This window comes from Chelonoidis abingdonii, chromosome 1 (genome assembly GCF_003597395.2).
Source record: "Chelonoidis abingdonii isolate Lonesome George chromosome 1, CheloAbing_2.0, whole genome shotgun sequence".
In the NCBI taxonomy this organism is placed as follows: domain Eukaryota; kingdom Metazoa; phylum Chordata; order Testudines; family Testudinidae; genus Chelonoidis; species Chelonoidis abingdonii.
Genome location: NC_133769.1, coordinates 169,889,644 through 169,945,276, shown reverse-complemented (window position 1 = coordinate 169,945,276; position 55,633 = coordinate 169,889,644). Strand labels below are relative to the sequence as shown.

The window sequence follows — 55,633 nt, the reverse complement described above, 5'->3', positions numbered from 1 at the left end:
TTTACTGGTCACTATATTTGGAGATCTTCACACACCACAGAAAAAAAAAACCCTGCTTAAATGAATATAAAAAGACAAATCCAATAGGCACAAGCATTGTTTTTATAGAGTTATCCTAATTAAGAAAAAAATGAACTACAGGTATTTCAAATGACCTTTTAAGTCTTGCACACCATAATGCCAGTTGATAAGGGCTAAGAATCTACTATTGACTGCACACAGCACCATAGAAAGTATAGAGTTGTGAATATACCACATACAATGTGTTAATGACTGGCATTTTCCAACAGCATTGCCAAGCATATGAATCAGCCTACATCTTTATTAGTTAGTGCTGTTGCGTATTGTGGTATTGTTCCATAGTCTTCCAAGTTCTTTTCCTTGGTGTTGTGAGCAAATGTTCATTTGGGAGACAGGCTGCATTTTGTTTGCTTTTGTTATAAAGCTCTATTGTAAGGCAGCGGTTCCAGAGAGGGAGTTGGATCTCTGATTAGAGTCAGTTTTTGGGGAGAATTGCTCCCTGGGAACTGGCATTTGATTGTTGGGGCTGAGATTCCTGACGGAGGAATTGCTGCATGCTTCTGACCACCTCTGCTTCCATAACTGGTATATATGTGTATACAAAACAGGTTACCACTTGCAATTAATCAGATTCCATGTCATAGATTTTTTCTTCACAGGAAACCAACCTGTTAAAGCTCTCCAAATTCTGCTAATGCTTGGGCCAAAACAGTAATTTCTGGCATCAAAAAACAGGGCAAACAGTATTATATTTAAGATTAGCTTTAAAACAATAGTCCTTGTTAATTATGAAGGCAGGCTTTGTGCATGTGGCAGACCTCCTATATCTATTCAGCATTCTGTTGATGTTACTGGTGCTCCACAGGGGCTCACCTGTAGAGTCACTCCGCGCGTCTCGCGCCGCCCTAAAAGGCAGGCCAGTTAAGAACTGTGAATCAAAATATGGAAGGAGATTTGTATGACCACAGCCCTCAATGTGTCAGTGGGGTTCTGCACGGGAGGTCAAGCGCCATCTGCAAAGATCTTCAGTGGATGACTGAGGGCCCAATGGATAAACTAGAACTTCCTTATGAGAATTTGATAATTTTTGAAAGATAACTAAGCACAATGTAAGATAGTAGGTTTTTTAAAGGATATCACAAGCACCTCACTAAAACTGGTATAATTTCAATCTGAACAGATGGTCATGGTGGAGAGAGAGCTAATGACATTCAATCATTTTTTTAAAATATGAGCCTAGCTTTTCCTGTGCGTTCAGTTACATAATAGAAAGACAAACAGAATTTCTCTGTCTACACTGCAGTCCTGATCCTGCAAGTTATGTGGTATGTCTACACTATGAAATTAAATCGATTTTATAGAGTCAATTTTATAGGAAAGCGATTTCTATTACAGTGGATTGCTGTCATGTCCCCATTAAGCGCATTAAGTCGGCGGAGTGTGACCTTCACTACCGTGGCTAGCATTGACTTACGAATGATGCACAGTGGGTAGCTATCACAGATTCCCGCACTCTCCAGCCCCCATTGGAATTCATTTAAGCTCCCATGCCTGACAGGCAAAATATTGTCGGGGTAGTTTTGGGTAGCATGTGGTTGAGTCACCCCCCCTCCGTGAAAGCAACGGCTTGTCCAATCGTTTACTCACCTTTGTTTCCTAGTTACCATTGCAGCGCCATACCAAGCAAGCATGAGGCCCCACTCAGCTCACCGTCTACACTTTAAAAGCTCACTGGCACCTTGCTTGACTAGGCAGACCTCAGCGCAACCAACCATTCCCATTGTTAGTTGCCTTCCTTGCTGTGTGCTCCATAATATCTGTTTGAGAGTAAGGGGGAGATGGTTTTATGGCGGGTGAGAGGTTGAGGGCAAATTCACCTGGGGTCAATCTTTGAGCAAGCCGGAACCCAGGGCAATTAGGAGAGCACAGCAAGCGCACTGCACATCGAGAGAGGCTTTTGAAAACCAGTTTTCATAAGAAACTAGTCAAGAGCTAACGGGTTTGACACTTGTTATGTTTCCTTGATGAAACCCATCGTCCTCTGTTCGATTTTAATTCCCTGTAAGCCAACCACCCTCAATCCTTCCAAAAATAAAGGTAACTATTGTTTGAAATCGTGCATTTCTATTCTTTATTAAGGTTAAAAAATGAGATAAAGGACAAAGCTAGGCCCGCGGTGAAGGGGGGAGGAGGGAAGACATGCCACATTGTTTATCGTAGCCACACTAAAAAATCAACACTGTTTGAATGACAAGACCTTCTATTGCTTGGGCCATCCTCTGGCGAGTGAGAGTGCTGGTGGCCGGTGGAGCTTCCCTCCGCCACCACGTTCTTGGGCATCTCCGGGTGAGGAGGTTCAATGGAACATGGGAAGGAGGATTACAGATACAAATCTGTCATAAACAGATGGTTAAGGTTAATTCGCCTCTTTCACCTGATAAAGGGTTAAAAGTTCACCTAGCCTAGCTAACACACTGACCAGAGGAACAATGGGGGAACAAGATGTTTCAAAAGGAGGGAGGGAAGGTTTTGCTTTGTTTAGGTTTCAGTTTCAGCCGGAGTGAAAAAGATCAAGAAACACAGCCTCTTATTCAGAGTAGTAATTTTAGAAAGGAATAAACAGGTTTATGTTTATTTCTTTAAACCTGTGTTAATGCATTAGAGGATAGAATCAAATTGGGTATTTGGATATTTTTTTGTGTAACTTAAATTTGTGCCCAGGAACAGTCCTCTGTGTTTTGAATCTGGGGTTGTCTGTGAGAGTAGTATTGCTATTCTCCCAGAGGGTTTTATTTTTACCTTCTGTTCTTTATTTAAAAGCTTTTTGCTTAATACCTGATTTGATTTTTTTTTGTTTTTAGATCCAACGGGATTGGATCGTGGACTCACAGACGAGTTGGTTGGGGAAAGATGGGGAGATGGTTAATTTCTCCTTGCTTTAAGATTCCCAAAAAAAAAGGTTTGGATCTGTGTTCACCAGGAAATTGTGAAGGAGTCCCTCAAGCTACCAGGTGAGGGGAAGTTTTGGGGGGAAAAGGGAGTGATCCAGACACTGAAAATTCTGGATGGTGGCAGCGATACCAGATCTAAGCTAGTAATTAAGCTTAGAAGTGTCCATGCAGGTCCCCACATCTGTACTCTAAAGTTCATAGTGGCGAAGGAACCTTGACACGGTTATACAGTGGATGCAGTGGGGGGTCTGTGCTCTTGTTGGCTTTCCTGCGGCTCCAACAGACACTTCATCATGTCCGTTTGCTCCCCTATTAGCCTCAGCATAGCATCCTGCCTCTGCTTTTTGCACTCACTTAATTCTTTCCTGGCCTCTGCCACTGAATGTCTCCATGCATTAAGCTGTGCCCTATCAGTGCGGGAGGACTGCATGAGCTCAGAAAACATGTCATCACGAGTGCATTTTTTTCACCTTCTAATCCGCAATAACCTCAGGGACGGAGATGATAGGAGTAGAAATGTTTCTACGCTCTATGATTCTGGGAGGACTGCATAGTCATTTGTGCTGCTGAGTGCTGAGTTCGCCAGGCTGACAGGAAATTAAATTCAAAAGTTTCCAGAGCTTTTCCTGTGTACCTGGCTAGTGCATCAGAGTTCAAAGTGCTGTCCAGAGTGGTCACATTGGAGCACTCTGGGATAGCTCCCGGAGGCCAGTACTGTCGACTTGTGTCCACACTACCCCAGATCCGACCCAGCAAAGTCGATTTTAGCACTACTCCCCTCTCCAGGGCGGAGTACAGAAGTCAATTTTAAGAGTCCTTTAAGTCGACATAACGGGGTTGGTTGTGTGGATGCATTCATTTTAAAATCGACCTAATGCAGCTAAATTTGACCTAACCCCGTAGTGTAGACCAGGCCTTGAGTATGTGCAAATTTGCTCACAATTCCATGCAAAGGAATCATACTCACTTAAGTAACATTATACACATGTTGTTCTTAACAGTCAAACTGTCCTGCATGTTTATGCTTCTTGCCAGTATCCTGAAACATACAAGTACTGTACTGAATGTAGAAACTGCTAGCACCAACTACTTGTAAAAACATAGAATGGAAAATAATGGCTAATTTGGATAATGCCGAATAAAGTGTGATGGGGAATAGAGGGAGTATTTCAGACTCAAAAATTCTACGTAACTGAGGTGAGTAATTCTTTTGATACATAAGCAGCATATCTTTTCTCCCCCCACCCCCACCCATGGTCAAGGTGGAGGAGTAAATGTTATTTCTGGGTTAGTAAACAGTCACGCTAACTTTACAGGTTTGTAATCATTATTGCTCCACTGCTGAATTTAATTCTTCCAAGTGCAGATATTTGCACATATGTGATTTATAGCAGTGGGTCTCAAAGCCGCTTGTTCAGTGAAAGCCCCTGGCAGGCCAGGCCAGTTTGTTTACCTGCCGTGTCCACAAATTAGGCCGATTGCAGCTCCCACTGCCTGCGATTCGCCACTTCAAGCCAACGGGGGCTGCAGGAAGCCACATGAGCTGAGGAATGTGCTGGCCGCCCTTCCTGCAGCCCCCATTGGCCTGGAGTGGCAAACCGAAGCCAGTGGGAGCTGTGATCGGTTGAACCTGTGGACACGACAGGTAAACAAACCAGTCTGGCCCACCAGGGGCTTTACCTGAACAAGTGGCGGACCGTCTTTGAAAACCACTGATTTATGGTATAATTTTAACTCATGCTGTGTTATGGATAAATATGCCAACTCTGGATTAATACTTGTACTGTCCAGTCAAACTGGCTTGAGGGGCTTGGTAGTTCAACAGATAAGAAATTATGAAAACTTTAGGGCTAAATACACTTGTGTGACACTGCTAAATAGCCAAGAGTTATGTGATCTTTTGGATGTTTGTCACTGCAGGCTTAATTGTTCTCTTGGGTTTTTTGTCTGCATTTGCCTGAAATTCTAGTTAAGAAAACCTCCTTAATGCTGTCTCTCTGGAATTTTAGGATAGTCTCTTGGGAACTGTGGTTATTTTGTGGCAACAGCTTTATGTCTCACCTGGAAAACATGCTTATAACTCTCAGCAAAATAACTTTTGACGATCTCCCATGGATGCAATGGTAAATGGTGCCTTTATATTCTACTGTAGATGGATAGTGCACTTAGTATCAGTATTGTTCCCAAGGTTGATAGGAAGCATGTATTAAACACATGAAATGGGGTCATTTTATTTCTCTATTTTAATACTGCATTATGATCTCCCCTCCACCTATTTTAGTTTGAGCTCCCAGATTTTACTGAGTCTTGCTGCCCTGCCCCCCACGCACACACACTTTTCAGCTGCCACAATTCTGTTGTTGAGAAAGTTAAAGCAGGCACTTAGTCATCCTCTTGACCTACTCCTTCTAACCCTCTTGAAAGCAGCATCGTTGGTCACGAAAAGCTGCTGGAGCAGCAGCTGCTGAGTTGTGGAGGAGGTGGTGGAAACAACTGCCTTTCTACCCTGTAGTTCTTCCCTGGGTGCCTCTAACTTTCATTCTGACTTCTTGTTACTAAATTGAGAATTTTCTAAAAGTCTCATTACTGGCCCTGCCACCTGGAAAGTGCTGCTGAATATAACTGCCGGGTCCAAGAGCTCATGGTGGGACATTCTCTTCCTGCACCCACCATGAAAATGGATGTAATTTAGTGAAAGCTGTGCCAGCTTAGGTCAAATGCTTGGCATCAAATATGCAGATATGGCCAGTCAATATGCCTTCAGGGAGCACTACCTCAGTGAAGAAACTCTGCACTCCATTTCACACACGCCTGGATAAGCAATACAAGACCTCACAGACTCATTGGTTAGCCAACGTTTGAGATGTATATAAACGCTATTTAGTGAGGACCATACAGCTGCCACCTCACACTTGGGCCTTCTCCAGCCTGGAGAGGAAATTAATACACATATGAGAGTCGACCTTTCTCCATGCAGCAGAAGGTTGTCGTATGTGCATGCAAGCCCTTGAATCACAATGATGTGAACCTTTCATTAACAGCTCTCAGAGCAATGCAATATCCATGTTTGTTTCTTGTTGGTTATTGCTAGGGAGATAGCTTCCAAATGATAGACATTTTATGCAAGTTAGATCCTGCAAATGTGCTGAGCTCTCTGCCCCAAGCCAGAAAAACACTTAAGCACATGCTTAAATCCTATTGACTTCAATGGGACTTAGCATGTGCTCAAGGGCTTTTTTGTCTCAGGTCCAGAGACATCAGCACCTTTGCAGGATCCAGACTTTTAAAAGGGAACAATTATATTCACTGTGCAGTGAACTGAGTGGCCACCCCTCTCCATTTACTAATGTCCAACTGGGTTGAGGGTGTCGGAGAAAAACTCAGTTCTCCCTTTTTGTTTGGCTGCAGCAAAATCAAATACTTTATTATTTCTCCAGCAATTGCAGTAGAGGGAGGGAGTGCCCTAGGACACAGGGTCGCCCCAGTCCCGGACAGGTCTCTCAACAGGTAAACAATTACAGCAGCATTTATACCTTTGTTACAGACAATAACAAGCAATAATACAGACAATAATAAGCAACAGCTGCATTTTGTTTATACATAGGCCATCCTGCTATCTTATTTTCCTCACTTCTAGAAGACGCCAATCTACATATTTGGTTATCAGTGCAAGGTCGTGACAACTTCTCACACAGTTCTTTCCCCACTTGCCTCATACCATCCTTGTTTCTACAAGTCTTGCATCATTAGGGTTTACAGCTGGCCTAACTCTTGTTAACTGCTGGCCTGACTCTTGCTAACAGATTGACATGCATTAAGATCCCCTACAAATCCTTGTCAATTCTTTCCCTACTTCCACAAGGGAGAGGGAAGAAATCACACAAAATCATGTAAGAAATTAAAAATGCTGCAGGCCACATTCATTTCGTGTAATTTATATCGATTCAGTTTCATGATTTCCTTTTGTGAGGTAAATAATTTAACAAAAGCAAAGATGCATGGAAGGTTGTTAGCTTTGGGGCTAAAATGATGGAGTCTCTTAATGCAAGACATCTGAGACATATATTAGTGAGTGACTTGCCAGATGTCTGCTTATCACATTAACTACATGTTTCCCATATGACTGCATGCATTTCTCTTAATGTTCATGTAAGTACATTTTAGTAAAACAGGATAAGATGTGCAAAACACCTGTGCAAGTAATGCAAATACAATGCATAAAATAATGGCATTTTTCTCTGTCCATACATTGAATATGTGCATTATCCTAAACACTGTTATGTCGATGTGTATCTGACTATCCAAAGTTTGTGATGCTTCAATACACATCACACATGCTCAGACTTAAAACTTAAAGAACACAAGTGAAAGTTCCTATGCATAGGGTCAGAGGTCCCGCGAACAATTAACTCCCTATGTAGCTGCCAAATATGTAGCTACCCACACAGGTTCAAGACTTTGGATTAATGAGGCAAAGATCCTGCCGTGAAAGCAATTAGGGAGCTACGAACGTGCCCTATAAGAATGGCTCACTCAAGGATGATGAGGAGTGAACTGAGAGTAGTAAGAAACGGATTATTCCAAGAGCTTTGGAGAAATCAAAATGTCACACCACATTTGAAGAGTCTGGATTTTATGGTAGCATAAGAACCCTTTTACTCTTCTTGCAAAATCCTGTAGGTGGTGTTAATGTTAAAAACTGTTAAACTCAAACTCATGCCTAAAGCAGGGGTTCTCAAACTGGTGGCTGGGACCCCTCCTGGGATTGCGAGCTGTCAGCCTCCACCCTAAACCCTGCTTTGCATCCAGCATTTATAATGGTGTGAAATATATAAAAAAGTATTTTTAATTTATATGGGGGCAGGAGTGTCACACTCAGAGTTTGCCGTGTGAAAGGAGTCACCAGTACAAAAGTTTGAGAACTACTGGCCTAAAGAGTCTTGGGTGAACACTCTCTCTGGAAGACTTTGTTCTTTAAGGCATTTTGGCTTACTGCCAGTTTACACTTCCTGTCATAGCATTACTTCCGCCTTATAGGAACTGTAAATAAATATGGACATTAATTTAAGTTAGCTGTTAGCTCAGGAACTAGTAACACCTTGTGGTGTCAGAATGTGAGGAGGGGGAAAGAAGGCAGCAAAATCCATAAGTTGACTCATTCACCCTTATTCCTGGCATACTTAAAATATCCTCTCTTTTTTAGAGCTGGTTGGTGGGGGGTCACACAGTTAAAAACAAAGGCTAGTTATGCTTGTTGAGTAGAATGGTGTGTGGATGTTGTAAAATAATATTATAGTTAGCCAAAATTTGTTTTGATGAGAAGTCAACTATATGACATTTGGTTCTAGGACATTCAAGACTAAGAGGTTAGTCTTGGTGCTTTAAGCACTACTGGAAGGTGCTGAGATACTAGGTGGCGAGACTGGTATGAGAGCCTTTAAAAAGCACAATACAATACCACTCTAAAAAGAATTAGTAGAGTTGATAAGAAAGCCAGTTCAGAAAGTAAAACATTAGATTGTAAGCTCTTTGGAGAACTGGGCAGGAAATGGTTTTCCCAGCTCATTTCAATACAAGTAAAATTTCCAGTGGCAGAACAAACTCTTTGGGTATTCGTTTGATTATTTACTAATTGGGTAACCAAATAACAATAAGGGTTTCTTTCATGTAACACAGTACAAATTTCAGGAATAGCCATCATATCTACTTCACTATGGAAATCATCAATTTCAATTACAGATTCTTGTGGTTCATTTGTAGTGATATCATAGATTTCTATTTCCACTGATCCATTTATTTTCCACTCAGTTGTTCACTTATATGGGATATCCTGAACTTTAAAAATATTTTTCCTTTTTTTCCCCAAACATTCTTTTAATAAATCACTAAAGTGTGAAGGCCTTGGCCATTAGTTTTATCAAATATATGCATTGTCTGTATTTGGATGTATTGCAGGGGTAATAGTGTAATGGAGGAGATGGCAGAGGCACTGGCAACAAAGTGCCTTTGGTACTTGTCATTTAAAATCCAATTAGAGAGAGCAATACACGCTGACAGATTTATCCAAAACACAGGGCACAGCCTGTAGAATAAACCCCAAAATCCAATCAATACCACATTCCCAAGAAGGGTCCCACAAATTTCTTCCTGTGAGTGTATAATTCTGTGTTTCTTCACCAGGATCGGTTCTTAATGTCCCTTCTAGTCAGGAATTCCTGGACTTTGGCAATTTCAGTGGAATGAGTGTTCCTTCTTCTTTCCCGAAACAGTCGTGGTTCGGCATCCTACAGAGGAGAGGTTACCAGCGCATCACCCTGTAATGGTTTCAATTCTTCTAGAAAAATCCAAAGGCACCGTAGGTCTGTCAGCGGACAAGGGAGAGGTTACTAGCACTTCACCTTGTCCTTTTTCCCTGCTGTCCACAAGGCACAGAAGGAGAAATAGGCTAATCATCAGTAGGAGAATTCTCCCGAGGTGAAGGGGTCTTTTTGCAGTGAGAATCATTGATCCAAGCAGTCAGTCTTCGGCACTTCACAGAGGTGTTGGTAATCAGCAGGACTTAATAAGGGCCTTTCCACCATGGAGCCAAAGCAGTCTTTCATTGGTGGACCTTTACATAGATCCAGTCTCCTGGTTCCAAGAAGTGGCAGGGCTGCTAGGATCTTTGGGTAGCGCTTCTTTACCTGTGAGAAAAGAAACCTAACACATTTCATTAGTGCCTGGCAGTGTTTTGCAGATCTCATAGCTGCTTGGGCACATTCAAGCCCCCCCCTTTTCTTGGTTGTCAGCCATGTCTTAGCTGTGAGCAGTGTCCTTGAATGGGGCCAGTGTCTTATCTTTAGACTGAACATGCTAGCTATTTTTTTTTTTCAGTTAATTCATTCTGTTCTTTTCCTTCTTCCCTTCTTGGCTTCTTTTAACCTACAAAGGAAACTTCCACTCTTCACTCATACACCTTTTCCCAACCATGAACACATAAACATTGCCATTATACAGTACATTAGTCTTATTATTTCATGTATGCCACATATACCCTTCCATTAAAATAACTTTATTACAGAGCTTTGGAGCAACAAGCCAGGACAAGCACACCCACTTTGAGGAGTTCACTCAGTACAACCTCTGGTGTCCAATAGCTTCCCACCCTCCCCAGCCCTCTGGCTAGAAATCTGAGGTAGCCAGAAGGAATCCCATGTACAATATGGGGAGTGGGTTAACTTTTCATGTCCTTGCTTCCAAAGACTGTTTGTAGGCAAATTTTAACAACAATTTTTTAATTAACAATCTGGCCAATGAAGTTTCTTTTTCTTACTTAAGCAAATGTTTAGACTTTAGTATATCACATTTTCCTGATTTATCCAAACACTTTGTATTCCAAAGTTGAATAAAACAAGTATCTGCATTTAACCCTTCTGTTTGATTTTAACTAGACTATCCTATGAAAATATTAAACACAACAATTTTTGGCCACGAGACAAACACCACAAGACAGGACATAGAACACAAAACATAATTCCTATTGTGCCAGTAAATGCATGATACGTTGAATGCTGTTCAGCTGGCATCAGTTTTCTCTGATTATCTGAAAGACAAAAAAAACAGAGATCTACCCCTTCTGGGCAGTCAATCATCACTTAAAATATACAAATACCCTTGTTGATTTCAGGCAAAACAGAGGAATTACCCCATATTTTCTTGTATTTGTTTCATAGGCAGCCCAGGTTTTCAGTGGCTTCTACCTTATCAGTTAGATAATTTGCATTAATACAGATGCTTTCTGGCTTGCTTCTGGATCCAAAGCTATCCACAGCTTAAAGATTCTTACCTTAAAAGGGACATAATTAACTTTACCAGAATTTTGATGGCTTTTTACTACTAACTCCTGCTTTCAAACACTGAAAGAAAAGCACTTCTTATAGTGCCCCTTACAGCCTAATAGGATTTCAATTACATAGCACTGTATACATTCTTTAGCTAATTCAACTAAATTGTTCATAGCCATATAATTGCAATCAAATAATTTCTTTGCCTGAATTTATTTACAAACATTTTAAAGACACCAAGAACTTTCCTCTTTAGCATTTTTACAAAGTTCAGCTGTTGTTTCCTCCAGCAACTACAGAGTTAACTTCTCACTTCTCCCTTAAATCACTTGCTTGTCTCCCTACAGCCACTTTTATCAGCTCAAATCACCATTTCAAGTATTGTCCTGGGTATTTGAAATCCCCATGCTTATACTTACTTACTCCTTCCTTTCACTATGCCCTCAAAATTTTCCAACCTGTTTTCCAATCTCTCTGTTGCCTGCCCGCTTGGGCCCGATCCTGCTTTTCTTGCTGAACCGTCCCTTCCATGGGCACCAGCTTGTTCCACTACAAGTTTAGCTAGGAGGGTGAGCTTCTTAACTAGCCCCCACCCTTCCTCGTATCTTCACTTAAACATTCTTACTCACAAGACTACCCGAGTCCTCCCTCATGAGGCTTGCTACCTGGGCAGAAATGCATGGCCCATTGGCATTTAACTATTCAATTTCCTCTTGTAGCAAACACAGTGCTGTTATGGCATATGCTGAGCACAAATGGTTAAACTTTGACAAGTCCCTGAAGGACCGGTACTTGCTTAGCCAGGGCTTCCTTTTCTACCTGGAAGTCCTGTCTCAAGGCCTGCAACTTGTCCTGGGCATAGGTTTGAGTTGCTGCCTGGTTCATGATCTATGCTCTTAATTGCTCAGTTCTAGTTATCAAGTGCACATCTCTTCCCTTTTCTCCAACTTCTCTATTGCCCAGTCCTGCTACAACTGGGGTAGATCCACCTGCCATCCTTCCCGGTCAACCAGGGTGGAGACAGGGATGCTAAACCTCTCTCCAGTTCTTAGACTTACTGTGGCTGAGAATGGGCACTCCTTTAATCATGCAATCCTCAACATATAACATCAACAATACCAAGCAAAGCAAACATAAAAATAACAAGGGTAAAACAAATAGACGGTGTAAATTCTGCAGGGTTCCCCCCTTCTCAATTGCTCACCAGACTGTGACAAATTTCTGTTACCAATCTATCCCTCATGTCAGGCTGACACTGCAGGACATTGGGGAAGATAAAGAAAACACACCATATGACTGAATTTTAAAGCTTCATTAATAAAATAATAAAACAACAATGGAGAGTGTTGGGAACGCTCCCACATCACTCAGAAAAACATTAATGCCCCAAGCCCTAAGCCATTTTCATACTCACACATGTCCAGACTGGCCACATCTGTGTATAATGTTCAGAGAAGGGGGAGAGGTGGACGGGAGATTATCCTGTATACAGCTTGTCCAGAATTTCCAACATGCTTCTGCTCTTGGGAGGGCTGTTCTTTTACACCCTGGAATCTCCTGCGGTGTCTCTTTCAGAGATTCCAGTCCAGGTCGGCTGCCTGTGGCTTCTTCAGTATCACCAAGCCACACCGGCTCCAGGGTCACAAAGGCACTCTGTTGGATCTCACTGGACAGTTAAGCTTTGCAAATGTAATCTCAGTTTTCTAACTTGTATTGCCTTTTGTTTGCCTCTGTCTATATTTTTTTTTCACAGCCAGCTGGGGCCGACAGCAGTTTTTCTTTGTACTTAGCATAGTCTGCATTGATTCTTGACCTTGAGCGCAGAGCAACTTTCTCTTTATCTCTGGGCCAAGCTGAATTTCAAATTAACCCATTCCTTTCCTCAACAGACAAATTGCTCACACTGTCAGAGGCTTTTTGGTGATTAAAAGCTCCTTTTAGATGTATGATCTTATCTAGATTGAAGGTACCTTCTAGTGGGCATTGTTTAGATGGGTTTTCACACGTGTAAAGATTCCAATTGTCTAAATACCTGCAGGTTGTTGGACCATAATGTACCTACATGAATTAAGATGGGGTACCCTAAGGGGGTGAGGTCGAATGCTTAGACTGTCCCCTACCCATTTTCCAATCACATACACACAAGGGGGATGCCCTGTCTGCACTAGCGGCACATAAACTACGGGTCTCTCCCTACATGGTACTCACACAGGAGAGGCTAACGAGGATGGCCACGACCCTCCTACATCTCCCTTCAGCAAAAAGCGTCGGCTAGTCTCAGGGAGATGGCGCCGTTTACTCTGATTGCGTCCAGTGAAATGATCAGACTGTCAGTAGCCCACAAGGAAAGGAAAGGGGAAGGGAAGATGGGTTCACACTCCCCTAGACCCAGGTACCTTCCTCGCTGGATGATGCCAGGCCGAGTCAGCCCACTGTGGGTCGGATCTTCTAAAGATCCTGTAGTTACCGGGCTTGCATTAGAGTAGTCCTGGTCACGAGCTTTCACTTCACAGAGTACTCTGGGCGTCTTCCGGTAACAGTCACTCACACTGGTGTACACGCACACACACACACACCCCAAGGCCTTTATTTCCAAATACCACGATGCATCTGTACCTTATGTCCAGACCCAATACCATGAGGCGGTATGACAACCCCTCTTGAGGCGGTAAAAACCCCTCAGCACCGGTGCATACCTAATGCATTTCCCTATGCATTACCTTGTTGGCCAACCAAGCAGTTCCCCAGTACTGCTATAAACTAACCTTGTTGGGGCCTTTCCCCAATACCACTCTGCATCTGATCTTGCTGCACAGTCAATAAGTTCAGATGGTGTGAGCTCAACAGAGACAGAAGGCCCCGCGGACAGTCCTCCGACGACACCCCAATAGAGATTTCAAAAGGCCTCATACTTCTCTTGTGGCGCCATGGGGTTCGAAGGGGAATGATCCGTAGCAGCTGCCTGTGTCTCAGTAGGCGTTGCCACCCCAGACGAGCCCCCAAATTTTCGGAGAAAAATTCAGTTCTCACTTTTTGTTTGGCTGCAGCAAAATCAAATATTTTATTATTTCTCCAGCAATTGCAGTAGAGGGAGGGAGTGCCCTAGGACACAGGGTCGCCCCAGTCCCGGACAGGTCTCTCAACAGGTAAACAATTACAGCAGCATTTATACCTTTGTTACAGACAATAACAAGCAATAATACAGACAATAATAAGCAACAGCTGCATTTTGTTTATACATAGGCCATCCTGCTATCTTATTTTCCTCACTTCTAGAAGACGCCAATCTACATATTTGGTTATCAGTGCAAGGTCGTGACAACTTCTCACACAGTTCTTTCCCCACTTGCCTCATACCATCCTTGTTTCTACAAGTCTTGCATCATTAGGGTTTACAGCTGGCCTAACTCTTGTTAACTGCTGGCCTGACTCTTGCTAACAGATTGACATGCATTAAGATCCCCTACAAATCCTTGTCAATTCTTTCCCTACTTCCACAAGGGAGAGGGAAGAAATCACACAAAATCATGTAAGAAATTAAAAATGCTGCAGGCCACATTCATTTCGTGTAATTTATATCGATTCAGTTTCATGATTTCCTTTTGTGAGGTAAATAATTTAACAAAAGCAAAGATGCATGGAAGGTTGTTAGCTTTGGGGCTAAAATGATGGAGTCTCTTAATGCAAGACATCTGAGACATATATTAGTGAGTGACTTGCCAGATGTCTGCTTATCACATTAACTACATGTTTCCCATATGACTGCATGCATTTCTCTTAATGTTCATGTAAGTACATTTTAGTAAAACAGGATAAGATGTGCAAAACACCTGTGCAAGTAATGCAAATACAATGCATAAAATAATGGCATTTTTCTCTGTCCATACATTGAATATGTGCATTATCCTAAACACTGTTATGTCGATGTGTATCTGACTATCCAAAGTTTGTGATGCTTCAATACACATCACACATGCTCAGACTTAAAACTTAAAGAACACAAGTGAAAGTTCCTATGCATAGGGTCAGAGGTCCCGCGAACAATTAACTCCCTATGTAGCTGCCAAATATGTAGCTACCCACACAGGTTCAAGACTTTGGATTAATGAGGCAAAGATCCTGCCGTGAAAGCAATTAGGGAGCTACGAACGTGCCCTATAAGAATGGCTCACTCAAGGATGATGAGGAGTGAACTGAGAGTAGTAAGAAACGGATTATTCCAAGAGCTTTGGAGAAATCAAAATGTCACACCACATTTGAAGAGTCTGGATTTTATGGTAGCATAAGAACCCTTTTACTCTTCTTGCAAAATCCTGTAGGTGGTGTTAATGTTAAAAACTGTTAAACTCAAACTCATGCCTAAAGCAGGGGTTCTCAAACTGGTGGCTGGGACCCCTCCTGGGATTGCGAGCTGTCAGCCTCCACCCTAAACCCTGCTTTGCATCCAGCATTTATAATGGTGTGAAATATATAAAAAAGTATTTTTAATTTATATGGGGGCAGGAGTGTCACACTCAGAGTTTGCCGTGTGAAAGGAGTCACCAGTACAAAAGTTTGAGAACTACTGGCCTAAAGAGTCTTGGGTGAACACTCTCTCTGGAAGACTTTGTTCTTTAAGGCATTTTGGCTTACTGCCAGTTTACACTTCCTGTCATAGCATTACTTCCGCCTTATAGGAACTGTAAATAAATATGGACATTAATTTAAGTTAGCTGTTAGCTCAGGAACTAGTAACACCTTGTGGTGTCAGAATGTGAGGAGGGGGAAAGAAGGCAGCAAAATCCATAAGTTGACTCATTCACCCTTATTCCTGGCATACTTAAAATATCCTCTCTTTTTTAGAGCTGGTTGGTGGGGGGTCACACAGTTAAAAACAAAGGCTAGTTATGCTTGTTGAGTAGAATGGTGTGTGGATGTTGTAAAATAATATTATAGTTAGCCAAAATTTGTTTTGATGAGAAGTCAACTATATGACATTTGGTTCTAGGACATTCAAGACTAAGAGGTTAGTCTTGGTGCTTTAAGCACTACTGGAAGGTGCTGAGATACTAGGTGGCGAGACTGGTATGAGAGCCTTTAAAAAGCACAATACAATACCACTCTAAAAAGAATTAGTAGAGTTGATAAGAAAGCCAGTTCAGAAAGTAAAACATTAGATTGTAAGCTCTTTGGAGAACTGGGCAGGAAATGGTTTTCCCAGCTCACAAAAGTGTGAGATTTCAACAAGTGTTCTGTCTTGCATAGGGATGAAACAAAGACCTTTTGTCATTTTTCATGAAAAGCTAAAGAGCGCAAGCAGGAATTTGAATCTAGGTCTCCCACATCCTGTGTGAGCGCCCTAAACCCCAGGCTAGTGGCTATTCTCTATCTGGACAGTTGGAGCCATTCCACTTTGTATAAATAAATATTCATTTAAATAGGGACTGGAACCTGATCACTCACATCCCATGTGAGTGCGTCACTACTAGGCTATAGAGTCTCTCAAGCCCAATGAATATTAAATTTATACATAGCTGAACAGCTTCAACAGATAACATAAAGCGAGAGAGAGAGAGAGAGTTACTCCAAAATAGCCTATAACCTGGAGATGAGGGCACTCATCTGGGATGGGGGAAGACCTGGTATTGAGTCCCTGCTCTGAATCAGGCAGAACAGGGAAGGTGTGTCTCCCTTCAGAAATTCCATCCTGGACCTGAGAAGCCTTCCTGACAAACGTTTCATCAAAACTGACCCTTTCCCAGACAAGTTTCAGTTTTGACAAATCAGCATTTTCCAGCAAAAGAGACCCTTTATCATTCCAGTCGGGACCATCTTTTTGTTCTGTGTTTGTACAGTGGGGTCCTGACCCATGACTAGGCGTTATTGTGATATGAATGAAATGAGTAAAATAAGAACAAAACTGAAATGTTTGCCAGAGCACAAGATTAACAGAACATGGTAGAAACTTAACACGTACCAACACATTACTTTTAAAGGTAAACTGAGCGGTTTGGCTGTCAGTCACAACTCCATCAGTTTCTCTTTTTTCAAGCACTGCAAGGAATGCAAGGCCAGATCTGGATTTCAAACAATGCCATCAGCTTCAGCAAGGGAAACAAGCTGATCTTGCTCGCAACACTGATGCACATATCATCTCTACTTCTTACTCTCCATTAGCAGTGTTAGGGAGCAATGGTTGCTGGATCGTGGCAAGGGTTTACTCCAGCTAAAGTGACATTTTTATTTAGGGGGAAAATCTCTTTTAGTTGGTTCTCTCTCTCCTTAGGGTGAGTTTAATTAAACTGTTAAATGTCCAACACTAAGTGAGGACGATGAAATCTCTCTGAGTGGAGGAATGAATCAAAACCTGTTAGTCACAGAAGAGCAGGCCAGCAAGAGTTTAGTGGCTGAAAAGCCCAGGCAGATTATTTAAAGCTGCTCCTTCCCTTGTTAATCAACTCAGCTGCCTTGACAGCAAAGCATGAAATAAGGTCTGTGCCAAAAAGCCTAAGCAAAAGGAAGCACCCTCACATATACTACAGCAGCAGTGACAGCATGAGACTTACAGAGTGAACATGAAGGCACTTCTAAGGAATGAACGCAAAGAGCAGAAGAATTTCTTCGCTAATAAGTAGTAAGGGCCAGATTCCAATATCCTTACTAGCATTACTCCAAGGATGAGAGCATCAGAATCTGGCCCAATGTACCACCTAAAAAAGGAAAGCTAGTCTGCTGACATCTCAACCCCACCTAGGGTGACCAGACAGCAAGTGTGAAAAATTGGGACAGAGGGTGGAGGGTAATAGGCACCTATGTAAGAAAATGCCCCAAATATCTAGACTGTCCCTATAAAATCGGGACATCTGGCCACCCTAACCCCACCTGACAAATTAAAACTGTGAAAGCAAAAAAAGAAAAGTAAAACAACAGCACCAATTGTTTTAAGTTATCAAAGCATTGCAACGCAGTATACTTAGTGTTCTTCTCTAGTACTACAGTTAGGTGGTTATAAACCAATCCACACCCTACTAAAAGTATCATGATCTTCACTTTATGTTGTTGTGAGTAGGCAGCACAAGGTTATGACATACAAGCCTTTCCGCTCAAGGTGAGTGGTTTGAGTCCAGCCCTGGCTGGTAGCAATTCAAAGTAATCTCTACCTGATGGTCTATGTGAAGTGAGTGGTCCATGAGGAACTAGACAAGTGTCTACATCACAACAGGCATTAATGGGCACATTTGAGTCATGTAGATTGAACTACTCTAGTGGAGGACCCTGTAGGCTAGGGCCTGATGCACAATGTCAGAGGGAAGTTCACCCTGCTTTGGCTGGTGCTGAGTTGATCAATCTGGCATATTTCATGAGCACTAAGTTCACATACAAACACAGATGTCACACTGAGATGGATTATTATAAGGAATAATCCACAGAACCTCTGTCAAAAAAGAATTTGGACTCATGTTTCAGGACTCATTGTAATGCATTCGTTTTACATTAGATTGAAGCACTACAAGAAAGTTATTAAAAAACAGGCCTTTTGCTAGTAGTTCTCATATGTTGCAGATCAAAGGTATGTTTGGGAATCCTAGCCTATGAATCCAGTGATGTATGGAATGATTCCTCTTTCTTAATCAGTCATATAAAGAGAAATATAATGTTGATTCGGCGAAAAGCCTGGTAAACGGTGCTAAGCCACAGAAAAATATTCTATCACCCACACTTCTGAGCGCTTACTTTTCTCTGTTTCATTACATTTGTTCTATTTTAAAGTGCAGAAGACCTTCTAGCATTGGAGTAATGGGAAAACCATATTTACAAACAGGTTTGTGAATTCTTATTCAATATTCAGTTTGGTCTCATTTCTACCCCTCTGTACCTGTTTTTCCAGGAGTATACAGGTGACTGTTCACTGAAATACTGAGATGCTGCTCGGTTGTACAAGTACTGAAGTCATGTAAAAGGAGTGTATTTGTGGATTAGCAAGAGGATGTGCCAGTCTCCCATTAAAGAAGTTATAGCTATACCTAGTCAAGGAAGGGAAATGATCTCATGCGCTTTAAATTACCAAATTCAGAAGAGTGAATGACCACAAAACTCATTTCAGAAATAATACAGTCTCACCACTTCACACAGAGCAAAAAACCGCTAAGTACATTGAATACATTTATTCTTATGGATCATTCACCCAGGCCTCATTGAGAATTAAAGTGAAAGGAAATCCATCATTTAGAGTAATCATAGCAGCTAATGTGAAAAAGTTGTCCTAACAGATGATTTTCAGTACCCTTTTAAAAATATTTGTTCTCTAATCATGCATGCAGCATTTTACAAGTGTTCATTCAGCCATAAATAGCTTGTGAGACAGATCTAATTAAATCCACAAAACAGCAGGCGGGATGATTAGATGAATCAGGAAATGAGTAAAGGAAACACAAATCATTCCATCTCTTGGCCACTTGTCTGAATCTAATCCATGTTAGATGGCAACAACTTTCTATCTCTATGGACTCAGACCCACACCTACCAGATGATTGTCCTATTCACATCACAGAAAACTTACCAGCAGTCTTGACAAAGAAAGACCAAGACTTGGTTGTATCTTCATACTACTGGCGTCTGAAATTTTAGATGCCATTGTTCCAGCAAATAACTCTAGGAAATAAAAGCAGCACAGTACACTTGCCAATGCCATGTGTGTTATCCTCTTACGCACACAATCCGTCTCATATCAGAGCCTGCCCTTCCATGTTTGGCTACCATTTTCCAGTTGGCTTATGATCAGTGACATCTCTGGCCCTCAATGTCTGATTATCTTCTGAGTCAGAACTCTGCAATATTACCAGCTTTCACACAGATACTCATGAAGAGAAAAGTCTCAGCTTGTAAGAACTTGCAGATTTCATCTCAAGCATTATGTCCCCAAGTAGCTATTTTTGTGTTGTGAACAGGACAATATTTTACAGTGGGCAAATTACAAATCTGTCCAAAGGAAAAGTTACCATTTTGCAATAAAAAGTTGCAATGTAATTCCTCCACACAAGCACACTCAAACACTGAGAAACCTGTAAAAAAAAAATCAGGATAAAGATGCTAAATTATTTCATTCTTCACAAGACTTGTGAAAACACTGTGGGGGTTCTGAGCCTTTTTGTCATAGCTGTGACTTCTTACAGTTTGCAGATTGTATCCATAACAACCAAATTTAGAAGATATCTGCAAAATTGTAATAATTGACAGCTCTGACAAAAAGGCAGCTATTAGAGACATTAATCTAAAACACACTGGATTTCTAGACTCTACTAATGCAATGCTAAGTAATGCTGCCAAGTGAAGTTTGAATTTGCTTCTGTGGAAGAGAAGCCTTAAAAGTTCTGAATAAACCACATCAGCATCACGGCGAATCCCAAAATGACGTGGCCTTCTTGCAGATCACCCAGATTGATTTTCGGCAAGGTGCTTAAGGTGGTCTGGTTGCATTTTCAGTTTATGTCTATCACTGCCAATCTAGTTGGGCCACCGAAACTTTTGACACTCACATGATCATTGGCCACATAGCAGCATTCCTTAGTACACATGCTTTGGTTGGTCTTCTGTCCTAATAATATGTCCATACTAAGAAAGCCACCAAATCTGCACAAGTGCTGAATAAACAATAATGTGACTCAGTTTTGATGATGTAACATCACTAAGAAGAGCATACTTTGTACTATGGGCTATGGTCACTTCAGCCTTTAAATATCTGTCATGTGTGGTTGTGAACGAAAGCAGCCTCTATTCATAATTTGTGATAATCTTTGTACAAAACATGCCTTGTGAGGTATCAACTGAAGACTAATAACTTGCTGGTCAATACCATCAAAGTAAAATGTATGTAGCAACATTATATGTAAAATTATGGATTTCCCCATGTATGATGTCACTAGCACATGTTCAAATGCAGACCTCTGCCTAGGCAAAAGTTGTTAGACAGGTCTATCGTAGACAAAGGAATGTATGTTTACCTCAATTTACATATAACTAGTAAACAGAGTCCTTAAGACAGCATGGGGGAGAAGGGGACAGAGATGGCAGCAAATAGAACAATTTGCATTTCAACAAACATCTGTCTTTCCCTACTTATGGACAGGACCGGCGCTAGAGTTTTCGCCGCCCCACGCGCCGCTCCTGCGGCTCCGGTGGACCTGCTGCAGCCATTTCTGCGGAAGGTCCGTTGGTCCGCAGCTCCGGTGGAGCTGCCGCAGCCGTGCCTGCGGGAAGTCCACCGGAGCCAAGCGGGACCAGCGGACCGTCCGCAGGCACGCCTGTGGCTGCTCCACCAGAGCCGCGGACCAACGGACCCTCTGCAGGCATGACTGCGGTAGGTCCACTGGAGCCTCCTGCAGCTGCCCCGAGCAAAATGCCGCCCCCCAAAAATCCTGGCGCCCTAGGCGATTGCCTAGTTCACCTCAATGGAAGCGCCGGTCCTGCTTATGGAGCTTCCTTCACCACCAGACTCCATGTCACCTTTCTCACAGTTTGACTAAACTTTACTTGGAGGAGGTTATTCTTCAAAAGAATCAATTTTAAAGATTCAGTGGACTATAAAAGAAAGGGGCAGAGAACCCCAAGTTCTCTTTCACCCAAGAAGACACCTTTGGGCCTCTGGAAGAGATCTTAACCGAGAAGGGGGGTCAGCCATCATGTTGCTGGAAGACTGGGGGGGGGGGGGTGGAAGCTATCTTGAACAAAAGCTTTGAATCAAACCTTGCTAGATTACATTTTAGATGTGTGTTTTCACTTTTATTTGCTCATAACCATTTCTGACTTTCTATCTGATGTCTGAACTCAACTTAAAACCCTATCTTCTTTTGTTAAGAAACTTGTTTTACTATAAATCTAAACCAACAGTGCTGTGTTTGTACTAAAGTGAACGCCATCTTCAGTTAATGTGGCAAACTGGTGGATTTTCTCTTCTTAAAAGGAGACAACAGATCTTATTACGCCTCTGAACATTGCAGGTGAGGGCTGGACATATCAGAGTACACAGATCTGGGAAGTTTGGGACCAGCTGAGTGTTGGAGTCTCCTGCTAACAATAACCATCAAATTGTGTCTGTGATAACTGCTGGCAGATTGCTGGATACAAAGTGATTGAATCAGAGTTATGCAGCATACAGAGCATGAGGTGCATGCTGGTTACAAGTATGACCCAGGCAGGGAGCCACAAGTAGCAGAAGTATTTTAGGGAACTGGGAGTTATAGTACAAGCAGTGATATAATCTCTCACTGGTATGAATTGCACTCCAGAATGTAACAGTGATGCACTGCTTTGTCAGCATAGTTCACCCTTTCATGACACTTTGGAACAATTTCCAAGAGCCGTTTTCCTGGGAGGAAAGAAAGAGATATATAATTAGCAACAGCCAGCAAAATGGGAATAATGCCAGATTTTCCACATTTATGGTTCTATACAACAATGGGGATTATAAACACCACTTACACTCTTCAGTCTAATCAAATCTGTTTGTACAGTAGGTCTTCTTGTGACAATAGATGGGCAAAGTGTATTCTGAGTTACTTTGATCAGTGATTTGATGCAGAGTGTAGCTGGATCAGTTGTCAATACTTTCTGTGTCAGAGGCACTGATACTTCTCTCTCCCTGAGAGATCTAAAGAAATTCTGTGGCTAGCACGTATAGACTCAGCATCATAACAAACATGGTCTCTTTTGAGCATGACATGTTGCCTTCCTGTGCAGTTGGAAGCAGGGTCAGCCCTAAAACTTGTGGGGCCTCAAGGAAAAGACCCAAGGCTCCTGGAAAGGTGGTAGGAATCAGGCTCCGGTTCATCTTCCCTGCCAGTCCTGCTGTTAGAGCTGAGGCAGACATTAAAGGGCCTGGAAGTGAGTTGTTTACTCCCCTTCTGGCAGGGAAACTAGAGCTGGCCTAGTGACTGAGAAGCTGGCTCCAGAAAGAGCAGGACCTTGTTGACACAAGACAATTGTACCCAGCTGGAAACTGTTTTAGTTAAGTCAGCGCAACCCTCTCACGTGGATGTTTAGTTTCATTGATGCAGCTGAAGCAGTTCAGTAATCAATTTAAGCCAACTCAGTATAAGGCACTGTAGGCTGCTGGGTTGTTTCTCTCAGTCCAGGAAAGACCAGTACCACCCTCAGAGTCTGGATTATTCCATTTCCCTCAGGTGTACAGTTTTTCATTTGAACACAACACAACAAAACAGTTCAACATAAATCTCACAGATAAACCCAGACATTTCCCCAGACCTGGATCTTCTGTGGAGACCAGAGACCTTTCCCCATGCATGTTTCTCACTCTGCTCCAGAACAAGTCATAGGATCCACCCTATTTCCTATAGCTTTGTCTAACTGCACTCTCTCATGCCATTATTGGGATCTTCTGACCCTTTCCCAGCTGGGTCTGATATCTGAACAGGGCTGGCTGGCTCCAGGCCCCCTGGCCTTAAAGGGGCAGATCACCCTGTTACAGGCACTTTTAAACTGGTTCAAAGAGTGTCCAAACCAGGGAGTAGCATCAATTCGACTAGAACACTTTCAAAACTAATTTAGTTAAATAAGTACAACTTGAGAATGTAGACAAAGTTGGTTCTGGCTACAGGGTTAATTGCCCTCTTTCCTTCCTACCCCTTGCTGTCTCATTGTCAGTGCATGGAGGATTTAGAGTATGCAGAAACAGGAAGGAGTTATTGACATCAGTGTGAATGAGTAGCTGTCAGGAGAGTTAAAGATATTACACACACTCTCTCTCTGCCAACTTACTCACATCAATATACATACTTCTTCCCATAAACTGGCTGTGTGTGTAGGTGGCAGGACTATGACCTATACAGTCAAGGTGTTTTGTATTAAAATGACTGTTCCACAGCCCCCTGTCACACACAGTAGTTGGTCTAATTATATAGATTCAAGGAGTGGCTTATCGGAATGGAATCCAGAAGCCAAACATTTTGAGGTTTGCCCTCCCCCATTAATTTGTTCATTTACACTTAGTTTTGGCAGAATTAGATTTTTATATAATTATCAACAGATAATATTGATGTTCATTTTTAAGCATTTCTTAAGATTTGTATCCATTTAAATTTTCACAGTAGACAATGGGTGGGGGGGAGAGAGAATTATTTCATGGCAGTAGATGCAGATTGAAAAAGTTAAATCTTTATTACCATCAAAATACAAATTGTCAACATCACATGTCAAAATATACAAAGCAAATAGCCTTAAAATCAAACTCTAAAAAGTTCTCAGACAGCTTTTTTCTTACTTTGCCTGTATTATTAATGATGGAAATATTATTTCATCGGTTTGTGTGCATACAGTGAAATCAACATTTACTGACATTTAATGATAAAAATCTAATCCTTCCAAGCATATGTATAGTAAACTTCCACAGCTAGACTCTGACTTGTGGAACAAGTCTGAGCAGGGGTCATGCCTTCCAAACAGAATGGGAATGAAAGCGGGGGGGAGAGGGAGATATATAGCCTAAGGATGAGCACAGAACATGTTCGTCTGAAAGCTGTACACTCAGCCAGAAATGATAGCGGTCATATTAATTTCCACATCAGGTAAGGAAATATTTCATCACTAATCCAAATGTGTGATCTTCAAACAATACCTGCCTGGCATATACAGAAATAGTCAGCCCTATAGTTAGTACTAGACAGAAAGCAATTTAATTTGTGTTAAAGAAACTGTGCAGAATGCATGCATGTGATTCAAGTGTTGAGGACAATGCACGGCCAAAGTAGCAGAGCTGGCATGGAGGAGAAACTTCCTGAATATTTCTGTCTAAAACAAACAAAAGAGAATTTCCAGGAACTCATGAGTCATTTAACCTTATGCCTAGCTGAATGGCTAGAGAGGGAAGAAGCTATCCTGAACTAGCGAGACAAGGTTTCAAACAAACAAGAAACTGCAGTGATTAGGTTAAGGGAAGAGCGGGGGAGTAGGGGGGACCGCTATGCAGCTACTCCAGTGGTGCCAAAAAGCAGCCCCATTGCCGGGTGCTGTGGTATGGATTGTCTTGCATGGGCTTTCTCTACCTCCAAGGAATTTCACCTTGTATGCAAAAAATATATTGACAACTGTAGTGGAGCAGTCGAGCCTAGTGGTCAGGCAGCAGCTCCACTGTCCAGCTTGCTCAGACTACAGGGAATCTGACTAGTCACATGCTGCAGGTCTCAATCCTCCTTTCCCTCCTCTTAGGGTTCTGTCATGGCAGGTGTAATAGAGCAAGGAAGGGGAACCCAGGCCCACCCACTCCACTGGGTCCCTCCCAAACCAAGGCCCAAGAGGGGCATTATAGTGTCCGGACACTCATTGGTTCACCCCAAGTTATATTCCCCACTGCCTTGCTTCTTACCAGGCTGTGGCTCCTCCATTTGGGGCATGGCCCCAGACCTAGGAATAGGCGCTTAGTCAGCCAGTGAGACAATATCCTTTTTTCACACTCTCTTGTGAGTTCTCAGCTCCCAAAGAGAGGGAAGGAATCTAGATCGCTGCTTCCAGAGTAGCATTAACAGTGCTGTAGCCACTCCGCTCACTGCTCTTGCTTCAGTTTCACTTTCTGATGGAACCTGTAGCTCCTTCCCATGCTACCAGTGCCATTTTAAACTAAGCCTTTACCTGAAGCATGTCCTGCAGCTACTATGAGATGGGGCCTCCTGTGACATTTCCCAGGGTACAATGTGGACTCCTAAACATCTGTGTGCCCACAATACTCCAGCCTGGGATGCCTTTTACACTGCCTTGGTATGAGCGCAACCACTCCTGGCCAGTTTGCACACAGCCTGTAGCATGCAAAATCACTCCCAGCTATAATACATGAATGTTCTGGCCCGCCATTCATGAATTATGTACAGGGCAACACCAACAAATTCCTAGTCCCAGACCTATCTCCAGAAATGTGCATCTCGTACTGCCCAGCAGCCTCCTGGACAATACAAGCTCATGGAAAGTCCATTATCTCATCAACGGAAAATGATAGGCACGGACCCTGTTATCTCAACGGGAGGTTCCTAAACACTTTAAACCAAACATAATAAATGTGTTTTATCTAAACCAGCGTAACTATAGAAAGATAGATTTTAAGTGATTATTAGTAATGAGACATAGAAGTCAGAACTGTTTACAAAGAAAATAAAAAGATAAATCACAAACTAACACTTAACTTAACAAGCTAAGTGAACTTAAAAGCAAAAAGGTTTTTCCTCACCAAAAGCTTACAGCAGTCTGGCTGGATTGCTTGAGCCAGGACCTCCCCCACAGTTAAATGATGCTTCCTTTGTCTTTCAAACATTGTAGCTGCCGTGAGTAGAGATGAGGGGAGAGAATTGATTTGGGAGCCTCTGCTTCTCATTCTTATATCCTTCTCCCCTCTTTAAGGATTATCTCCAGCTGCATTTCTGGAGACAGCCAGTCTATTTACACAGAAACCCCCAACTGTGTCTTTGCCAATATGTAAAGTTCTAGCTTACACCCTTCTTCCTTCCAGAGAATGACCATTTAGTTAGGTGATAGTTTATGATAGTCCATTTGATTGTGCTGATACCTATCAGGGGCATCAATGTGTCTTTTGTCTCTGAAGAACTGGGCCTGCTTTTCTAACTCTGGAACATGTTACAGAAATGTTATACAGCAAGAATCCTATAATGTTACATGGAATGTTGCCACACATTTTACCAGGATAATAATGTTCAGCAAATTATGAGTTTTCAAATTACATCTCACAAGACATACTTCGTACAAAATGTATCATAGTTTTGTAAAAATGGTGGAGATGGGGTACAGTCTGTCACACCTCACTAACCCAGTACTGCTGTATGCCTTGCCTTGGTATAGTGTGGGGTCTGTAAACCCCATCACAATATCTGACAACCTGCTTAACTGTTCTAGCTTAGTCATATCAGAGCTCAGTGATTTCTCACATCCGTATCTTGCCTGGGTTGGTGCAAGACAAAACATGAAGCCAAAAAAAAAAAAAAAAAAGTTTACAAATGGAGTTTAAATACCAGTGACCTTACTTTGTTAGAAAATATTTGTGTTTGGGCAAAAGACTTAAAATATTTTTTAATTGGTAAGCCATTCAATTGGGACTTGTTAATTCTATATGATTTACTTATTTTTTTTAAGATAAATGGATTCTGAAGCACACATTATCCCTAGTTTCAAAGTGCCCACAAACAAGCTTTTCATGTGGGGTTATTTTATTTTTGGACTCTTAAATCTATGATTGCAAACACATGTATGCATGATTTTCTCCCCTCCTTCTTCCTGCAGAAGAAAATATATATAAACAAATTAAGGTTGACAGTTTCTTTAAAACACCCACACATGGCAATAGAAGTTTTATTTCAGAACCCACTGAGTGCTGTGCTTCCAATCTGTAAAACATTGAGTTCTGATGTGTTGGGGAGGAGTAAAGGACAGCTGTGTGTCAGCATCAATCTGGTCGGAGGGAACACAAACCCAGTTCTTTATGCTTTGATCTGATGTGGTGATAAACAGCAAAATGACTCAAAACACAGGGCTTTTTGTCGATGCAGCTTAAAAAAAAATTACAACCTGCCTGAATGCTGACACCTTAGCTGGTGCAAACACTTGCTAAATATATCACTGTACTGTCCATGCATCCTGTTTCTCTAGTTCTACTTGCCTTCACACTCTCCAGTGCAGGAAGATAGTGTTTATGTGTAAGGGTACGTCCAGACTACCCGCCGTATCGGTGGGTAGCGATCAATTTATCGGGGATTGATATATCGCATCTCGTCTAGACGCGATAAATCGATCCCCAAACGTGCTCCCCGTCAACCCCGGAACTCCACCAGAGTGAGCAGCGGTAGAGGAGTCGACGGGGGAGCCGCAGCCATCAATCCCACTCTGTGAGGATGGGAGGTAAGTCGGAATAAGATACGTCAACTTCAGCTACGCTATTCCCGTAGCTGAAGTTGCGTACCTTACATCAACACCCCCACTAGTGTAGACCAGTCTGTAAGACTCCAGCTATGCCCCAGTAGCAGAAATAAAAAAAAAAAATAGATCTTAGTGGAGGCCTGATTTTGATCTCACTTATACCAGTGTAAATTAAGAGAAGCCACTGACGTCAATGGAGTTCCACCAATGTGGTACCAGAGTGAGATTAGAATCAGACCATGAGCATTCCACGATGTAACCTAAGCTCACTAAAGTTTGTTGACTGTTGACTTCAACATGCTTTGGATCAAGTCCCATATATAGAAATGCAATGGTTCAAACTGGCTACTAGCTAAGTGCCTGAAGGCCATGGTTAACATATTCTTAAATGAATAAAAAAAAACAAATGACACAACCACCATGTAATAAGCTGCACTTTTATTATTACATGTACAGTATTTACAAGGCACCCTTCACTGCAGTATCTCGCTGCACTTTACATAGGGATAGAAAATGTTCAAAACAACCATATTACCCAAATCTGGAGTTCCTACATGAAGATATGTGAACTGAACCAGAATAGAATACTTCACAATCCCCTCCAACAACCAGAGGCAAGGGGCCAATTAGTGACACAAGTGATAAAGATTCTACAGGACACTTAACGGAAAGCCTGAACAAAGAGCTTCAGCTGTTTTACAATATGTTCTAAGAGCGCTCAAATTCAAATGTATTACAAATGGAGGGGATACAAAAAGGTGAGAACTAATCATGGGAAATGTCCTGCTATCAGCTCCGATGAGCTACACCTTTGGGAGAGACAATCAGAGATTCCATTGAGGGGCAAGGAGGGAGTCCTCTTATAACCAGACTATCAAAGGCTCTGCAGAGTGTAAACTGTACCTTGAATTTTACTTTGCAGTTCCTGAATCCCAGGACTGCAAAACATTCACATTTATCAACTATGTCTCACAGCACCTGTTTCAAGCAGTAACTTATTACTGAAGCTACTATACAGAGATAGAAACTGAGGCACAGTGGTGAAGGGCAACCTTTTTCAAGGAGTCCATTAATAATTAGAACCTTTGGTTTTTGAGTGCCCAACTTGAGCAACCTTAGGCTTCATTTTCAGAGACGCTGAGCACCTTCAATGCCAATCTTCAGTTGAAATCAATGAAACTGTGAATTCTCAGCACTTCTGAAAATCTGGTCCATGGTGTCTCAAAAGCTAGGTGCACACACACACAGAAATCTGGGTTACTCAAAGCTAATGGACACTTTTAAAAATATTAATATTAATATTTCACCGAGATAATACACTGAGTCAGTGGCATAGCTGGAAATGGAACCCATAAGTCCTGACTTCCCATTGTCTCTATTCACTAGTATATTTGTACCTTCTTTGATAGACTGTGGGAATTGCTTGTCATTTAAGTTCACGAGCCCTATAAGAATGCAGCGGATCTTCAGCCAGCACACAATTTGACTTGATAGACTGCATTTGATCTTTGGGCCATAGTTTGGTACAAATATGCCCTTTTTAGCCTATGAAATCATCTTGGATGTATTTTTAATTTTTTGTATAACGTACCCATTGGTTTAGCTTTTTCACTTCTATCAATCTATCCATCCACCCATTTATATCGTATACATACACTATGCTAATAAGCACAGTAGAAATGCATGAGGTAGGTAGGCACATAATGATGGGGGCTTCCATAGGCTAAGTAAAAACACTGCTGCAGACTGTACAAATGTAGGATTGGCAATATTATTAATACTTCTAAAATGTGCACTCATAGACCTTCTATTTAATAAACATTTTTACCAGATCATGAGCTGCAAACACTATCTGCACTAATAACAACTACACATTCAGTATACTGGGGGAAATGATTGAGGTTCTATTTGTTTTGGACGGATGGTCAGACCCTTTTTAACTATGCACTCTAAACTAAGGCTGAATGTATTATAAGGAGAGAATTGTGCATGGTGAATACTCCCTAGACTATTTCTGTGAACAAATTATTCCCACCCTAATTAACCCCTCTGACTGCACTATATGCTCTAGAAAAGGGCAAGAGACAAAGCTACAGAAGGCCTGGTCTCAGAAGTGCAAGCAATGCATTGCCTATTCCCTGACAAAAAACGGAGTACATGTACTAAAATCAGAAGCACACAAATTAATGCCACACTGTACACTGGCCATTTCCACAGGCTAGGACCCCCTGCAAAATGTATTAAAAATTAATATTTACCTTGAAAACCAATATATCACACATCTGCACACACAGTGTTTGAATAGTAAATAGTTAACAAGGGCCCTCTGTCTATCCTTATTCCTTTTTGTTTTAAAGGGAAAATCTATTTCCTTCAGTGCCCATTCTCTTCTCTCTTATTTCCATTTAAGCCTCAGGCCTCTGTGCTTAAAAAACATAGGGTAGTTTCCTGAAGAAGCAAGAGCCACTACATTGCTACTAAGAGGAAACATTTAGCCAGTAGGGTGAGTAAATTAGCCGCCGGCAAATTCCATGTACAATTCTCCTTTTATCAACTGCAATAATGCTGGAGGTGGGGTGGCTTAGTTGTAGCCCAGGGGGCCTGATTCTGGGTCTAGATAGCTGGTGAAGAATTCCTCTACTTGGGGGGAAACTCTCTACTGGCATGAAGTTGGGGGAAGCTGCCCCTGTGTCAGCCATCCCCTCCATCTCTGACAGAGCTATGTGTTGGGGAATGGTTGGGGCACACTGTGGCTGGAAGAAGTTTTGCTCCACTGCACTAATCCTCCACTATTATAAGAATCCCTTAGGGATGCCAGTGATATAAGCTTGAGCAGCTTCTAGGCAGCTCTAACTCATGCTGGGGCCAGCCTGTGCAGGTTATGTTAAAGAGAGCATAGAAACTTCTAGGTCCATGTTAGGGCACTGGTTCAGGACTGACTCAGAAGAGGAAGGGTGCTATGCACTGAGACATCCACCAGCTCGTGCTTCATGGGTTTTCCTTGGTGGCCTTCCATCCAAAGCCTAATAAAGTTTAACCAGACCTAATGCATGACAGCTAGTAAAAATCACAAGCCATGGTAGTATAGCTTCAGTGGTAACAAGTGTTAAATGACATAACTGAATAATATGGTATGGTAGCATTCCTGGAGTTACCCCTGTTTCCACTGCAGTCACCTTTTAGCTACAGTGAAATCTCACACTGTATTTCAAGCAATTGGGTCTGGTTCTTCATTACATTAAATTTTTGTAATGTCATTTACACTGGTAAGTGGTGGTAAAAACACTAGAGAATTCCAATCTTTTCCATAGTTACTTACAGCAATGGTAGCATGTTACATTTGCTTTGCACATATGTGAATGGCTATGCAAGGCTGTGGAGAATCAGACCCCCATGTCTCTCCAGTTTATTTACTTAAGGCTTGTTTACATGAACAATTGGACTGCTGCAAGCTGGGGTGAGAGACTACCCCCCACTAGCCTGCTGTGGTCTAACTGCATCCTTATTCAGAAAAGATCTGGAGAAAGTGGTAAACTGTGAGGTGGCAAAGTTTGCAGATGATACTAAACTGCTCAAGATAGTTGGGACCAAAGCAGACTGTGAAGAACTTCAAGGAGATCTCACAAAACTAAGCGATTGGGCAACAAAGCAGCAAATGAAATTTAATGTGGATAAATGTAAAGTAATGCACATTGGAAAAAATAACCCCAACTATACATACAATATGATGGGGGCTAATTTAGCTACAGCAAATCAGGAAAAAGATCTTGGAGTCATCGTGAATAGTTCTCTGAAGATGTCCATGCAGTGTGCAGAGGCGGTCAAAAAAGCAAACAGGCTGTTAGGAATCATTAGGAAAGGAATAGATGGGACAGAAAATAAAATGCCACTATAGAAATCCATTTTCCCCCCACACCTTGAATACTGCATGCAGTTGGGTTGCCCCATCTCAAATAAGATACACCTCTACTCTGATATAACGTGACCCGATATTACGTGAATTCGGATATAACATGGTAAAGCAGCGCTCGGGGGGGGNCATACAGATGTGGTGTCCTCATCTCAAAAAAGATATACTGGCACTAGAAAAAGGTTCAGAGAAGGGCAACTAAAATGATTAGGGGTTTGGAATGGGTCCCGTATGAGGAGAGATTAAAGAGGCTAGGACTTTTCAGCTTGGAAAAGAGGAGACTAAGGGGGGATATGATAGAGATATATAAAATCATGAGCGACGTGGAGAAAGTAGATAAGGAAAAGTTATTTACTTATTCCCTTTACACAAGAACTATGGATCACCAAATGAAATAAATGGGCAGTAGATTTAAAACAAATGAAAGGAAGTTCTTCACACTGCCAACTTGTGGAACTCCTTGCCTGAGGAAGTTGTGAAGACTAGGACTATAACAGTGTTTAAAAGAGAACTGGCTAAATTCATGGAGTTTAAGTCCATTAATGGCTATTAGCCAGGATGGGTAAGGAATTGTGTCCCTAGACTTAGTTTGTCAGAGGGTGGAGATGGATGGCAGGAGAGAGATCACTTGATCATTGCCTGTTAGGTTCACTCCCTCTGGGGCACTGGCATTGGCCATTGTCGGTACACAGGATACTGGGCTAGATGGACCTTTGGTCTGACCCAGTAAGGCCATTCTTATGTTCTTATGTTTGTACTGCCCAACCTTCTCCTGGACAATCCAAATACATTAAGTCCATTATTCCTTTAAGGGAACAATATGCCATTTTATTATTTTAAATAGGGTTATCCAGACACTCCAATTTAAACACATTGGATTAGATAAAACAGTAAAATATGTTTATTAAATACAGAGAGAGAGATTTTAAGTGAGTACAAGTAATGGGACATAAAAATAAAGATAAAACACTTACTAGCATCTACTTAAACTATTTTAGTTACAAAGCTAACTTTCCCACCACCTGCTCCAGCAGATTACTGACCAAACGGTCAGGTCAGGTTCCCTCCCCCAGAGTCCAATAGCTGTTTCTTTTGTCTTCTCAGGCACGGAGAATGAGGTGGGCACAGAGGGGGGGTGCTTTGGGATGTTTGCCCCTTCTTTTTATAGTTTCAAACTCCCTCTTGAAAAAATATTTCCAGCAGAGAATCAGGAGACAAAGAGTCTCTATGGAGGCACATTCCCTGCTGTTTTTTCCCTCACCTGTTTGACCTTCCATTGTTTTCCCTGCTTAAATGCAAATTAAGGCAAGCACACATTCCTTCCTTTGTTTCGGAGAGACCTGACTTCTGCCAGATCAGTGCTGTGGGGTTTGGAACATGTATTAACATCAATAGGGAAATTTTATAATTGCACATACAATGTTGCCACACATTTTACCAAGATAATACTGACCAGCAAATTATGAGTTTTCAAATTATATCTTTAAGGCATATTTTGTACAAAGATTATTAGGCTAGTATATAGGGTGTGAATACAGGGGTGTATTCCATCACAATAATATTTCTTTATTTGGATTTATATAAACACTAAGAGCTTTTCTACACATAAACCACCACAGCAACAGTGCTGCAGCTACATCACAGTAGTGCTTTGGTAAGAGGCGGTAGCTTAGTCAACAGCAGAGTTCTCCTGTCAACCTAGCACTGTCAACACCAGGAGGTATGGATTTTTCATACCTCAGAGTGACATAGTTATTCCGACCTCTGTTCCTAGTATAGAGCAGGCCAACAAGAACTATCCATATGATCTAGGCACCCGTGATGGGGCAGTCCTAAGGAGGTTACACAGGAGACAGGCAATCACAAAAGGGCTTAAAGAAGCAGCCAATCAGGACCAGGCTGGCCCATATCAGAAGAGGTGCAGAACAGAGCAGTTTTGGTCACTCCCTGGAGCCTGAAAAGGGAGGAAGACTGGCTGCTTTGCAGGTGGAGGATAGCAAGCACTCTGGACAGAGCACTACTACAGGTTGAGACCCAGAGAGCTCAAGGCAGCCCCTGGCAGGCTGCAGGAATATCCAGACTATAGTCCTGTGCAAGGGCAAAGAGGGTGCTGGAGCTACTGAATGAAGTGGCTAGACCATGGACTGTAGGTCCTCCCAGAAGGGAGTGAACATAGAGCATGGCACAGCCAGAGAGCAGCATCACTGAAGAGGATGCTGCAGTCTTGGGAGTGATGTGGATCCAGGAAGAGAGGTGACAGTGGACAAGACACCACCAGAAGAGGCTCAGCACTAAGTCCCCAGCCAGCCAGCAGGAGGTGCTGCAGTGATGATGCTCCGTCACAGCACCCATCACATCTTAAAAATACATCACAATTGTACTCCAGCATAATGAATACATAGTAGTACAATTCAAAATAATCAGCTCCAGTTAGCAAGCCACCATAAAAGGCCAGGGCTGTTGTCATAAACAGATAGCTAAGGGTTAATGTCTCTTTCACCTGGAAAGGGTTAACAAACAGTGACCTGCAACACCTGACCAGAGGACCAATCAGGAAACAAGATACTTTCAAATCTCGGTGGAGGGAAGCCTTTGTTTGTGGTTTTTGGCTTTTGCTTTGTTCTCTCTGAGTCCAGGAAGGGACTAGACGTGCAACCAGGTTTCTTGCCAATCTCCCTGCTACAGTCTCTTATATATTCAGAATAGTGAGTATTAAGTAGAAAGGCGGTTATAGTCTTTTAAATTGTTTTTCTTTATTTTTAGATGTGTAGTTTGCTGGAAGTGTGTTAAATTGTATTTTGCTGGGGGGAGGCTTTTCTCTCTAGTGTCTATAAGCTGAAAGACCCTGTAATATTACATCTTGTATTTACAGAGATTTCTTATTTTTTCTTTCTTTTATTAAAACCTTCCTTTTAAAGACCTGTTTGATTTTTTCCCCAGTTGAGGCTCAAGGGAATTGAGTCTGTACTTACCAGGGAAGTGGTTGGGAGACAGGGAGAAAGAAGGGAGGGGGAAGGGGGAATCCCTTTGTTTAGATTCACGGAGCTTGAATCTGTATTGCCTCTGGGTGAGGTGGAAAGCCTCTGTTTTAAGATTCAAGGAGTTGAATCCCAGTGATCTTCTAGGGTAACTCAGGGAGGGAAAGCCTAGGAGAGGCACTAGTGAGGGAAAGAGTTTACTTTCCTTGTATTAAGATCCAGGGGGTCTGGATCTTGGGGGTCCCCAGGGAAGGTTTTGGGGAGACCAGAGTTTATCAGGCACTCAGAGTCCTGATTGGTGGCAGCGTATCAGATCTAAGCTGGCAATTAAGCTTAAAGGAATTCATGCTAGTACCTCATTTTTGGACTCTAAGGTTCAGATTGAGGAAAGAATACTATGACAGCTGTATTTTCAAAACCATCTAGGCAACATGGATGTTCAGTTTCCATTGCCTTTAATTTCCATGGAAATGGGCTTCCATATCCCTTTGGAAGCTTTAAGAATCTCAGCCTCCAGTTATAAGCACCCCCACCAACATCCTGCCTACACAGCTGCTGGTTTACATGGTGAACTGCCTGCTCCCAATGCAGCAAATATATTTTGCAAAAAAAAACAAAACACAACCCTCTTATTTGATGTCAGCATCTGTATTGTATCATTGACACTTGGACTCTTCTTTTTCCTGCATAGCACAAGATTCTCATGGGGCTGTCCTCTTGTGTGACATCCTTCACATGATAAAAAGCAGAAGGAACATACTGTCATTTAAACCAAAACGTACAGGGGGAAAAGGTATAATCATGCTTTTAACCTAGTCATTTTGAATCTTGCTCTGTACCAGGAAGAGGCAGATCTTGCGTATGTTTTCAACCCTCAACAATGTGGGTAACTTATTGTGATGCATAATACATACACCTGCAAGGAGCAATTTGTTTTTGTAAATTATGCATTTAAAGAAGTATTCAGTCAGTTCAAAAGATAAAGGATTTAAATGTTCTCAACTTGGAAAACAGCTTCTTTTTCTGCATCAGGACATGGATGCCATTTTACCTTTAAAATAGACATTTCACTGAGTCATAAAAGTTCTAGTAGTGTTGTTCTAATAGATCATCTCAGCTAGACAGCATCATGTCCTGTCTATTTCAGAGGAATACCTCCAGTGTGTTCCGCAAAGAGACAATGCATGGGACTTCAGCCAAGGCAGACTATGGAAGGTACATAGGGAAAAATAAAAAGCTACGTTTTGTCTCACATATTTGATGCAGTAGGCAGCAGGGAAACAATTAAGCCGCTCACTCAGAGTGCTAAAGCACACAGAAAACGCCTAGCTCAACCCAACGTCAACCAACAGTGGGTAATTTTGATTGCAAGTGTTCACCTACACTTATTTATATAACAACAGTAATCCCTAGCTCTTACCCGTGGCTTTTCATCAGTAGGTCTCAAAATACTTTTCAAATGCAATCAGTTTCATTAGCCCCATTTTACAGATGGAGAAACAAGACACAGGGAGACTTGTCTTGCCCAGGGTCACCCAGCAGACCAGTGACGGAGCCAGGAATAGAACCCAGGTATCCTGAGTACCACTCCAGTGTTCTGTTCACTAGGTCATACTGATTTGCATGAGAGCACTCCCAGATGTTTCAGAGAGGTGAGCATTACTATCCCCATATTACATTATCAGGAAACTGAGGTGCAGAGAAGTTAGGTGACTTAATCATGGTCACTCAGCAAGTTAGCAGAATGAGATTCAAATACTCCAGTACTGCATCTCTTCCCTTTGATCACACTGCAGCAGAGCTGAAACTGCTCATACCTGGCCAGAATGCATTGCTATTCCAAGGTATAGGTCACAAGAAGAGAGAGCAGATCTTGCCCATATTTGAAAACCACAACTGCTCCAGGAAATTATTCATGTAATGGGATCTCACTTTATCAAGCATCCAAATGCTGCCCTGATGGGGAGGGAAAGCAGTTATTCTCCTGCTAGGGAAAACATGGGATTGGAAATCAAGAAATATGGTTCTATCCCTGGTTTTGCTATTGACATGCCTTGTGTTCTTTGGCAGGTCACTTCTCTGAACCTTAGAGTCGCCACGTGAAATCCTGGTCACACTGAAGCCAACAAGAATTTTACCCTTGACTTTAGTGAGGCCAGGATTTCATTCTTTATCTGCAAGATAAGGTCAATGGTACTTACCCTTTTTTTTTTTCCCAGTGCTTTGAGAAGTATGTTTGGAAAGTGCTAAGTACTATTACTTATCCACTGCATGTGCACGCATTATTGTAATAATGTTACATAGGTGGAGAGAAAATACCCCTGTTCAGAGGGATAACAGAAGGATACTTGCACCAGTAAGTCCCTTCTAAGCCCTCCAAAAATTGAGTTTAAGTGGGACTTAAGTGGTAAGTAGATCCCTCTGAACATGGGTGAATTTCACACACTGAATTCCAGTGACAAATATGTGGTAATTTCCAATCTGGTATCAGGGCCAGCTTTAGGCCCATTCCACCAATTCCCCCGAATCGGGCCCCGCGCCTAAGAGGGCCCCACGCCCAGTGGGAATCTCTTCCCTGGCTAGAGGTTTCTTTTTAATTTTTACTAACCTGGCGGCACTCTGGGTCTTCGGCAGCACTTCGGCGGTGGGTCCTTCAATGCTGCCGAAGATCTGGAGCGAGTGAAGGACCTGCCGCTGAAGTGCCGCGCCGCCGAAAACTCGGAGCACTGCCCGGTGAAGCCCCACGTGGTTTTTTTATGTGTTTTTTTTTTTGTCTTCCCTGCCGGGGCCCCATCGAAACTGTTCGAATTGGGCCCCGCACTTCCTAAAGCCGGCCCTGTCTGGTATAATCAAGTAGCTAGAATGGTAACTAGCTAAATAGCTCTCTGCCACCATTGTACCACTGTATCACTAGACACAGTGATATTAACTTGCATTGGTTTGTGGTATTTCTTAGATTGCATGCTCTCCAGGGCACAGCCTATCTGTTTGTTATACATGCATACAGCACACTGGGTCCCCAGTTCCAGCTTGGGGCCTCAAGGAGTTGCCACAACACAAATATTAACTAAAATACATACAAGATTTCTTCTGAATGCATAGCCTTAAATCCTGTCGGGTACATGTGGGATTGTACCAAGCAACATTCAACTAACATCAGATGAAATAAGACTGGAGAAAATTTAAAAGTGAGGTCAACATGGCAATTCACATCAAGGAATTAATGCCTCCGGCTCCAGCTAGCTTTAATTTTCTTTGACTGATGTTAAAAAATGTACCACAGGCCAGATGCTTAGTTGAAGCTACATTGATTTGTATCAGCTGAGGAGTTGGCCCCAGAAAAGGACTCTATTAAAGAAGTGCATCCGACGAAGTGGGTATTCACCCATGAAAGCTTATGCTCCAATACATCTGTTAGCTAACTGTTAGGCAGTTAGCAGGACTCTTTGCTGCTATTAAAGAAGTGGTGAGGCTGACATCTTCTACACTAAAAAAAAAAATCAGTTCTGTAATTTTGGTGGATAATCCTGATGTTTATTTTTATGCATTTGTATTCAATTTAGATTGTGGATTTTTTTTCACAGCTGCAGGAAGTTATGGTGTTCAGACAATAGGGGACTCAGATAATAATTATTTAATGTAGATGCTGAGATTCAAAAAATTAAAGCTTTACTTACAACCATTACAACGCAAATGGTCAGCATCACATGTCAAAATATACAAAGCAAATACCCTTAAGTCAAACAAATACCTTCTGAAGCAGTACTTTTCTTACTTTGCCCAGCTGTGAATGTAGACCATCATCAATGGAAGTATTGTTTTGTCGGTTTGTGTGTGCACAGTGAAAACATTTACTGACATTTACCAATAAAAATCTAATCCTTCCAAGCCTACTTATAGGTACCATTACCCCAACCAGACCACACAATTATTCTTAATGACAGGACAATCATTCATATGCCCAGAAAGGCCGTCATGAAGCTCTGCCAGGGGAAGCATGGCATGAAAATATTCTGCCTGTGCTTAGCAGATGTCATGTACACACCTGCCCGTTGTGTATATGCTTTAAACACTTTTACGGCTACCTTCTTCCCCTCCTTATAATTAAAAGCTTTGCCATCATTGTTTTTTTAACTATACACACACGGAAGATAATTGTTTTTGGATTTTTATGGCTTTAAAGTCATGTAGTGCTGAGTTGACTTTCTAGTATCAGAGCGTTTCTGAGAAAATGCAGATACCTAACATGAAGCGCTTATTATTCAAAGACTGTGATATGGCTTTCTTGCCTTACTGAGTGGGTTTTGCCACAAATGAAGAGAGCCAATCCATGAGCAATGAAGAGACTTTCTAAAGACTTTTAATCTGGTCAGAGTTGCACACAAACTGCCTCCTTTTCAAGTCTGTCCTTCCAAGGAAAAATCACCAGCTGGGTCCTTGCCCCCTGCGTGTCTCACAACACTGCTCAGGGTGCCCTGTACTTTCTCTTCCAGATCTCCCCAATAAGGTAATATCAGTATTTCAGCATGTCTGATTTTGCTTTCACAAAAGGTGAAGAGGGAGAAAGGGCAGCTAGCTTTCTGCCACCCACTGAGAACGGACATACTGTACTGTACGACTAAGCAGTATGAGAATAAGAAGGTAAAGGGGAGGGGACAGTTCTTCCTGCAAGACCACAAATATGTATTTACATTGGCTACAGAATATTTGGAATTAGGAGAAGTAAGGTGATAGAGGATAGAACCTTGCACATAAGATTATTCCCTAATGTGCACAGGCTGCAATTCACAAACAGGACAGGTTTCAGAGTGGTAACTGTGTTAGTGTGTATCAGCAAAAACAACAAGCAGTCCTTGTGGCACCTTAGAGACTAACAAATTTATTTGGGCATAATATATTTGTTAGTCTGCAAGGTGCCAGAAGGACACCTCATTGTTTTTACAAACAGGACAATAGCCAAAATATGAGCAAATCCAAATCTCCTAAATTCTTCTCATTGCATTGCTGCCTCTGGTTACCATAGCCTTTCTATCCAGCCCCTATGGATTTCTGATTCAACAGGGCTTTTTCCAGGCCCTAGTGCTTACCTCTATTATTGTTGTTATTATTAATGATGATTTTATTTATTATCATGACATCAGGAGTCCCAGTCATGGACCAGGACCCCATTGTGCTAGGCGCTTAACAAACAGAGAACAAAAAGACAGTCCTTGCCCCAAACAGCATACAGTCTGTCTCTCCCGCTAACCTCTGCTTGTGAGGAGCTTTTAATAATATTCAAACTGTCTTTTTCATCCTTTTAAAATCCCCAAATGTATCTGTCATAAATAGATAGGTAAGGTAAGGGTTAAGTTTCTTTTACCTGGAAAGGGTAACCAAACACCTGACCAGAGGACCAATCAGAGAACTGGATTGTTTAAAGTCAGGGGCGGGAATTTGGATACTCAGGGTCTTTTTTGTTTTCTCGGCTGTGAGTAAACAAGGTTTCCTCCTAACTCCTTCTTATTTCCAATATTATACCAAAAGTCTGTGAGTACAAAGGAACCCCCAAAGCAATTCGGCTATGAGGAACTTTGGGTTGTACAAATAGATGTGGATGGCTGTGTCTTTTGTTGTTTTCTCGGCTGTGAGTTAACAAGCTTCCTCCTAACTGCATCTTATCTCCAAGTGTCTCCTACACATCTGTGAGTACAAAGGAACCCCCAGCAATTCGGCTATGAGGAGCTTTGGGTTGTATTTACATGTATGTGGATTGGTTGGACTGGTTTAATCGGGCTATCTTTTAAATCAGACTGTTTCTTCATATTTTCTTATAAGCAAGAGCCTGTATTGAGTTTCTTAATGCAAGATGATTGTTTTATATTTTCTTTCTTTTTTTCTATAAAGTTTTCTTGTTAAACCTTGTGAAAGTTCTTTTCCTGGGGAGGCAAAGGGAAAAGCCAGGCTGTGGGCTATTTTCCTATTTGGGTCCAGGGAAAGAGCAGACTACGGGGAAAGAGACGAAGAATTCTCTCTGTTCTCTGGTGGTTACAGTTTTTCCCTCATTCCTGGAGCAAGGGGGGTGGCAGAGCCCAGCTGTGGGTATTTTGCATCTCCATTGTCCTGAGGGAAGCAGAAAAGCTGGTTTCTTGGGTCACACAGGTTAGCCGCGAGGCAAGCCTGATAAGGAGGGGGAAGGGGTTATTTTCCCTGCTTTTAGCATCCAAGGGATTGGGAATCTGGGTGTCCCACCAAGGGAGGGTTGGGGACACCAGAGAGAGGAAAGGGGGGATCAGGCCCCATAGATTAATTCCTGATCTGGTGGCAGCGAGAATATCCAAGCTGGTAGTGAGCTTGGGGGGAGTTCAGGTAAGCCCCCAGATTTTGGACGCAAAAGTCTAGGTTTGGGACAGGACCAGATTGTGGACGCTAAAGTTCAGGTCTGGGACTGGGAGGCTAGATTACCACAGTATCATATTAATAATGCAGACCCATAAACTTTTCTTTTTAAACCCTTACAGTTCACTTTTCAAATAAGAACCCTACTGCTGACATAGCTGGAGGTTAGCTTTACTCTGTCTGATCAGTGCCTTTTATTTCTTAAAGCAAGCATTTTGTTTTGTTTTGATAGCTATTCAAAGTCTGATCCATATCCATATCTAGGTGAGGCCCTCCCTCAGGGCAATAGCTGTCAGCAGCTTTTAGTGCAGCAGCACCACAGCAAATCCCACAGGCTAAATGCAGGCCATGGGATTTTAGATTAATTTCATGATTGCTCTTATTTTCAGTACAGAGGTGATGCCTTCAGAGATTCTAAATCCCATCATACAGTGCTCCAGCCTGCATGCCGAGACTGTAGTTTTGTGGTTAGATAGAATGGCAGATGCAATCTGGTTATCTATACCTATTAGATGGGGCAGCCGGTGTTCTAGGTAATTTGCCATCACTGTTGTCAATCAGACAAGTTCATGGGTCCCCCTTAAAATGATCTTTTCAAGAGAACCCGGATTCCCCAGCCTTCCCTAACTCAACATTCAGCATAGGAATATTGAGTGACCTTTTTTCTGTTTTAGGAGTGGACAACCTTTGTCTTAATAATTCTAGAATGTATGCACTAACTTTTGTGGAAGTTGCCCATTCAAGAGAGAAATTCCTCCAATTTTCTAGCAGTGCATGAACCTTTGGGAGCCTATTACATAAATTAAAAGTAAAGGCTATGATGGCCTTCAGAAAACCCCATGTCAGACCTAGGCTGAGGGTGGAATATGCCTTTAAGCTGTTCCATAACAACTGTCTCTTTCAGAGAGTTAATTATCTACAGATACAATATTTTGTAGGAAACAAAAACAAGGCCAGCTGATTTCAAAACAACTTGAAAAACAGCCTTTATTTGTATGTCTGAGTTACCCTTTGTTGGAGGCCACATGATGTGAGTCTGGCTTACATCTCTGCTTCCAGCAGTCTAGAGTACACAAGCTGTGGGACAACAAGACCATACCAATAATTTACCAGGAGCCAGAGGAGGGCTACACCCTATTTATAACATATAATTATGGCCCAGAGAAACTGTAGATCTCAGTGTGTTTTACACACTATTTGCTTGTACTTGTATATTCCTGGAAAGCTGAAGTGAAGAAAAGGCTGGTGAACCTAAACAACCAGCCATTAACAATGGGCTTCTGCTAAACCTTCCCCCTCTGTTTAGTGTAGTTATATTTAGACATGGGCTTGTATCACAGTCTCTGTTCTGAATAGCCACAGACTTTGTAGCTGGCATTTAACTCTATAATGGTCCTAACCAAATCCCCAGCACACACACCAAGCCAGTTCAGATCTGGATCAAAGCTTTGCACCTCAGGCCCACCTGTAGTTATTTAATAAAACCCAGGCCTTCCAAGAACAATGGGACAGATTCTCCCCTGACATACGCCCCATGGACATATGCCCCATGTGGAGGATGAAAGTTAGGGCAGAGTTTGGCCCACTGAGCCCAATTTTCAAACTTGGACTATCCAGTTCCATATCTGATCACTCAAGTCAGTACAGGGGTTCCTAAAAGTAGAGGGCAGCAGTAATACAGATACAGGAGCCAGGACATTACATCAAATAGGCACTGAGGAATTTAAAATGCACATTGAGGCACTTATTGCGTTCCCTAAATGTGAAACTGGGCATCTAATGTAGAGCTCCACATTGGAAATTTCTGTCTATAGTATTCTTTCCCTTCTCCTGTCTAGCAGGTGGGAAGAATGAGAATCACATGTTCACTGCAAATCTGTTAACATGTGAGTGCAACTGTGAATACAAATATACTGCTGAGTGTTTCATTTCACAGAAAACTCAGCAAACAAAGGCTCAAAATTTAAGGTACCCATATATATTTGTAAGATAGCTGTCAGAGTCCCAACAGTGTGACTTTATCCTAGTATGCAACAATTCTTAAAGGTGCATACTACTCATAAGAGGAAAAGCTAGAGAGGAAAAAAACAAGGCTTAGATTTCTAAAGACATCTAAGGGGATTTGGATGCCCAATTTCCATTAATTTTAATAGGAATTGGGTTTCCAAATCTCTTATGCATCTCTGGAAATCTTAACCTAGATCATCCTTAAAATATCTCTATGGCTCGTTGCCTCAGTACGTGGAGTGCTTGTAATGCAGATGCTTGTAATATTGATGCCTTAAACTTTAAAAAATATGAGTAATAGTTCAAATAAATTGCCACATATCTGCTTGCCCTGTTATACTTTTGTTCATATTTTGAGTTTTAACCGTGTCTTTGACACAGATCTGGCTGCCCACCTCTCCTCACCACAAAACAACCTGTACAATAAAACTATAAATAAGTCAACTAACTTTCCCACCCTGCTGCCTTGCTCTGGCTATCGTAGAATCATAGCAGGATTAGGAGTGATCCTAATCTATTAGGATCACTATTCTATTAGCTATTCCCATCTATTTCTTACAGATGTCTAGTGATGACTGTACAATATTACTAAGCACACTTCCCCATTCTCCTAGTGTCACTACACTTTTACCCTAATATTCAACCTTAAATGGATCTTTTATTACTTTCAAATTCTGTGTGCATGTATTGCTTAGGAAAGATATCTGACTGATGGCCCTGGAGACTAATGTAATTATTTATTCCCAGGCCAGCCACTGTACATCATATATGACGCAGGGAAAGCATCTCCCTGCCACAAACCCATCTCAGTCTTGACCTGGGAGGATCAACATGAGGATGAGAGGGCAGTGTGCACTGCTATGACTAAATGCCTTCCCTTGTCTCTAAGCCAAGGCTGACAATGGGGGTGCTGCTTAGTGACATATATATTTGAAGGTTTTTACCTCAGCTTCAGTCTCTTGTTCCTTTTTTAGCCCCAGAAATTACTGGGAATCATCTCCCTCCCAGGTCATGCTCTTGACTTACCTTGTATCATTTTACCTTGTATCATTTTAGTTACCTTTCTTTTAACCCTCTCTCTAGTTCATTTAGAATTTCGTTTCAGAGGGTAAAGATCCAAACTTTGTGGGGTATAACAAATGTGGTCTTTCACAGTGCAGAGAAAAATGAGAATATAACATCTTGGCCAAAGAGAAATTGCTCTGTATTTGCACCCCTAGAATGGAATTGGCCTTCTTTTTGCAGTCATTGAACTGAGAATTCATTCAGTTTGAGCAACAGTTGCCCCTTTTTACTTCTAATGTAACTCAATGTTATGTAAAGTCTGTATTAATCTTCCTTAAGTGTGACTTTCACCCCTGTGCATGGAGTCTGCACAAGGCCTGTGTGCTCCTTATGTCCCCCCCTTAGGGGGTTATATGTGCCATAGGCCTCTGCAAAGGGTGCATCTTCTCCAAAGTGAATAATCTTACACTCTACATTAAGCCTCATCTCCCACTGGTTCAACAAATTAAATGAGTGTGTGTTTGCTATAAGTCCTAGCTTTGCATCATCAGGCCATTTTATCACTTTCACTTTCCTCAACATCAGTAATACAGTATGTTAAACACCAGTGCCTATGGGACCTCAGTTGATAACTCCTGCCTTTATTCTAATACAATGCCACTAACTCATTGCTTGCTAGCTGCAGTGCCAGATTGGTTGGTTTGTTTAATATCCACATTATATTAAACAGACAACTCTTCTCCAGAGTCTCTCTGAATTGTTTATGCCATCAGCCATCAGGGGCCTTTCTGTCCATCACAGTTTCCAACTTCCCCCCAGGCAGTTACTATACTGAAAAAGGTCCTTGAGTTAGTTTGGCACAATATGTATTTCACAAATCCAAGTTGGCTGTAAATCAGTAGGACCCTCTGTTCCACAGGTTTATAAATAGATTTTCTTTGTCACAAAGCAGTCCTTGTGAGTACTTTTGGGGGTTCCAAAGGAGGACTAGGATGGCAGGAATTTTCTTCTCTTTGAGTATCAGAAGGGTAGCCGTATTAGTTTGGATCTGTAAAAGCAGCAAAGAGTCATATGACACCTTATAGACTAACAGACGTATTGGAGCATGAGCTTTTGTGGGTGAATACTATGAATATTCACCCACAAAAGCTCATGCTCCAATACATCTGTTAGTCTATAAGGTGCCTCCGGACTCTTTGCTGCTTCTCTTTGAGGTTTTTATTAAAACGAATTTAAAGTAATGCAAACAATCGAGTTAATCAAGAAAACCTGTGTATCTGTAAATCCACACGGCACCAGGATTTAGGGCACATTTAATGGATACTGAATGTTTGTATGGCAACTTCCATCCTAAAGGATCCCAGAGAACTTTCCAATAATTGACTATTTATCCAGTGGTGAAAGGAGCCACCACTGAAATGCAGCCTCTTCTGGTGCGGAAGGCAGTGGATCTTCCACAGCTCACAGAAATATTTCAACGCAGTTTAGGATGGGTAGTGAAGAAAAATCTTCAGTTAAGAGTGCAAAAATCTTCAATTAAGAGTGCAAAAAGAATTTTTGGTAGGCAGCGTAGGGAGGTCACCACACCCTGTATGGAACCAGTTGTATTTGGCCAGGACATCAAGGTTTCCGTTTCTCTCTTGCAAAAATTGCCATGGGACCTTTAGTGATCACAAGTGCTCAGGACCTCAGGTTTAAAATCACATCTGAAAGACAACACAACAAACAGCACTATGACCCCTTGAAATGTCCACTCTGTTTCAATACACACTTGGAGAAGGGTGTTCCTCCAAGATCCAGTTCAGGGATGGGAGGCAAAAAAGAGGATTAAATCCACTGCCACATGCCTCAGACACCACAGTCAACTAAATCATATGCATATGAAAGCGGGAGAAAGGAGCCAAGACTTTCAGCATGAAAACACACAAGTTCCCCTCCCATCACCACTAGCTATAATATCCTTTGCAAGACAACCACTCGAGGGAACCTTACTAGCAAATGTGACATTCCATCCCTTAGAAGTCTGCGGTGACACATGCTTTGCACACAAGTCAGCATATTATCAGTCATACCCAGTGGGTTCATTCAGCTGCTTTTGGCTAGTGTCTGTCTAGTGAACTCTTCAAGCCTAGAAGCATAAAATAAAGCTGTTCAAATACAACTACAACAACAAAATAGCCAGCACCTCCACTATCCCCAGCGTCCCTCCAATAAGTGCATGTGCGCAAACACACACACTTGTAGCTCTGAGTCTTTTCAATAATCAAAAAGCAATTTTCCACCACTTGCCAAAAGCAGGAGAAGAATCAAACGACAAATTGGACTTTCTGCACCAGTGGGCTTAATCTGAATTTATGTTCCTGATCAACAGCTTTCACGGTCCCAGGAGAGGTGGAAAGGAGGAGGAGGGACACAAAGGCACGAAGGCGTTAGAGGGAGGGGAAAAAATGATCAGAAAGGTTTGTAGACTGTAAGTGGAAACTGCTTAGTGGTTTATTTTCAGGTTGATACATTTAGTGCTTCATTGTTAATATGAAGAATAGAGTTTTCCTCTCCTTGCTGAGAAAGACAAGAGTGGACTGCCACTGCCTGAGCTCACTGCAAGTGTATTAGTGTAAAAAAAGGCACCAGATACATCAAAAGTCCCACACACACACTAGACTCTAGAGGAAAAATTATAGAAGCTACAGCCTCTCCTCACTCTAAAAGCCTCATGAACGCAACACGGCCTAGATCAGGGGCGGGCAAACTTTTTGGCAAAAGGGCCACATTGGGGTTGCAAAATTGTATGGTGGGCTGGGTAGGGAAGGCTGTGCTTCCCCAAACAGCCTGGCCCCCGCCCCCTATCTGCCCCCTCCCATTTCCTACCACCTGACTGCCCCCCTCAGAATCCCCATCCAACCCCCCCGTTCCTTGTTCCCTAAATGCCCCCCTTCTAGGACTCCCGCCCCAGCCGCCCTCGGGACCCCACCCCCTCTCAGCCCCCTCTCTTAGTCCCCTATCCCATACCCCACCCCCTTGACAGGCCCATGGACCCCATGCCTATCCAACCCCACCTCTTCCCCGTTCCCTGACCCCTATCCACACTCCCGCCTCCTGATAGGCCCCTGGGAATCCCACACTTATCCAACTCCCCGCCCCCTGACCATCCCCCAGAACCTCTGCCCGATCCAACTGCCCCCTGCTCCCTGTGCCCTGACTGCCCCCTGGGACCGCCCACTCCTTAGCCAACCCCCTGGCCCCAGCCACCTTACCATGCCACACAGAACAGCGTATCTGGCAGCCATGCCACCCAGCCAAAGCCAGACATGCTGCTGCTCTGCTCAGCAGGAGTGCACAACCCTGCTGCCCAGTGTGCTGCCTGTGCGGTGGTGTAGCTGCAGGGGAGGGAGAACAGTAGGGGAGGAGGAGGGGAGGGGGCTAGCTGTCCAGCCAGGAGCTCAAGGGCCGGGCATGACGGTCCCATGGGCCAGATGTGGCCCGTGGGCTGTAGTTTGCCCACCTCTTGCCTAGATACTAGAATTTAGCAAGGAAAACCTGTTGAGGTGAAAATTTTCAATTAGTGAACTGTTCAGCCTCCCATTTGGATTTTTTTTTCTTTCCCACAACTCCTAAGAGCCTCTCCAGTTTCCCTCATTTGGTTACCTCCAATAATCTTTCTGATAAGGCCCCATGCAGACTCTTCCTCTAGATTATTATTTGTAGCCCAGGTACTCCAATAAAGGATCAGAGCTTCACTGTTCTAGGTGCTGTGTAGTCACGTATAGTCCTTATTCCAAAAAATTTAGCCTAGGAGTCAGACAGGATGAACAAAACAAACACACGCAGTGGGAGTGAACTTTCTGCTCCTAAGTCCTTGATCTTCCTCCCAAGACAGCCAGCCCAGAAGGAAAATTTAGCTGTACACTGCACTGGTGGCAGTGACTTTGCCTCTGACTCATGCTTCCATCTGGCCTATGTCTGACTGAAGGCCACAATTGCAAGCATTTAAGTATCCGGGTTTAATCTGTCCCTGCAAGTGACACTAAAGCAAAGAGACAAAATCCTAGAGAATAAAATGTGAACAGGCAAAGGAAGAAAATATTAAATGACTGGGGAAATGCAAATCTCTAAGCCACACAAAACTCCCTCTAAGGGTATGCCTGCACTGCAATGACCCCCGTTACTGGCCCATGCCAGCTGACTTGGGCTCGCAGGGCTCAGGCTAAGGGGCTATTTAATTTTGCTATATGTAGACATTTGGACATGGGCTGAAGCCTGGGCTTTGGGACTCCTGCCTCCTTGCAGGGTCCTAGTGCCCAGGCCCCAGCCAAAGCTCGCGCATCTACACCATAATTAAATAGCTGCTTAGCCCTAGCCCTGCAGGGCAAAGTGCAGTGGGACTCTTATGCCTGACTGGGACCTCTGGGCACCATCAAAATAGAAACAATTAATAACACCTGCTCTTTTTGAGGCAGGTCACCAGCTCCACACAGCATTCAGGCAGAAGGAGGAGTAAGAAACCTGGGGCTCACTTCTCCTTTTATCTACAAGATGTTAGCTCCTGGGGAGTAGAATGAGTTCTGATGTCATGATGGTGTAAATCAGAAGCAGATGCTTATAGCCATATCTTGTTTCCACTGAAATCAGTGGGACCTTTGCCATTGGCTTCAATAGGATCAGGATTTGATCCAAAGGACAGCAGTGAAACCAACAGCATGTCAAGATCCACAGGTGTCAATAGGCGAATTCCCTACCCACTTCTCATACAAACTACTACATATTGGCAGGAAGAGCACTAAAGTATGGGACATTGGTGTTCCTCAACAGCTGGTACATTTTTATAGTAGTCTGGCAGCCGATGCAGTGGAAAGGGAAACACATGGCAGCAACCATTCTGCACAAACAATGCAAAGCTAGCAGTTCTTTCCATTTGTGGAGATTTGTTTCAAGAACACTCCAGTCAGTTGAGATTAAGATACTGTTTATTGTTAAATCATATGGAAGCTGAACAACAGACACCACCCTGCTGTCCTGGGCCTGGGATTCAACTGTTCAGTTTAGCTGGCCTCCTTTTGCCAGAATGGAGGCTGTTACAGGAGCAGGTAGAGAATCTGGGAGGTTGTTGATGTGTGCCTTAAATAGGAAACCTCTTACACAGGGCAGGAGGGAGGAAACCCTTGGATTCAGGTAAAATCTAGCTTGTTCACATCGCTGGAAGGCGACTTCAGTGTTGCAAACCCCAAGCGTTCAAAAATGAGTCAGGCCACACACAAAACATATACGATTTAAATAAATACATTTGAGGTTCTTTTTATTTGCCTTCCTTTGCTTTTGAGTGCCCCTTCCCTGCTCTCCAGGGGTGAGAGACACAGGTAAGTTCCAAAGGGAGACATAATCATTCTGGAGGAATTCATGGCCAGGCCTCTCAGCCAGAGGGAGACCTGTTTGAACATGTTTCAGAGTAGTAGCTGTGTTAGTCTGTATCCGCAAAAAGAACAGGAGTACTTGTGGCACCTTAGAGACTAACAAATTTATTTGAGCGTAAGCATTCGTGGGCTACAACCCACTTCATTGGATGCATAGACTGGAACATACAGCAAGAAGATATTTATACATACAGAGAACATGAAAAGGTGGAAGTACCCATACCAACTGTAAGAGGTCAATCAATTGAGATGAGCTATCATCAGCAGGAGAAAAAAAACTTTTCACTACCATCGTTCCAAAACCTAAGTTAATTGTATCTACACCTTGGCATAGCTTAATTCCAAGTTCAGGGCAGTTTCTCCCTATCATTGAAGAGTGTGATGTGTGGAGAGTATCATATATGTATTGTAAGACTTAGTCGGCACTTCGTATAGGCAAGTCTAGTCACGGAGTGTCAGAGAGGTTAATAGTTGTTCTCCACTGGTTTTTTGAGTTATATCCCGATGTCAATTGTTCCCATTTATTCTTTTGGCCATAGAACTGTCCCAGGTTTAGGCCAATGATATGGCAGAGGGGCATTGCTGGGCACATATCACATTAGTAGATGTTGCCAGGTGAACGAGCCCCTGAGGCGTGGCGAGTATTAGGTCCTATGAAATGTGTCACTGAATAATACTGGACAGAGTTGGCATAGAGTTTATTGCAAGGATAGGTCCTGGGTTAAAAGCAACAGTCCTTTGTGGCACCTTAAAGACTAAACAGGTGTATTCGGGAGCAGTAAGCTTTTTGTGGGTGAATACCCACTCCTTCATCAGAACAATGCGTCATCACTGACTCGTTTGCTTTTTTACAGATCCAGACAAACACGCCTAACCTTCTGATACTTGTTCCTGGGTACATTTATGTTGTGTGGTGTGGCGGTTGATGGTAAGTATTTGCTATCAGGTTTGGGGCTGTCTGTAAGCGAGAACTGGTCGTCGGACATGTTCTGTTTGAACATGCAGCCTTTAAGAATGAGGGAAACAATAAAAAGGAGCAATGAGAAAATTCTAAAAAGTGAGGTCAGTGAATGTATTTAATTTGTTCTTCTCTCACACACAGTCCATACTACCACTGTCTATTTAAAAAAAAAAAAAAAAACTCCATCCCCTACCCAAGAAAAAAAATATCAAGACTCAGAATGACGTCTAAGTGCCATTTCAGCCGTCATGTGAGCATGAGGTTTCAGTATGAATGGTTTCCAAGCAAGCTTAGTGGGCGGGCTGCCCCAATTTTTTTGGCTGGGCGAAGTGAGTCCTAATACAATTGACGGCCTTTCTCTGTCTGTAACATGAATAACTTTTTTAAACACCGAAGCCCAATCAATTATGAAATCTCAAAGCAAATGGGAGGAACCCTAGCAGATGTTGGAAAAATTGAGGGGGGAAAAAAAAAAAAAAAAAAAGAGAAAAGAGGATTACACAGAGCCCCAGCCATCTGGTTAGCAGATCCAGCAGCTTCCACCACCCTGTAATTGTCAATATAGCAAATAACTGGTTGATGGCAGCCCTAAACAACTTCCAGCTCTCCCCATCCTCCAAATGCAGTTAAAAATGTCAACACCCTGAATGACTTATCTGCCACACAGAAAGAAAAGAAAAATGAGAATGGTGGGATGGAATGGAGGCACCCACAAAGCCTCAGCCTTGGAAGTGGGATCATGAGGGGCCTTGGTGTGGGGAGAATGGGGTAATGGGTAGCGCACAAAGACCTTATCATGGTGAGGAAGGGAGGAAAAAAAACAGAATGAGGAGCCACTGGCAAGAGGGTGAGGGAGAGAATGGGAGATGATGGTATAGAATGGGAGACAGAGTCCTTGGTATGGAGAGATTTGGGGGGTTGCAGGGACTCCCTGAAATAGAGGGAGAATTTGTGTGGAGGAAGGGAGGAGTAAAAATAAAGGGATGAAAGAAGCCTCTGCTGTGTCCAATGATCTTGTCCTACAGAAGCTACGAAGTATGCAACGCCCGAGTTGTTTTATTTTTAGCTCAGTCTTTGATGTTTGCATTCATGCTGGTGCTCAGAGAATGGTAGTAACTTCATGAACCTGAAGTAGCTGTTCATAAGGGTTTCAAACTGAGAAATTGTTCCTGCTCTTAATTACAAATGAAAATATTGCCATTTAAGCTTGTGCAGTAAGGTTTCAAGTTACAGCATCTGGATCCAGGCTCATGGAAACTGAGTTTATTTTCTGTTTCTATACACCATTATGTTTGATGCTCCACTGAAACCCATGTGGGGGTAGAATAATAATCTAATCAGATAATATCCCTGTGTGAAGCCGCTCAAGGAGTGCATGATCCAAGGAACCCCAGAAGTTTGCAGACAAAGGTCTGAAGAGCTCACTGACTAGCAGTGCTCAAATCTGATCTGACTGGCTTTCTGCAATCTTAATTAGTCCAGATTCTGTGAGGCAAGACAACAGCAGGGTTACCAGTTTAAACTTTAAAGCAGAGGTGTAGGACCCACAGCTAATTTAATCCTATGATTGCACTAAAAATAAACAAAGCACCTTTCCATATGCTCTCTCTCTCTCAAAAAAAAAAAAAAAACAACCAAACTCAGACTGAACCCAGAGGTAACTGAGGTAAAATAATATTTTACTTGTAAAAACTGGGGTCTACAGAATCCCTGGGGCAGATTTATCTTAAGTGGATTAAGAATAGGTAGATTTGTTTCGGCTTTTCATCTGTTAATGAATAATATTTCTACCCTTTATTTATAACCTCTTAAAATTGTAATGAAGTTACTGCAGTCTACTGATAATTCCTGTGAGCCAGATCCTCAGTTGTAGCCCAGGAAAATTTGGCACAGCAACAAAGTCACTTGCATTCCCCTGCTCTTAGGGCCATTATATCCCAGAGTAGTTTCCCTAAGAGCAAGTTAGAGCACCCTTCAGGCTGTTCTATCAAATAGACTGCTAACTGCATAGTCCTGGCCATGGTCCCTTTTCTGAATACTCTGTGCAACCCACAGATTCCCCTATATAATGGAGATCCTCTGAGGGCTAGATTTGCTGGGCCCCTTGTTCATAAGGGTTTCAAACTTCTTCAGCTCTGTGATGTTTGAAAGCTTGTGTCTTTCATCAACAGCAGTTAAATACTTTCTTGGGTGTCAGACAATGTACAATATTATATGCACTGATTAGGGTGATCAGAAGCAATTAGAGGAGTTTTTGTTGGTTTAAAAACACACACACTATATAGTTGCCTATTTAGAATTTCCCGTCCAAAGTTTAAAGCAGATAGATAAAGAACAGGAAATCCAATTTATATGGAGGAATTCTCAAGAAGACCCATATTTCCCTCTTGGATCTGACTCATAGTTCCTAAGAAAATTAAATATCTTCCTCCATTTCGTCAGAAAGGCCCATGACCTCTAATACATTATATTGACTCACTGACAAAAAACCAAAACCAAAACAAACCCTTTAAGTTGTATTTGTCTTCTAGGCTTCCTTGGGTGGTGAGTCTGCCTTTGAGCTTTGTCTTAGCAAGGATGACATCTTATCTAGGTCTTTTACGGGAGGAAAATCACTGCTGGCCATTAAAGTTCCCTAATGACCATGTGTTATGTACTTGAGCAATAACAGAGAACAGCTGAAGAGATAAGGCAGTACACCAGAGACAGAGAGCACCAGATAGTGAGTTAAGACAGCTGGGTTCTATTCTCAACTCTGCTACTGTCTTGCTGAGTGCCCCGAGGCAAGCCACTTCATCTCTGTGTTCTTGTTTCCTTATGTGTAAAATAGGCATAATGGTACTTACATCATGGATCACACTTTGCAAAGGTAAGTATATGTTCTAAGTAATATTATTCCAGGGAGTCCTAGCCAGCAGGTAGTTTGTACTCCCACCATATAGGTATAAGCATGCTTTACCTGCCTCCAGCAATTTCCCAAAGTAACTCACATCACCCTGTATTCTGCTTTCTGCTCTTTTTGTTATTTATTATGTGATTATGGAAGTACAAGGCAGTAGGATAGGGGTGGGCAAACTTTTTGGCCTGAGTGCCACATTGGGGTGGCAAAACTGTAGGGAAGGCTGTGCCTCCCCAAACAGCCTGGCCCCTGACCCCTCACACTTCTCACCCCCCTGACTGCCCCCCCTCAGAACCCCTAACCCATCCAATCCCCCCTGCTTCTTGTTCCCTAACTGCCCCCTCCCAGAACCCCCACCCCTAACCATCCCCCGGGACCGCACCTCCTATCTAACCCCACTGCTCCCAGTCCCCTGACTGCCCCCCTGACCCCTATCCACACCCCTGTCCCCTGACAGGCCCCCTGGGACCTCACACCTATCCAACCCCCCATTCCCCATCCCCCTGCCCCTATCCACACCCCCGCCCCCTGACAGATGCCCCTGGGACTCCCACACATATCCGACACCCACCCCCCATTCTCTATGCCCCAGAGCAGCATGTCTGGCAACCAGGCTGCCAGGCTGGAGCCAGATACGCTGCTGCACTGCTCTGCAAGAGTGCACAACCCCGCCACCCAAAGCGTTTTCTGCACTGCAGCATGGCTACAGGGAAGGGGAGACAGTGGGGGAGCGGCCGGGGTCCAGCTGCCTGGCCGGAAGCTATGGGGCCAGGCAGGATGGTCCACATGTGGCCTGTGGGCCGTAGTTTGACCACCTCTGTAGTAGGCACTTTCCCCACTGCATAATAAAATATCATCACAGCTCACATTCTAAACAACGGAATGAGGGTGGTAGAGAAGGCTAAAACATGAATCCATTTTTCACTAAGAATGAGCTATCCCCACTAGTCCTTTACCTAACTATTATCAGACAGCAATTTCTTGCATTATCCAAGATATTAAAATGTGGGGTCTAACAGATGAGTTGACTGAGTTGTAATCAGTCCCATGTGGCTATAGGAAGATTGTTTCCAGAAGAAGGGTCTTTTTTTTTTTTTAATCTGACTGCCATGAATATTAAATATTTAAAAGAAAAAAATGCATAATTGTTTACATTACATAAACATAAGAGCCAACTACTTTGTGTACCGGTGTGTTGAATACTCGTTCAATTTCTCTCATATGTCATTCTGTAGCAGGATTGTGTATCAATATTTGCTGTAACTAGTTTGACACTACAGTGCAGAGAATAAAGGGAATAGCGAAACATTTGAAAATATAAGATATTTCAATGTGCTCTATTTGCATTCAGTGACATTCAGCATACTGCAAAGGGATGTGTTTTGAGATGCATTCCAGAAGACAGATAATTAAGACTTTATCAGAGATGATCTTCCTTAAATTCTGGTTCATATACAGGCTTATTTTCAGTCATGGACTAAGTGAATCCAACTCTATAAAAATCAGCAACTTGGTTCCACAAGGTTAAACTAGGCCTAGAATGCATTACCTCGCCCATCTGGTCTCTCTAATATCCTGGGACTGACACAACTACAACTACACCACATTCAGTCCTTTGAAGACATATTTAAAAACCAATGATCAAAGAATAAACTCTGTTTTTAGTGTGGAGTGTGGAAAGGACAATGTACATTATGATATATTTGCACTTGTTTTCTTTATACATGCTAGCACTACAGGAAAACTAGGTGTTCTACTTTGTGATATAAAAGAAAAATGTACTGATGGTACAAAAAGGAAAATTCTGCCCCCTTCATGGATTAAAGCATATGACTTTTTAAACATCCGAAGAGGAGAATACATTTATTGGAAAACTCTTTAGACTCAAAATGAATAAAAGTCTCAAAATGTTTCAGTGGAATATGCTAATGGCATTTTTGATGGAAAATCTGTTTCACTAAAAAAAATTCTCAGCCAGCACTACTTAAGTGATCCATAGCCTTTCTGCTAGCCCTCTACATTGGGGAAAATTTTACCCATAGCAAAGTTGTTATATAAAAAAGAAATGATCTCACAATTGGCTAAATCTTGAGATCCTAAAACAAGTTAAAGTATTTCTAGGGAATAAGTCATTCAGAGTGAAATATCCCCCTGAGCAGAAGACCAGCACGTCTATGGGCTTGTCTACACTTACAGTTTTGCAGCGCTGGCCGTTACAGCTGTGGTCGTACAGCTGTGTACGGCCAGCGCTGCAGTGTGTCCACACTGACAGCGACCAGCGCTGCAGTGTGTCCACACTTGCACCAGTTGCAGCGCTGTTGTGAGTGGTGCATTGTGGGCAGCTATCCCACAGAGCACCTCGTCCCAATTTGCTGCTGGGGGTTGTG

General features: G+C 42.5%; 1 long non-coding RNA gene across 2 annotated transcripts; it reads right to left on the bottom strand.

Annotated features, from left to right (window-relative positions):
- Positions 1 to 9,829: 9,829 nt before the first annotated feature.
- LOC142047795 (uncharacterized) lies at positions 9,830 to 49,645 on the bottom strand. Of its 2 annotated transcripts, none has more exons than XR_012657048.1 (2): positions 49,610 to 49,645; positions 9,830 to 9,893 (listed from the first exon to the last, which is right to left on the bottom strand). It is a non-coding gene; the product is annotated as an uncharacterized LOC142047795 (long non-coding RNA). The 2 variants fall into 2 exon arrangements; XR_012657047.1 differs by lacking the exon at positions 49,610 to 49,645 and adding an exon at positions 12,206 to 12,761.
- Between the last annotated feature and the right edge of the window lie 5,988 nt (positions 49,646 to 55,633).